We start from the raw sequence: 72089 nt of genomic DNA, 5'->3' as shown, positions 1-72089 counted from the left end.
ATTGAGGCGGAGAACCAATGGAGGAGGAGTTTTAGGGTTCTGGAGGAGGAGAAAGTTACTGCTCCATTTCCAATGCTGATCAAGGTCGAGAAGAAGGAACAGAAGGTAGTTCTTGAATTGATGGACGCTATCCGGCAAGTGAAGGTCGGTGTAGAAGATTGTGATTTTAACTTTTCATGACAAATTTCTCTACTGCAGGCGTTTTGGAGAACTGAAAAGATTGTAGAATAATTGTCTACATGATCTCGGAGTTGTAAAATGAATGTGTTTTTTTAGAATTTTACTTATGAAATAGTTATTGACAATCTCATTGTTTAATCTTTATTTTTTGTTCTTAAAATTCAAGTTCAGGCTAATGCCAAGGGGAATTTTGATGAGACTGTTGAAGCACATGCAAGATTGGGGGTTGATGCCAGGAAAATGGTAATGCATCTATTATTTTTGTACTCTGTGGATTCATCTCTCTCACTCAGTAGGAATTGATCTTGAATGATTCTGTTACTAGCCTAGTAACTACAGAATTTTGAATTTTAGGGGAGAAAGGAAACCTGGGAATTTCCTTGCTCCACTGGTTGATTGGGTACCTGTTAATGGTTCAGTTTAAGCTGGCTTTGCAGCTGCACTGTGTGCACAATAGAGTTCTCAAAGTAGCTTATCAGAGAGCATATATACGAATGATTTGTCTGATTCACTATTTAAGTTTGTTAAAAGTTTAAATGATCTGTTGTTTATTCTGTCACCTATTTTATATAACTTCTGAAAGTTATCCACATCCTTGATTTTTAATGAACATGAGATAAAAATTATTCCTTCATTTCTCCTCTGTGCATAAGGATATGTCTTTACTTCTTTGGTATTCTACGTAGTTCTTACAATGTTGTTTGCACTCATGGCTTTCATTTTCTGACATGCAGCAAGTTTTGGGTAACATGACTCTGCCCCATTCAATTGGGAAGGTAAGCATATGAATTCTGTTTGAATGAGCATGCCACATTGGAACACAATATAGTTAATTTGTTGAAAAAATATATATTACCTTTCAGACTGTCAGAGTGGCTTTCTTTGCTGAAGGGGCTGATGCTGAGGAAGCAAGGGCTGCTGGAGCTGATATTGTTGGTGGCGTTGAACTTATAGAGGAAATTGCCAGTAAGAGTTGACGTTATTGGTTTTCCTTTTTATTATTAGGGAAAATTTGATTTTCATTATTGTACTTGTACCTGACTCAATGAGTCATCTTTTCCTTAAAATTTCAATTTCATCAAATTAAATTAAACCTTAATGTTGAATAAGAGGTGAAATTAGTCCCTTTTAAGGCCTCTCTATATTCTCTCGGATTGTTGTGAAAAAACAACAGCTAAATAAGTTTTGTGGAACACACACCCACACCCAAGTACCGATTCTTCTTCTTGGATAGTCCTTCATATAATATAATGTAGTTCAAATAGGCCCAACGAACATGGTCAAAAGCTTTGCAAAATCAAGTTGGTCCTGTTAGTTAGATGAACTTGAATTTGAAACTAATCATTGGTTTGAACTTCATTTCTTTAACTATATGTATGCAGCCAGTCGGAAATTCAATGTTGATAAGTGTTTCTCAACCCCTGAAATGATGAGGCGCATTGGCAAGGTTTATGGAATTTAACTTTTTGTGCATTGTACTGTTGTTCTATGTTGATGGTTGGTTATTCAAGAAGAATATTTTTATAAAACATTAACTCAAAGTTCGATGCTATTGCTGTTTAGATTTCCAAGATTTTGAGACAGCGAGGATTGCTACCAGATCCTAAAGTGAGCGCATTATCCTCTGTTTCTATGGTATTTATTTGCTTATAGATTGCAATCAAACAGATGTGCTGATATATTGTATAGCTAGGTACTGTGACCGGTGATATCAAAGGGGCCTTGAAGAAAGCAAGAGAAGGACACATGCACTTTAAAATGGATTCCACATCTATTGTGCATGTGGGGCTTGGGAAGGTAAAATCACTTTAGTTTAAAGCATATAGCTTTGTTTTATAAGGAATGCACATATTGAAGCTGAATTTAAGTTTCCAGGATTGTACCCATCTAAATAGCGTAAACTGTTTCTTGCAGGTGAGTCATTCGGAAGAGTCCTTGCGAGAAAATATTGGTGCATTTGTGAATGCTCTTTTGCTTGCAAAGCCTGCTGGCTTGAAAAAAGGCAAGTTGTGTTGCTTAGTTTTTTTGCTAATCTGTAGTTGATGAATATCAATACAAGTTCATTCATCATTGAACTTAAAGTTTTATTACTTTTACGAAAAATGTTCCCATCAACTGAATGACTATTCTGCCAGTCGTCGTTGCATTTTCTTTGGTTTCCCTGACTGAAATTATCTGTTATTAATTGCAGCCTCAAAATATGCTGGATATGTAAATTCCTTCCACATATGTAGCACGGTAATTCTTATAACTTTTGTTCTGATCATCGTAATATCTGAATCTCATATTAGCATAGCTATAAATCATTGAGCTCACTTAAAATGATTGTCAAAATCTATCGGGGTGTTTGGGCCAAGGGGTTGGGAGTTGGGGAGTGTGGACTTGGGTCCCAGTTCACAACTCCAATTTTATGCCTTATTAACTCTTTATACTATGGGTTGATGAGTTCACGACTCCACTTCTTGTCCCAAACACTTCCCAGGGATCAGCTGGGATTATGCAATAGTATCATATATTAGTTTATAATTCCAAACTTGATGAACAGGGATCATAGAGGTCTTTTGGGCTACAAAAATTGTGATTTGATCACAGGCTTTCTTTCATTGCAACGTTAAGATTTTATTTTGATGTTTAGAAAGTCTAATACTTATTGCTACTCGCTGGCATCTTCACTTTGTCAAATTCCTACAAATGCTAAAAATAAATGTGGCTGCGCTATTTGGATGAACCAGTCAATCAGATGTATGAAAATTTCTCATCAGAATATATGAATGTCTTTGCATGAAACGTAGAAGTCCAACGGCTCCAAAAAAATCTCATAATACTATTTTACTATAAGGGGGTACTGAATAATTCATCTGTAGCATACATATTTAAAATAGTTAAGGGAATATCGGATGTTTTGACCAATGATAAATCTTATAAATATGTCTGAAAGATTGAGGAAAGGACATGAGCCAGTTGAATACTTGGGAAAGTTATGTTGTAATTCTGATATCTCTTACATTTCAATACATTTGGAGCTCTATCGGTAGGCTCTTTTGATGTCATGCAGACGGCAAATATTTCATTCTTAGTCTGCAAATCATTTGTTTAGAGTACATGTTCATAAATGGAAGTGATGGTTGCGGACTTTTGTGATACACATATCTTCTATATGGGATCTTACATCCTCTTTGTTGCCAATATTGAATGTCTACTAAATGGTGAAGTAATTAATTATTCTTGTAATGTGCAGATGGGTCCCGGATTCCCAATTACGATACAATCGTTGTCCAAAGTTGCAGATCAATACAACAGAAAGTACTTAAGTGGCGTGATCCGATGAAATCTCTAATATAGGTCTTTTCGTAGCCATTTTTTCATCTTTGATCTCCCTTTCCCCCAATTATAATTTTATTGATACAAAGCATGAAGTAGTCTAGATTTGATTAGATTTTTTTCAACCATTTATGAAGGACGTTCCATCTTTTTGTGTCCTGAGGTAGAAATTGTTAGCTTTTACTGAGTAGCAGCAGAATCATTTTGATTTTGGCTTTGCTCTGTTTGTTGTATTTACTTGATCTTCTGGACTCTTGCAGTTTGTTTATCATTGAACTAGCTTGTGGTTTATGTGGTCTTCAGTACTCCTTGTGACTTTTAAGACTCATTACCTGCTTGTTCTGGAAAATAAAAGGCAAGTTTCCTGACAAATATAAAGTGGGGATTTGAGGGAGAATGGATCTCTTCATTTTTCTTTTTCATGTTAAATGAATCTGTCATTAGTTCTCTTCTGATCCTAGAAATTGAGGTACTACTTATATTGAGTTTGCATTTGTTTTACTTTTATCATCGGACGTTAGGATACTGGAGTTTTGAATATTTATAAAAAAGATTAAACTATCATTTTGGTCTCACTACTTTGAAGTTGATTTAATTTAGTGTTTTATTTTTTTTCATATGCATTATATACATTTATCTTTGAAAGTGTTGGGATATTATATATTTTTGAAAGGTCTCGTGTATTCTAAAAGTCTTAAACCTTGTTTACTTCAAGGTAAGAGCCGCGGTAATCAAGGTAATGAGAATGAAGATTTTCATTCTCATTGGTGACATTTAGTAGAGTGTATGAATGAAATTAATTGGTGTGATTCACCCCAATTTCGGAATTCTTATCCTAAACGGAAGGAGTATTATCATTCCTCTCCTAAACTCTCATCATTCTCCTTCTCATTCCTTTCGATTCTTTTGAAGATTTTCAATCCATTTTTTTATTTTTTATTTTTTATTTTTTTTTACAATGACTGAGGATTGAACCTTATAACTTCTAGGAAGAAGATTATGCCAATTCCTTTGGTACCCCTACCATTTCATTCAATACTTTACGAATTTTTTTGGACACCAACTACAAGTTGGTCGAGTAGATTATCATAGTCTACTTCATGTTGGAAGCACCAAATATAGTAGTAGTGTATACAATTATTTAAACTTACAACGAAGTGTAGTAAGTATTATTTCAAAATCCTATTTGCTATAGTATTTACCATTTATCACTCATTCTTTATTTTTTTTTCTTAGCTATTGTGAAAGTATTTCTTACTCAAACAAAAATAGTTTACATTCTAAATGCAATCTATTAATAATTCAAATTTAAATAGTTTGTATTTCAAATATTAACTATTATATATTGACTATCATAACTCACCAACTATAATAAAATATCAACTACAATAACCAATTTACTGCTTCAAACATCTATATTCTTACCATTTCCCTTTATAAATGCAACCAAAAGCTTTTTAAAGTTATTTTATAATATTTTTTTGAATAAATATTCCGTATTAATTTTGTAATTTAGTATTATATTGTATTGAATGTTTGTTTTAGAAGTGCATGATTTCTTCTATTTTAGAAAAAGAGTGTTACCTCCATAAATTTTAACAGTGCCATGAGAAACAATTTCAACATAATTTTTCATATTGATCTTTTCTTTAGAATAAATACTAACATGTCAAGGGGAGAATTTCAACTTGAAGCGGGTGTTTGGCACGTTGGGTTGGAATGTTTATGTTTGGATGTTGAATTGAGTTGAGTTAGTCTCTATTTGGTATATAGAGTTGAATTGAGTTTGGGTAATTGGTGCACTTGAATGAAGTTGACTGTTTCCAAATTTAAAAAAAATTTTAACACAACAAATACTTTTTTTTTCCCTCTTTTTAAAACATAACAAATTTCTACAAAGTATTCATTGTAACGACTGTCTTTTAGAATGGAAATTGGACCACTACATATATGCATAAATCTCAAAATGGCATTTTTTCAAAATTTGACCAAATTTCAAAGAATAAAATATATATTTTTTTTATCATAAAACTATAAATAAAATAAAATAAAATAAAATCTTTGTTTGAGGTTCTCCTTACTTTAATTTAAAATAAATTAAATAAAAACAAAAAGAAAAAAAACGAATGAAATATTCCAAGAATCTAAAGGTTTAATTACAAAGTCAAAACTTGCAAACATAAGAAAGACATATGTAGAAGTGTTATTAAGTCCCAAGGCTTGGTCATGGATTCTTCTTGTCTTTCGTCGTTCTATCATTTCCTTTGCCTAAAAAAAAATATAGATAACAGAGTGAGTATAAAAATACCTAGTAAGTGATCCACTACTGGGTCTACCAGTTGTAAAAGTTAGTATTCTTATCAAGACAAAGGTGTGCGTCCTGACATAGGCATAAGCATAGGTAGAAGGGGCGAACCCGAAGATGCGTTTTCGTAGGAAGTGACTTCGATGAGACACAATAACATAATTGTAGGTGGCGATCCCATAAGGACGTCGAAACATATTTAGGGGATGATCACAGTCCGATAGGGGTGCTAACGGTCACCATCAGTCCAACATGTATCATACATCGACCAAGATCATAACAAGTCATAACATATTATAATAAACATAGTAACGTATATTATGAGTTTTAAGAACAGTCTCAACAATTCATCCATCAATCAAACATAACATAACCTTCACATAATACCATATTTCCGGTAACATAATCACAGGTTTTCAGAACACCCTCAATAGTCCAACCGTAGCAAGTTATAGCTATTCAACCCATCAAAATAGAAACATGCTTTCAACGCAAACACAATCTTAACACCAATTTGGATTCGAGGGTGAATCGATAGTAAATCAATTACTTCAATTAAACCCAAATAAAATAGGCAATTCAATCCTACTATTGGTCTGTCTAGAATCTTGGATTAAGTCCCTGCCAAAGACCACGTTAAGGTTTTATTTCATCATTTAGGACCCTTAACCTGAAGGAACCATTGAAGGCACTTAAGCGGAAATGGGATCAGAACCCAAAATCCCAAATTTATAGAATGTTTAAATTTATAGAAAACAAACACAAATTATGCATCTAATCATAAAAATACAGCATGCTTGCACTAAATTACAGAAAAGTAAAATGGGTTTTAGAAATCCTTACCTTTGAAGATCGATTCTTCAAAAAAGAAACCCTCGAACCAAAAGGAAACCACCACGAGAAATCCACTGTATTCTCTGGATGAGAATCTAGAAGGTGTGGACTCTGGTTATTTTGGAAGTGAAGGAAAAGGAGAGAGCAGGAGAAGAAATTTTTTTTTACATAATGTTTTTGTGTGTGTATTTGCTGTGAAAATCAAAGGGAGAAGACGAAGATGATCAAATCTATTCCACCCCCTGTTCTCACTAACGTAGTAGAGAGATTATATCAAATATAACATATAACCTATAGTTTTCATAATGTATCAAATACAATATAACCTGTAATTTCAATTCTCTCTCACCCATGGCTTTTAATATAAATCACATTTATATTAATTTTAATTACATGAATCCAATTTACATAATTAATATTTGAATCATATTCAAATATTTATTTCCTTTCAAATAAACTTTATATTATAATGCATCAAATACAGTATAGTAATTATATCATATATAATTATATTAAATTAATTATATCACATATAATTAATTTCATCAATTAATTTGAACAATTCAAATTAATCCAAAAATCAATTCTAATTAATTCCCATTGAGCTACAGAGGGGACATCATGGACCTATAGCTTGAAGCTCCAACGATACTTAAATAATTGATTAAACTTTTTAATTAAATTATTCATCATCCGTTAACGGTTGGGCACCCCACTAAAGACCGAAAACTATACTCTAAAAATTTCGTACTGTAGATATATTTCTGTGTCCATTGGATGTAACCAATCAATATTGTATGATGACCCTTCACATATTGTTTGTAAGTATAACTTGGCCAAAATTACCGTTTTCCCCTATAGTTACATCTAACTCCTTAAGTACCACTGATCCCTTTAATGAACAATAAATCATAGTCCAACTATGACTAAACCTCTCTTGGGCTAGGAGATGGTGTAGCGCCACATTGTTCAAGCCCTGGAATTAGTCCTTAAGAAGCAATTTATCTACTTACCCCGACGTTTGGAAAGGAATGAATTTCTTCTTGTGTAATTGTGTTCCCAACTCCCCAATCAGACGAATCCCTAAAATAATAGGCTTGTTAAGTCAACGATCTGACCATTCTCATTTATACAAATCAAAGGACTACTTTCGTAAGTAGGAGTTGATAACTCACTCAGGATTTAGGTCATGTTATCTATGGTCATCCTGGTGAAATGTAAGTCTCTATTATGAATGACGTTGTATAATAAGACTAAAAATTTCGTGGTCCGATCTTCTACAAACTCCTTTGTATAGAATTCTTCCGCTCACATGTCTCTACATGAATGATTAGGATCAGATCATTTGTAACACTTTACAACAGTTGTAACATCTACAAAGCAGGTCGTACTCGTAGTGTCACCAGGATAAGATATCCAACCTTATCCATCTACTACAGACCATTTAGGTTATTATTTAAACATGATCCACCCGTATGTCTCTACATACATATTTAAGCCATAAGATAATCTTGGATGTTAGTTTATTGATTTGTGGGTTTAATATAACTAAATATCAAACAAAACATTACATATTTTATTAGATAAATAAGACACTACAAGATTTAGGGCACCAACTCTAACAATCGCCCACTTGACCTAAAGCTAGTAGGCTGTACAATATAAAAGTCAAACTAATATATATAAAGTACAAACAATAAACTAGGGTATAACATGCCCAATACAAATCTCCCACTTGTCCTAATCAAAACGTTGCCTGTCCCATAGATCCATTCTTTGCAGGTGACCCTCAAATACTTTAGCCGTGAAGGCCTTTGCAAACGGATCATCAACGTTGTGCTTCGAAGCTATCCGCGTGACGTTCACGTCTCCTCGATGCACAATCTCTCGAATGAGATGATACTTCCGCTCTATATGTTTCCTACGCTTGTGACTCTTAGGCTCATTGGAATTAGCCACAACACGATTATTATCACAATAAAGTGTGATGGGCTTTGACATTTTTAGAATCACTTCTAGATCAGTCAGGAATTTCTTAAGCCATACAACTTCTTTTGCAGCTTCACAAACCGCTACGTACTCTGCCTCCATGGTGGAGTCAGTAATGCACCCCTGCTTGATGCTCCTCCAGACTATTGCGCCTTTGTTAAGAGTGAACACTGATCCTGATGTGGATTTCCTAGAATCCTTATCAGTCTGAAAATCAGAGTTTGTGTATCCTGTAAGGATCAGATCCCTAGAATCATACACAAGCATGTAGTCCCTCATTCTCCGTAGATACTTGAGGATATTCCTAACGATTGTCTAGTGATCATATCCTGGATTAGACTAATATCTACTCATTATCCCCACCCGCATAGTAGATTTCAGGTCTAGTACATAACATCGCATACATTAGGCTGCCAACAGCTGATGCATAGGGGATCTGTCTCATTTCCTCAACCTCTTGAGGTGTCTTAGGACACTATTCCATAGACAATATAATTTCATGCCTGAAAGGTAATAAACCTCTCTTGAAATTTTGCATCAAATACTTGATAAGCATTTTGTCAATGTACGATGCTTGAAACATAACTAGCATTTTGTTCTTTCGATCTCTAAAGATCTGAATTTCCAGAACAAACTGAGCCTCTCCCAAATCTTTCATTTGGAATTGGGTCGCTAGCCAGTTCTTATCTTCAGTCAGTAGACTTACATCATTCTCAATGAGTAGGATATCGTCTACATACAATACTAGAAAAGCTACTGAACTGTTAATGATTTTCTTGTAAACATAAGGCTCATCAACATTCTGATCAAAGCCATAAGATTTGATCGCAGTATCAAATCTTATATTCCAAGATTAAGAAGCTTGCTTCAATCCATAAATGGATCAATTAAACCTGCAAACCTTTTGCTCTTGACCTTGGGTTATGAATCCCTCAGGTTGCTGCTTATAAATGGTCTCCTTAAGATTATCATTTAGAAAGACAGTCTTGACGTCCATTTTTCAGAACTCATGGTCATAATATAAGGCAATGGACAGGAGAATTCAAATAGACTTTAACATAGCAACGGGTGAGAAAGTTTCTTCATAGTCGATTCCCTCAACTTGGGTGTAATCCTTTGTCACTAGTCTAGCCTTGAAGGTTTGCACCTTCTCATCAGCATCCCGTTTTCTCTTGTAGATCTATTTGCAACCTATAGGTTTTACCCTACCAGGTTGATCTACAAGATCCCAAATTGAATTAAAGTACATAGACTCCATTTCGAGATCCATAACTTTAATCCACTCATCTTTGTCAATATCCTCCATTGCCTTCTTGTAAGATAATGGATCCTCAACGTTCTATAAGCTACCAAAGCCAGAATTTCTGTTAAACCCATATAATGAACAGGCGGGGTCGAAACCCTCCTACTACGTTGAGGCTTCCTCAACACTATTTGACCTACTAAAGATGATCCAACTTCAATAACTTTTGTTGAGGTATTGAGTTCTTCAACAACTCTTGTTGAAATTTCAGTAGTTTCTTTGGAAATTTCATTCAACACTATTTTACTGCGGGGCCTATTCTCCCTTATGTGATCTTTTTCTATAGAAGTAGCGTTTGTCGACACAAACACTTTATTTTCCTTGGGGTTGAAGAAGTATCCACCTCTCGTTCCTTTGGGGTAACCTACAAATATGTACAATTTTGAACGAGATTCCAGTTTCTTATAATTTGCCTCAAGCACATATATTGAGCAACCCCAAATTCTGAAATGACGTAAACTAGCTTTACGGCTATTCGGTAACTCCAAAGGTGTTCTCGTAACACTTTTGGATGGAACACAAATCAAAATATACGTTGCAGTATGTATTGCAAAACCCCAAAACGAATCAGGTAAGGAAGCGTACTCATCATAGACCGAACCACGTCTAACAGGGTTCGACTTCTTCTTTCTGATATACCATTTTGTCAAGGTGTACCAGGTGCTGAGAGTTAGGATACTATTCTATGCTCTATCAAATAGTTTTGGAATGTAAGATCCAAAAACTCTCCACCTCGATCAGATCGAAATGTCTTAATTGTTCTATTCAATGGATTTTCAACTTTAGCCTTAAACTCTCTGATCTTTTCAAAGGATTCAGACTTATGTTGCATTAAATAAACATATTCATACCTTGAATAATCATTAGTAAAGGTGATGAAATATTCGAACCCTCATCTTGTTTTTACATTCATCGGACCACAAAGGTCTGAATGTCTTAGCTCTAAGAATTCTTTGGCCCTGTGACCTTTTTCAGTAAAAGATCTTAAAGTCATTTTGCCTTCAAGGTATGACTCACACGTAGGTAAATAATTTTCTTCTAACTCGTTTAGAAGTCCATCCTTTTACCAATTTCTCAATCTTATTGAGATTGATGTGTCTTAATCTCAGGTGCCAAAATTGGGCATTTTCTTTAGGAGAAATTCTAATTCTTTTATTTTGAGTTATCGCAGTTTTAAACATTTCAGTGTTAAGGAGGGCTTTAGTTGCTAACGGTCTTAGCACATAAAGATTGTTTTCCAACTTAGCATAACAAATATTAATACCATTATTTGAAATAAATACTTTATTTACAGAGAATCAAATACTGTAATATTGTTCTAACAGAAGTTAAGTTCCTTTCAAACCAGGAACAACATATACATTTTCAAGTAAAATATATTTATTTTGTAAAGTCAATTGGAGACCTCCCACTGCCACAACTAAGACGACGTGCTCAGTTCCAACTTGCATCGTCATCTCCCCACCTTCCAGTTACCACTAGGAACTAATTCCCTGAAATGAAGAACAAACATGATTAGTGGCGTCCGAATCAATTATCCAGGCTGAATCATCATTCTCCACTAAACAGGTTTCCAAAACAAGCAAATCATATTTACCTTGCTTGACCTTCTTATTTTCTGTCAAGTATTTGAGACATTTTATCTTCCAATGTCCCTCTTAGTTGTCGTGGAAACAGATTCCCTTTGCAACCTTGGCCTTCTTGCCTTCTGGACAGTAGCTGGTAGGTTAGCTTTCCCTTTTCCACATTTCTTCTTTTTCCACTTTTTGGTGCCGAAAGAAGAAGACACAAACTTCGTCCCAGAAGTCGAATCTCTGAAGAACTTCTTAGAGGATGAAGCAATATTTGCCTCACCCTTTCGTTCCTTGGTTTTCATCAAGGATTGAAAGGTCTATAGCTCATTGAGCAAGGTGGTCAGATTGTAGTCAATCCTTTTCATAACAGCATCGTTACGGAACTGTAGGAAACTTTTAAGTAAAGTTTCCAAGATGAAGCTAACCTGACTGACTTCATCGATGACAGACCCATTTATCTCCACCGTGTTGAAATGAATCATCAGGTTAGAAACATGTTCACCAATAGATGCCCTTTCTTGCATACGGGCATCGAAGATGTATTTGAGAGTGTTGTGCCTGAACTATGCGGACGGTTGTCCGAACATTCCCCTCAGGGACTCCATGATCTCACAGGCCCTAAGCATGAGCTCATGCTTCTTGGCCAAGATTTTGGAAAAGCTTGCCAAGATGTATGCTTGGGCCTTTGATACGCACTCAAAAAGTGCGTTCTTTGGGCTTAGAATTTAGTTGGTTTTATGCTTAATATGATATATTTGATGCTTTTTATGTTTAATTTTAGGAAATCAAGAAATTGGATCGGAAAAAACAATTTTTGAGGATTTAATGGCCAAAATACCCCAAGAAGGTAGAAACTTTGACCTAGGGCAATGATCATCAGGAAAAATAGAGAAAATGGGCAAAATCGTAAAGACTAGAGGTAGAGCAACGCTGCAACCCGAGAGCATGTGAAAACAGGATTGTTCATGCACAAAAATTGGATCCCAAAAGGAATTGAAGGAACCATTGAAGGCACTTGAGCAAAAACGGGATCGAAACCAAAAATCCCAAATTTACAAAATGTTTAAATTTAAAGAAAACAAACACAAATTATGCATATAATCATAAAAATACAACATGCTTGAACTAAATTACAGAAAAGTAAAATGAGTTTCAGAAATCCTTACCTTTGAAGACCGATTCTTCAAGAAAGAAACCCTCGAACCAAAAGGACACCTCCACGAGAAATCCACTGTATCCTCTGGATGAGAATCTAGGAGGTGTGGACTTTGGATACTTTGGAAGTGAGAGAAAAAGAGAGAGGAGGATAAGAAAAAGTTTTATAGAACACTTATGTGTGTGTATTTTCTGTGAAAATCAAGGGAAGAAGATGAAGATGATCAAATCTGTTCCACCACCTGTTCCCACTAATGTAGTGAAAAAAGGGAGGGAGTTACAACTTCCTCCTCAAATGATTTTTCAAAATAAAAATAAATAAATTTAATTTATTTTAACAAATCAATCAATTAATATATATATTTATAAAATAACTACCTTATCATATAATAATATATTAAACTATATGTTATATCAAATATAACATATAACCTATAGTGTCTATATTGTATCAAATACAATATAACCTATAGTTTCAATTCTCTTTTACATATGACTTTTAATATGAATCACATTTATATTAATTTTAATTACATGAATCCAATTCACATAATTAATATTTGAATCATATTCAAATATTTATTTCCTCTCAAATAAACTTTATATTATAATGCATCAGATATATTATAGTAACTATATCATATATAATTAGATTGAATTAATTATATCATACAATTAATTCCCTCAAATAATTTGAACAATTCAAATTAATCCAAAAATTGATTCTCATTAATTCCCGTGGAGTTACAGAGGAGACCTCATGGACCTGTAGTTTGAAGTTCCAACGATATGTGAATAATTAATTAAACTCTTTAATTAAATTATTCACCATCCGTTAGCTGTCGGACACTCCAGTAAGGACCGATAGCTGCACTTTTCGTACTATAGATATATTTCTGTGTCCATTGAATATAACCAATCAACAGTAGGATGACATTTCATAAATTGCTCGTAAGTACAGCTAAGCCAAAATTATCGTTTTGCCCCTATAGTTACATCTAACTTTTTAGGTACCATTGATCCCTCTAATGAACAATAAATCATAGTTCAACTATGACCAAACCCCTATTGGGCCAGAAGAGGGTGTGACACCACATTGTTCAAGTCCCGGAGTCAGCCCTCAAGGGAGCAGTTTATCTACTTACCTCGATGTTGGAAAATGAATGAATTCTTTATTGTGTAGCCGTGTTCCCAGCTCCTCAATAAGATGAATCCCTAAAATGGTAGGCTTGTTGAATTGGCGGTCTGGCCACTCTCATCCATACAAATCAAAGGACCACCTTCATAGACAAGAGTTCACAACTCACTCAGGATTCAGATCATGTTACCTATGGTCATCCTGGTGAAATGTAAGTCACTATTATGAACGAGGTTATATAATAAGACTAAACATTTTGTGGTCCGGTCTTATACAAACTCCTTTGTATAGAATACCCCTGCTCACACATGTCTCTACATGAATGATCAGGACCAGGTCATTTGTAGCACTTTACAATAGTTGTAACATCTACAATGTGGGTCCGTGCTCGTAGTGTCACCAGGATAAGGCATCCAACCTTATCCATCTACTACAGACCATTTAGGTTATCACTTAAATATAATCCTTGTATTGTTGAGTTGGCGGTCTGGCCACTCTCATCCATACAAATCAAAGGACCACCTTCATAGACAAGAGTTCACAACTCACTCAGGATTCAGATCATGTTACCTATGGTCATCCTGGTGAAATGTAAGTCACTATTATGAACGAGGTTATATAATAAGACTAAACATTTTGTGGTCCGGTCTTATACAAACTCCTTTGTATAGAATACCCCTGCTCACACATGTCTCTACATGAATGATCAGGACCAGGTCATTTGTAGCACTTTACAATAGTTGTAACATCTACAAAGTGGGTCCGTGCTCGTAGTGTCACCAGGATAAGACATCCAACCTTATCCATCTACTATAGACCATTTAGGTTATCACTTAAATATAATCCTCGTATGTCTTTACATACATGTTTAAGCTACAAAATAACCTTGAATGTTAGTTTATAGGTTTGTGGGTTTAATGCAACTAAATGTCAGATAAAACATCACATATTTTATTACATAAACAAGATGTTTGTACAATACAGTTACAAACTATAGGACCCTACGAGATTTAGGACACCAACCCCAACATGTCCATGCTGTCAATTCACTATAAAATGTTCCTAGGAATATATCCAATCAAAACTTAAAAAAACAACTCAAGGGATGTTAAAGCATTAGAACTTACCCAAATTTCCAAATTCAACCCTTAATAATGCCAAACAACTTGGTAAAAGATTCCAAAATTCCTCCGGAGCTTAAGTCTAACACCAAAGGCCCATGAACAATAGTAAATCAAACCATAAGTTAGTGGGTTTTCAAGTCTAACTAAATCCCATACAATACGAGCAATAACTAATCCCAAAATATGCAGAAATAGTCCAAAAATTGAACTCACTATGGTTGGTCAACAACTTGACTTCCTTCAAAACTCCAACCTAAAACTGAAATTCGATGGGCAACAACTAATTAGTGCCAAAATACTATGGGTATCAAAGATCCTCAAAGAAAACCCCTAAATCTTGCCCAAAATAAATCAACTCTTACCCCAATTCATAAATCCAACAATGAACGACCACCATCGACGACTGGTGAGCCTGACGTGGCTACAGACGGTGGCTTCGACGAACGACTATGATGGTTGAGCAGAGCTGTGAACAATGAGACGTGCAGATAACAAGATTTAAGACGCGAATTTCAACGGTGAGAGGAGTAATGTGAACAAACACATGAGAGAGAAATGCCAAAGTTGAAAAGACGTGAGAGGGAATAAATGAGGGAAGTTGAGAAATCATGAGATTTTGGGATGAGAAAACGATGGATTATTAAACTCACCGTTTTTTATTACCAATAGACCAAATGTTGGGTGAGTTTTTCTTGTCCATTCAACCCAACTCAACTTAGGGGGCGTGGGTGTTTGGGGATCCAACTTGGAGGGGGTTGTGTGGGTTATAACAACTCACTCAATGTTTGGGGCGTGTGTTAAAATAATAGACTAAGTGTTATTTTAACCTTCTATTTTGCTATAGTAAAATTAGTTATAATTCATAGTTATAATTCAGTGGTTAAAATAAACAACTCTCCCTCCATCCAATGTTTCTAATGACTCCACCCACCAACAACCACCTCCAATGATCAATTTCAACACTCACCACTGACGACTAACTCCAACAACCACCTCCGATGACCAATTTCGCCGATCACTTCCGACGTTTAATTTTGGAGATGACCACTTCTGATGACTACCTTTGACGACCAACTTCAATGATTACCTCCGACAACCACTTATGTGACTAATTTCAGTGGCTAACTCTGATGATCACTTTGGTGGCCAACTCTAGTGAAGCCCACCTTCAACTTGATCTAATTTCAATGAACACCATCTCCAGTAACTAGTTTCGACGGTCAACTCGAATGATCACTTCTGGTAACCATCTATGCGATTAATTCTAGAAACTATCTCAAGGATATATGTCTCAACTAGCTGAATTATAATACTCACCATGCGCTATCTCAAAGAAATTAAAGCGTCAAGCTTCTACTGCAATAGTTATTCACATTTATGGCATAAGTTCAAAAGTTGATTCAATGACAATCTAATAACATAAAATCTGAAGAGATTGAACGATGTGAAATTCTTTCTCACCCAAAGTGTGAGACGTTTTCAACAGACAAATGAAAAGAGAGATTAGTACATTTGGGTTCACAAGAATGATCCCAAAATTTTTGTACCACACCTATTTATATTCTACCTTACCCCAACCTTTTTCTCAATTAGGGTTCTCTCCATTTTCTCAATTTGATTATGAACCATTTTATTATTTTTATTTTTCATAAGTGTTAATATTATATGCAGTGTGTATGATTTTCTTTTGCTTTTGATGTGTCAATGAAAACAAAAAAGTGAAGAACAAATTCAATTTCAATTCTAACTTTAATTTATTGGTAACCTAACTAAGATTGAAAAGAATATTATTTACAATTTGATTAGAATGGCAAATTTTGTACCACCTAGTCATATTCCACCTAGTTTATACTTTTTTTTTTTTTTTTTTATATGGTTATTCCATTATCATCTGCGTAAGTGTTTAGTCCTTTTTCTTTCTTTTTGACGTTATACTAAAGTAAAGATATATAATGAAGAATAAAAAACTTGTAATCAATCTTATTCCAACTATTTAGTGACAATGACATATGTCCGAAAAAAATAATTCATTAGAAATCATTTTAATTTTGGAATCACTACAATTGAATTTTAAAATTCAATCACTTTGAACCATCATAGTTGGTTTAGTGATAGTGGGAACATAAAAAGAAAAAAAATGTCAAAGGACTAAAGAGTTATGAGTTCAATTCATGGTGGCCACCTACTTAAGATTTAATATCTTATGAATTTTCTTGATACCCAAATGTTGTAGCACCAGACAGATTATTCCGTGAGATTGTCAAGATACACGTAAACAGATACTCATGGGATATAATAAAAATTAATCATTTTAAGGATTTGAAGCTCTAATTATCTATAACATTTATGCTTTTGTGTTGGACACACTCATATTGCTTTAAAAAAGCACATATACTTGAAGCAAAAAGTGAACCGATTTAGCCACACAAAATGTTTATATATGCCTACCAACACAAAATCATAATCAGTCTTAATGAATATAACTTTTAACTTTTATTATTTTTTTAATATTCAACCTTTTTTTTTAAGTATAAAATATAATATTATTATGAATATTATAATAATAAATAGATGCATATTGCTTAGTGTCTCAAAGTAATGTGTCATACTTCATATTGTCTATGTGTCTTGTAATTATTCATGTTTGGTGTCCATATAAGTCCACATCCCACTCGCCACTTTATCTATAAATAGTGACATTTGGTGGATCTTAAAATTACACATACATTGGTGAGAATTCGACTTCAAAATTCCATTAATTTACATATTATCCAATTTTATAATTTTAGTTGTTTTATTTTATATATTTAATATTATTATATTCGTGTTCCTATTGTGCTCCTCAATTTCACAATACGTTATCAGCATAGACTCCGTTTTTTCCCGCTAAAGGTAGGTCCTAAAGGTATGTCGGTTTTCACTCTTCGTTATAATTAATAAATTTAATTTTATTTTGCATATTCAATATCTATTAAATTTCTAATATAAGTACAATATTTTATGATAGTGCTACCATGACAAATCTCACAAAATAGAATTTTCCGCCCTTGATACTAATGAAAATAATTATTTGTTATGAGTACTTGATGCTAAAATTCATCTGTATGCTATGAACTTGGGAGAAACAATTAAAGAAGGAAATACATCATCCAGTCAGGACAAGCAAAAGCTATGATTTTCCTTCGTCATCATATCTACGAGAGATTGAAAATGAAGTATCTTATAATAAAATATCCCTGTATCTTGTGAAAAATTTGAAAGAGAGGTATGATCATAAAAAAACAGTTATTTTTCCTGAAGCTCGTTATGAGTGGATGTACTTGAAGCTACAAGATTTCAAATAAGTAAGTGATTACAACTCTGCATTACTTAAAATCAGTTTAAAATTGTTGTTATGTGGAGAAAAATTATTGATGCTGATATGTTAGAGAAGATATTTTCTATATTTCATGTCTCGAAAATATGCTTGCAGCAGTAATATTGAGAGAGAGGTTTTAAACAGTATTATGAATTAATTTCATATCTTCTCGTGGCCGAACAAAATAACGAGTTATTGATGAAAAATCATAAATTTCGACCAACCAGAACGACACCATTCCCTAAAGTGAATGCTGTAAATTTTAATAATAATCGTGGTCGAGGTCGTGACTGTGGCAGGGGAAGAAATAATTATATTTTCCAGGTAGTCGTTTTAATCATGCAAATTTCAAAAGAACCACACAAAATGATTATCACAAAGGAAAAACTCCACATGATAAGAGTTCAAAAAGTGTTGGAAATAAATGCTTTTGATGCAAAATGACTGGACATTGGTCACGTACCTGCCGTACGTCAAAACACTTAGTTGACCTCTATCAAGCCTCCCTGAAGGAAAAAGAAAAAAATGTGGAAGCAAATTTTGCATACCAGAATAATGATATATTTTACCAATCCCATATGACAAATTTGGATGTGGCGGATTTCTTTGAATCTCCTGAAGAGAAGATTGGCATAGTTGATGGAATATCAAGTGTTTCTTTTGATTTTGAGAATATATAAACTTAATGTTATTGTTTTCTTTTACCTATATTTATGTTTTTTTTATAGTAATTTTTGTATATTTTAAGTGTTGTTTTTCTTATTGTAATTGTTTTCTTTTAATGAAGAAACATGAATCATTCTCATATGTTGGGCGATTAAAAAATGAGCAAAGAAAATCTATGTCTGGTAGACAGTGCAACTACATAGATAATACTTACAAATAAAAAATATTTTTCCAAATTGACAATGCTGAAAGCAAAAGTAAATACAATATCAGGTTCTGCAAACTTGATCGAAGGTTTTGGAAAAGCAAATATCTATGAAGTATAGACACAGATACGACTACACGATACAGATACGATCGGATACGGATACTCATCAATTTTTAAAAAATTAAGATACGGATACGCCTAAGGATGCGTCATTTTTTTAATATATATATTTCTAAAAAACGAGGATACTGATACATTGAAGATACATTTTCTTTTTCTTTAAAAAATCTAGGATATAGATAAACTTAGCATACAAGTTAATACCAATAGCACAAAATATAATACAAACATTGAAATACAATATAAAAAAAGCAACATCTAAGATATTGAAGTACAATAGTTAATAAAATGCAATAGAAAAGTGACTCATATTGCAAAGAAGAAGAAGAAGATTTGAGGGAGAAGTATGAAGATAAACAAAGAATTTCTTCATTGAATTGTTGAAGATATCCTAATGGTTTATATTTTGGTGGATTTTGTGGGGACTCAAATGTGAAAATGGAGATTAGATGATTCTAGTCTAGGGTTTGGTCTGTTATTTTTTTTTCTTTTAGTTTTGGACTTGACTAGTGAGTATTTTAAATAGGTTGCCTAGTTTTAGATTGGGAAAGATTAGATGAGTTGCTTGTCTTTTTTCTTTAAAAAAAAGTACGCATAGAAATAGATATGTCAAATCGCGTGTCAGATATGTACTTGGGAAGTATCTAAAAGTATCGGTATCCGATACGTGTCTGATATGGATTCTTTGTCTCATATGAAGTATCTGTGCTTTATAGACAAATATTATTTTGCCTAGAGGAACAAAATTTACAATTGACAATGCATTGTTCTTTAGTCAATTAAAGAGAAATCTTCTAAGTTTTAAAGATATACGTTGCAATGGTTATCATATAGAGATTGATAGTAAGAATAATGTGGAATATCTATATATCATATCCACTGTCTCAAATGAAAAATGTATATTGGAAGAGTTGTCTGCTTTATCTTCTGGATTATATTATACTCATATACGAGTAATTGAAACATATGTAACAATGAACCTGAAGTTCATGAATCCAGACATATTTACAATTTGACATGATCAATTGGGTCAACCAGGATCTATAATGATGAGGAGAATTATTGAGAATTCAAATGGACATCCATTGCAGATCTAGAAGATTCTTCAATCTAATGAATTATCATGTGATGCTTGCTCCCAAGGAAAATTGATAATTAGACCATCACCAGCTAAAGTGGGGATTGAATCGTGATAACTGGTAGAAATGTCGGTTATTATAAGCCTTTTATTTAGAATTATGAGAGCTAACAAGTAGAAAATGCGATGATAATACTTGGCATTTACGAAAAATTGAGTTTTGCGTCGATTAACATCTAAATCCTCACTGACCCCAATATTATGCGTTATTCCATGCCAAAGTGTCTATTTTTGTAGCTATCGCAGGAATCAAATACATGCGTTGGAAATAAGCAATCACAGACAAACGCATGTGCTGAAGCCAGGCGATCGCAAAGAAAAACGCATGCGCTGAAAGTTGGATCGCATGCGTCCATCGCATGAAAGTTGCGGTGATCAAGCGAACACGGTGATCATTTGGGAATTGCGGCCACAGAGTGACAACCATAATAGAAGGACGATCATAAGATGTATAGGACGTTGATGCTTCAGCTGAATCAAGCTCGGACGTATATCTTGGGAGTATCAATGAGATAAGACGATGTGACTTTGCCCATACCGCTACAAAAGCATCAGTGAGCCATAATGTAATCATGATAACTGTCAGCATTTAAACTCTATAAATAGCCTTTGGACCTTCATTTCAAGACATCCGAACTTCTGCTTTAAGGCAGAGGTTTGCGATCACAAATGAGAGCTTGAGCAAGATTTTCAGTGAGAATTCTTCACCTCCACAAACCAGACCGAGTGACGGTCGGAGCTTTCGCCGGAGATAGAGCTTGAGAGAGACATCTCCACCATTCATCTATGGCACCATCGGTAGTCTTGACGTAGAGTCCTTCATTTCTCTTCTAACCTCTGTATTGTATTACATTTTAGCTTAAGATATTAAGACATTTTGAAATCAATGCATCTCTTGATTCCTTCAATGCCATCTTCTTCATCATCTTTATCTTTATCATCATTTACCTTCATCGTTTATTTATCAAAGGCGATTGCATACTTAATCGTGTAGCCTAGAGATAGGACGCATGTACCAACCCACCGAGAGGTGTGCATTGTGCGAGTATAATGAGTTAATCCTCTTTGCTTGGTGAAAGGCTATAGCAATGTTTGTCTATGGGTTGTTGCATTGCTTGTCTATAAGTTAAATAGCCGCGTCTAATTGCTTGAGAAGGTAAGAGATGGAACGCATTAAAGCAAAGTATGCATTGTTCTTAGAGATAGGCACAATCTTATGCTTGACACAACCATGCACTATAGAGATATAATCATGCGGCTGACCACCGAGAGGTGTGCGATGTGTTAGTGCAATGAGCTGGGATTACTCAGACAATTTAAGAAAATAAACATCACATGCGTTAATGGTTGTTGTGTATCTATCTATTCTTATCGCAAGTCTTCTATTGCTCAATCTATTTAGAAAGGAGTAGGAGTAGTGTGTAAATCTATTAAACCTCTTTTTTTATTTTTCTTTTCATCGCCTCAAACGCATTGCTTCACAAGTATTATTGAGTGACAAGTCCCTGTGTTCGACCTCGGATTACCCGAGAAACTTGCGTTCGCGTTATACTTGGTGTGAGCGTAAGAAAACTTGTGATAGGAACGTGTAGTCATTGCATACCAGATTAATGTCTTATCATTCCGACGCATGACCTCAGATGCATGGGCGTAAATGCATAACTTAGGCCATATCTAACGCATGATTGCGTGCACAACCCCATCCGTCAATAATAAAATTTTTCCTGCCAACAAATCGCCTATATTTTTAGAACAAATTTATGGTGATATATGTTGACCTATTAACCCTGGACTATTTAGATATTTTATGATGTTAATAGATGCATCGAGTAGATGGTCACACATGTGCTTATTATCAAGTCGAAATCTTGCATTTGCAAGATTACTTGCTCAAATAATTAAGTTAAGAGCACAATTCCTGATTATACAATTAAGACCATTCGTCTTGATAATGCTGATGAATTTACATCCCAAGCTTTGGATAATTATTGTATGTGAATTGGGATAGGTGCTGAACATCTTGTAGCTCATGTTCATACACAAAATGGTTTAGCAAAATCATTTATAAAACGTTTACAATTAATTGTAAGATAATTACTTATGAGAGCTAAGCTTCCTTCACCTGTATGGGGACATGTTATTTTGCATGCAACGTCACTTGTATACATTAGATCAGTAGCTAGTCATAAGTACTCGTCATTAAAATTAGTTTATGGTCATGAACCAAACATTTTCCATCTAAGAATTTTTAGGTGTGCAGTATATGTTCCAATTGCTCCACCACAACACACAAAGATGGATCCTCAAAGGAGGTTAGGAATATATGTTGGATATGATTCCTCATGAATTATTAAATATCTTAAACCCCTAACGGGTGATGTATCTACTGCACAATTTGTTGATTGTCATTTTAATGAGACAAATTTTCTAATATTAGGGAGAGGAATTAAGAAATTGAAAAAAGAAATTACATGGAATGCATCGTTATTGTCTCATTTAGATCCCCGTACAGATCAATGTGAACTTGAAATTCAAAAAATAATTCATTTGCAAAATATAGCAAATCAATCACCAGATGCATTTATAGATGCAAAGAAAGTAACTAGGTCACATATACCAGCTGCAAATGTTCCATAAAAAATTGAGATCTCAACACAACAAGTTGTCACTAATGAGTCTAGAACACGCCAGAAGCGTGGTAGACCAGTGGGCTCCAAAGATAAAAATCCTTGAAAACAAAAAATAATTAATAGTTTGGTTGAGGATATAAATACCCACGAAGAAATTCTCGGCATGATTAGTAAGGAAGGTGAAATACCTAAAGATTATAATGAGATTTCAATAAACTATGTCATGTCAAGAAAAAGATGGAATCGTACTAATGTAATTATTGACAACATTTTTGCGTATAATATTACTCTTGATATTATATCTGAAAATGAGGATCCTGAACCAAAATCTGTTGAAGATGTCGACATAGAAAAGATTGGCTTCAGTGGAAAGAAGCAATCGAGACAGAATTAAACTCACTTTCAAAAGGTCAAGTTTTTGGACCAGTAGTCCAAACACCAGAAGGTGTTAAACGTGTGGGATACAAATAGGTATTTATGAGAAAAATAAATGAAAATAGTGAGGTCACAAGATATAAAGCAAGACTAGTTGCACAAGGTTTTTCATAAATACCTGGTATTGATTATGAGGAGACATATTCTCTAGTGGTGGATGTAATTACACTGAGATATTTAATTGACTTGACTGTGTATCAAAGTCTGGATATGCATATTATGGATGTAGTCACAACATATTTATATGGATATCTTGATAATGATATTTATATGAGAATCCCAGAATGATTTAAGGTATCTGAAATATATACATCAAATTCCTGGGAATTGTATTCAATAAAATTACAGAGATTACTATATGAATTGAAACAATTAGAACGGATGCAGTACAATCGCCTGAGTGGATATTTGTTGAAAGAATGATATCAAAATAATCCAATATGTCCGTGTGTTTTTATAAAGAAATCAAAATAAGAATTTGCTATTATAACTGTATATGTTGATGACTTGAATATAATTGGAACTCTTGAAGAGCTTTCAAAGGCAATAAAATATCTTAAGAAAAAATTTGAGATGAAAGATCTCGAAAAAACAAAATTTTGCCTTGGTTAGAAAATTGAGCATTTAGCAGATGGAAAATTTTTGAAAAGATTTTATATGGACAAAGCATATCTATTAAATATTCCAATGGAAGTCCATTCATTGGATATAAAGAAAGATATATTTCGACCCCAAGAAGATAATGAAGAACTTCTTGGTCCTGAAGTACCATATCTTAGTGCAATTAGTGCACTTATGTATCTTGTTAATAATACAAGACCAGATATACATTTTCAGTAAATTTATTAGTTAGATATAGTTCTTCTCCTACAAGAAGACACTAGAACGGAATTAAGCATATACTCCGTTATCTCCGAGGAATAATCGATATGGGTTTGTTTTATTCAAATAAATCAAATTTTTGATCTAGTTGGTTATGCAGATTCTGGATATTTATCTGATCCAAACAAAGCTAAATCTTAAACAGGTTATCTATTCACATGTGGAGGAACTGCTAATCATGGCAATCGGTGAAACAGACTATAATGACCACTTCCTCAAATCATGCTGAAATTCTTGCAATTCACGAGGCTAGTCGAGAATGTATATGACTAAGGTCAATGACTCAGTACATTCGTGAAACACATGGCTTGTCTTCTAATAAAAATCTTCCAACAATATTGTACGAAGACAACATAACTTCCATAGCCAAAATCAGAGGATATATTAAAGGAGATAGAATAAAATATATTTCACCGAAACTTTTCTACACTCATAATCTTGAAGAAAATTGCGACATCATTGTTAACAAATTTGTTTAAAAGATAACCTGACAGACTTATTTACAAAGGCATTACCAACTGTAACTTTTGAAAAATTGGTGTACAACATTGGAATACGGCGATTCAGAGATCTTAAGTAATGTTTTCGTGAGGAAGAGTAAATATATTGTATTCTTTTAGGAGTATGTATTATATGAAATATGTACTTTTTTTTCCTTCACTAGGGTATTTTTTTCCATTGGGTTTTTCCTAGTAAGGCTTTAAAGAGGCATATTTTTCATATATATATAGGCATCTAAGGGAGAGTATTATGAATATTATAATAATAAATAGATGTCCATTACTTAGTGTGCCAAAGCCATGTGTCACCCTTCATGATGTCCATGTGTCTTGTAATTATTCATGCTTGGTGTCCATGTAAGTTCATATCCTACTTGTCACTTTGCCTATAAATAATGATATTTGGTAGATCTTAAAATTACACATACATTTGTGAGAATTCTACTTCAAAATTCCACTAATTTACATATTATCCAATTTTATAAGTTTAGTTATTTTATTTTATATTATATTTTATATATTTAATATTATTATATAAATATATTATTATGTTATATTTTTTCTATATCCATGTTCCCGATGTGCTCTTCAATTTTACAACAAATACTTTTTTTTTTTTCTCATAGTGATTAAAGCATGAAAAGCAAAAGAATAGACAGAAATCAGAAAGAATGGACCAAAACCAACCCAATTAAGCTTTAGTTTAGAACAATAGTATGAAACAAATATGGAACAAATATAAATAATTTATATGTCAAATTCAGAGATTCTCTCTGCATCTGATAATTTGTTAATTATTTATCTTATAATTTTAAATAAATAGTGGATTAAAATACTAATTAGCTAAAGACGTTCAGGCATACTTCCCCTAATTAAATCATATATCTACCAATCATGTCTTGGAGACAATATTTTAAGGCTTAATTACAATTATTGCTTACAATAATGGTGGATTGGTCTTTCAATTTTTATAAGAAATTTGAAAGGCAGCCTCATGTGCAACTGAGATGTGTTACAAACCCATATGCTTTAATTTAACTTATTGTTTAGTAAAAGATTAAATATTACATTGAGCTAAAATCATGAGTCAATGCAAAATCCTAATTAGTAACACCACTTAAATTGAATAATTATAGTCATATGGAAATACATGACAAACTATGAAATAATTATGAGTATTTTCTTTTACTTGAAACTATTTTTTAAACATACTTAGAAAATCTCATTTCAAACAGATCTTGTCATTAGACTTTAAAATTGAAGTTTATGAAATAGAGGTTTCGTCTAGATCTTTTGGTACTTCCCTATAATTAACTCTCATAGAGTCACCATTCCCGACCTAAACGATGCGATGTTCTTCACCCTCGACGGTCTTCGGCTAACGAACTTTGGTAGCAGCCCTAGTTGGAAGATGCTTGCTTAGTAGCCTTCATTTACTCCCATTGACAAGGAGAGGATGATTAGATGGAGGGGAAGGAGATGGAGAAAGAGAGGAAGACATCTTATTTGTTATACTTAATTTCAAAGGCACATGTATTGATTTCCCATTGACATATTATTTGTTAAGGAACAAATGTAATGATTTTCTAAAACAAATTAAAAGCCACATGCCTTGGATATATAACAAATGTTTGTTGGGATTTGATGATGTTACATTTGAAAACAAATTAAAAATAGATAGATGGCACATGCCTAAGTTTTTGTTTTTGTTTTTGTTTTTTTTAATTGTGTTCGTTTTCTCACCATTTCTTTCTTATATGCTTTCATTTAGTTCTCAAAACTTTGCGCCAATTTATAAATTATAAAACAAGAACCAAATTAGGGGTGAGGAAATTAAACCTCTAATTTTGAGATTGATTGTACAAACACTATGCCAACTGAGCTATACTCTTCCAATCAATTTTTCTCTACTTGAACTATTAAAATCTCCATTTTAATATTCCATTTTTTTTTCTTTTTTGAAATAACTATTTTCGTTATGTTTTTTTTATTGTTTAATTTTGTTGTAAAATTGTTTGACAAATGAATGACGTGGCCTTAAATATGTGTATCAACATGCTAATGTAGACATGTAATATAATCAAATAGGCTGGCTGAAATGAGTTTAGGTTAATGTGACATTGAAAGTACAACATATTGAGTAAATCTTGTATAATTTATAAACATATTATTTATTAGTAAAATAAAGAGTTATTTTATTATAACTTAGACTTGAGTAATTCAATCCAATAAACTAAGATTCGAGATTATTTTATGTAATTTGAACAGCATGTGGTTGAAGTTTGACCATTTTCAAGTAATAAGGTCTATAGTACATGAAAGGTTGACTACCTTATCCTGATAACAGTATAAATACAACTCACTTTGTAAGTGTTACAAATGTTATAAGTGTTACAAATGATTTGATTCAAGTCGTTCATGTATGGAGGGGGTATCCTATACAAAGAATTTGTATAAGACCATACCCCGAAATAGTAAATCTTTCGTTGTAACACTGTTGACTGAAGAGATTAACATTTCATAGGATGACCATATACAACTTGATCTCAATCCCGAGTGAGTTATGAGCTCCTTCCTGTGAGGACGTCCTTTGATTTGTATGGGCGAGAGTGGCCCATGTTGCTAACTCAATAAACCTACCATTTTGGGGACATGATCGAGTGGAGAGCTAAGAACATAACTTCACAAGATAGAATGCACTCCTTCCTGACTTTAGGGTAAAGTAGATGGGTTGTTTCTTTAAGTGCAAAATTCGAGTCTTGAATAATGAGGTCTCTCCCTCTCATTGGCCCAAGAGGGATTTTATTTATAGTTGGACTATTCATTAGATTATCAGTGGGACTTAAGGAACAAGAAATAATTACAGGGGTAAAATGGTAATTTGACCCAATTGTAATTACGAACAACTCGTGAAGGATCGACTTATTTGTAATGGTTATATCCATAGACAAAAATATATCTACAGTGTGAAGAGAGCAACTATGGGTCTTTAGTGGAGTGATCCATAGTTAATGAATGTTGATTAATTTAATTAAAGAGTTTAATTAATTAATCTAGAATCATTGAAGCTTCTAACCTGTAGGTCCATTAGGTCCCTTGCTAGTTCACTAACGGGTAAATACAAGGACTAATAGTTTTAGAAGAATTTGAATTGTTTAAATTTAATAAGGGAACGTGCATTATTTGTATGAGATATGATTAATATAATGTATCTAGATACATTATAATATAAAGTTAATTTTGAATGAGATTCAAAATTAATCTTTACAAAATGTGAGAACTAATATTTGAATGAGATTCAAATAATGAAATATGAATTGCATTCATACTAAAACTATATGTTAAAATTTAATGTGAATTAGATTCATAAAAATTATAGGTTATAAAATTCACATAGCTTTATAAAGTGATTGTTCTCTGTTTCTTCCCTTCCCTTCCAAAAGGAAAAAGGTTCTCACAAACCTCATTCTTGTCTCAAAAGCATAGTGGGAAAGCCCTATTGATGGTGTCGTGTTCGGATTGGGAGAGAACATGATTTCAAACTTTGGAGAAGATTGAAGAAAGGTCTTCACTGATAATTGTTCTTTTCTCTTTACTGATCTTGAAGTATGTTTAATCTATGTTTTTTGTTTCTATTTTTCTGTGTTGTAATCATTAAATTAAATTAAAGTGTTCACACGCCTCCGCACGAGATTCAATCGTCTCTTCACAACGAACTAATAGTTATAATAATTAAGGACCATTAATAGTTATATTTTTTTTTTTTTTTTCCAAATCTAAAGATTAAAATAAACCTTTGGAAATGGTAAGAATCAAAGTAAAATGTAGCTGAAAGATTAGTTTTTTAACCAACAAGTATCATTACATAAATGATAAAAGTTACGAAAAACTTTTCCAACCAAAAGATCATACAATCACCAATAATAATGGTCATTCATCCAAAGGATTTTGTTTGAAACCACAACATTTCCATCATATCATTATGTTGATTCAAGAGAATCAGATCATAAAAACTAATATATGTAAGTGATCTTAGAAGATCCATTTTATTTGGATCCAAATAATGCAAAAGTGGCATTCGAGAGAGAGAGCAGCGAATATTATAACAAAATTATTTGAAGTCCATCGATGTGCATCTCAATTCTCATCCAAGCGTTTCAATCTCAAACTGTCACGTGACAATTTTTTTTAAAATATTTTTTATATTATAAAGATTAAAATTTGATGAAAGAGGGTCCAACATTATTTACAACCACTGACTTATGTTCTTTTTCTCTTGGGATTCCCTTAAGTCAGCCAAATTTCTTCTATAAATAAGCAAGCATTCAACATAGTTCACTCTCCAACTACAAAAAGACAAACCCCAAAAACCAATAACAGAACAAACTCAACTTTTTCTTTTTTATTTTTTATTTTTTAAAAAAAGCTTCTCCTCTCTTTTTCTCTCTTTTAAAACATTTGTTCTATGGACACAGAGGAGACTCCATCGACACCGGTAACGCCGGGGACGCCCGGGGCTCCGCTGTTTGGACGAGTGAAGGAAAATCGGCATGGAAGTGAGAATGGTAAAAGATCTCTTCTCAAAAGCTGCATCTCTTTCAATGTTGATGATAATTGGGGCACTGAAGAAGGAGGCTTATCTAAACTAGTCTCTTCTTGTTCATTGCCATACCCTCCTGTCTCACTTGCAAGGAAGGTAACCCTATATATATATATAAGCCTTTTAGTTTCTAAAGTTTTAAACTTTACACTAATCCACATCTCATCAAAAAGTACATAGGTGCAATTGTTTAACAACAGTTTATCACGTTACACACTCTCATTTTAAAAAAATATATATTGATTTTTTTTGCTATGCAATTGAAGTAGATGAGTGAAACTCAAGATATGCACTCCAAGTATTACTCTATTTTCAATAGCATTTTATCTTCTAACGCCTCTAACTTTACATTATGGTCGGAACAATATAGAGAAGGAAGAAGAGAGTAATTCTCACTCCGTCATGAGTCCATAATATTAAAGTTTCATCGATATGACGATATTTTTAACAATAATTCTATGTTTCCATGGGTTCAATATGACATAATGGGTGAATCAATATTTCCATCATATCATAGAAAAATCTACAAAACATAAAAAATAACCAATAAAATGTCACTAATGTAAGTATAATATAAATGATAAATATTTTAACTTGTTTAAAAATTATAAAATTTTTATTTATTAATTTAAAATTTTTATTTTATTTTTTATTTTTTTGCTTTTATAAATTTTCCAGAAATATCTGTTGAAATTGACAATTCATCGATATTTTCAACCAAATTTCCAAAAAATTAAGATTTCGATACTTTCGTGAACATCTTTTAATTTAAAAGAGAATACATTAAAAAGAAAATGATATCCTTTAATTGATTTTGTCTTGCTAAATTTTTAGAATCAATAGATTATATATATAAAAGTTGCCTCCATCCTGTGGATAGGTGGGAGCGGAGTTCATAGGCACTTTGATCCTCATCTTTGCCGGAACCGCCACGGCCATTGTGAACCAAAAGACGGAAGGAACCGAAATGCTGATCGGCCTGGCAGCCTCCACCGGCCTTGCGGTGATGATCGTGATCTTGTCCACGGGTCACATCTCCGGAGCCCACTTGAATCCGGCCATCACCATTGCTTTTGCTGCATTGAAGCAGTTTCCATGGAAATATGTATGTAGTTGGCATGATCTGTGTACCTTCACCCGTCGGTTCAAGTTTTTTAGTCAAATTCTGAATGAAAATCAATCTCTTGATGATATGTATTTAATAATTTGCAGGTGCCAGTGTATATTGGAGCTCAAATGGTGGCTTCTTTATGTTCTTCTTTTGCATTGAAATGGATGTTTGATCCCATAATGGGAGGAGGAGCCACTGTTCCTTCATGTGGATATGCCCAAGCTTTTGCTCTTGAGTTTATCATTAGCTTCAACCTCATGTTCGTCCTCACCGCCGTCGCTACTGACACTCGAGCTGTGAGTTCTTCTTTTTTCTTCGTCTTAACGGAAAAAGGAAAAGAAAAAAAAAAAAAAACCGATAAGATACAGATTGTATTACATTTTTAGCATTATAATATTGTGAATCTGAATCACACCAAATAAAATTTTTTAATTAGGTTTTAAGGTATTATTTTAAGAAAAATACTTTAAATTGTCGGATCATAATTTGTCACATACAAACCTTTTCTTACCATTTTTTTTAAAGTTTTTAATTGCAATAATCTTAATTTTTTAAAAAAATATTAAAACATAGAACAAATTCCTCCCTACTATCATTAAAAAATTGCTCATTGCTTTTAATAGTGACATGTCCGAAAAGGTCCCACGTTAAAATGTTATTAAAGTTACCCATTACAAGTGTGGTTAAATAAATTATCTTTGGGGCAAATATGATATTTCGTAATTTTTAGGTTGTATCCATTAAAATCTTAAATTAATAATTGTATTAATTTAAATTTTGTACTTTTGTAAGTGTATTAATCTGCACTCTTCCTAAATTTTGTTGGGATAATATGGTGTGAAACTTATGACTTGAGTAACTCTATATTTTTATAAATCAATCAATTTATACTTTTGAAAATCATCCAAATCAACTATGCATTAAATTTCAAACATGTGTAGACTTATTGTTGGATTTATAAAATGGACGATTCTTAAAAGAAATTGTGACTATGAGCCTAATGTATGGCTAGGGGTTGTTCATGCAATTATAAATGTCACATCGGGTTTTCCTAAATTGAATCTAATGAGAGTGTAAATTGATACATTTACAAAAATTCAAAGTTTAAATTAATACAATTAGTAGTTCCAAATTTAAATTAATACAAACTTTAAAGTTTAATGGTATAAATTGATATTTTTTGTGGTTAAAAATTTCAAATGATAACTAAATGTTTGTGTGTGTATATATATATATAATTATAGAATTACAATGGTGGAAAAGTGAAATATTGAAAGAGAAGAAGATTAGCCCCAGTAAATTAATATGACATTTCTTTTTAAAGGTCGAATTCGATCTCTATCGATTTAATAAATGAAGATTTTCAAAAATAGAAAAATAAGAAAAACTATTTATATGAAATAATAAAATTTAAATCTTTTTTATAGAGGTCAATAGAAGCTGATAGAAGTCTATCAGTCTCCATCAATATTTCTTTTTACTATTTTTGTAAATAGTTTAATATTTTTTTATATATAGAAATTACTCTGAAATAAAAAGAATAAAAAAATTAAATAAAATTGAAGGGGGATGACTTGGAATTAAAAATGCAGGTGGGAGAGTTGGCGGGAATCGCGGTGGGAGCAACAGTTATGCTCAATGTACTCATTGCTGGGTATGTCCAAAACTTTCCCAATAAATTAAATCTAGGAAACGATACTTTTTTTAGCCCCGAATTTTTTAGGATAAGTGCATTTGATCCCTGAAGTTTTAAAATAGTTATTTTAGTTCCTAAGCTTTTAATAATAGGTTTAAAAGATCTTCTTCATTAACCGAACGGTTTAAATTAACCGATTTGTCCGAGTATATTATTTAAATACTAATGTGGCTTGCTGACTAAATTGATGATTTGGATTTAAGTTCGTCTACAACTTTATAAAATGAACTAAACTTCACGTCATTTCTGTCTTTAGTCTCGTGAAACTTGTCTTGTGAAGTAACTCAAACTTCATGAGACAAATTTAAATCAAAGTCTTCAACTTAGTCAGCAAACCACATCAACATTTAAATAATCTATTTGGACAGATCTGTTAATTTAAATAGTTCTGTTAACGAAGAGGGTCTTTTAAACATATTATTGAAAACTTAAGCATTAAAATGACTAATTTGAAACTTCAGGAACCAAATGCATTTATTCCAAAAAACTTAGGAACTAAAAAAAAAATTTCCCCTTAAATCTTTACAATTATTTTTAATTCTCCTCCTTATAATTTTTATTATTTTTAAGATTATATATATATATATATATATATATATGTATATGAACTTCAGTATGTAATAATTAGTTTTAAAGTTTTCACTTTGAAGTTGAATGATTTCTTTTGTCTTTTATTAAGAAACTTCGAAACTTAATTATTACATACTGAAGTTTATGAATCAAAATTGCAATTAATTAAAAAAAATAAAGAAATTAAATTATTACAAATTGAAATTTATGCTAAATTATTATAAAGTAAAGCTTCAATTTTAAATTATTTGATTGTTGTCAAATTAAAAATTTCATCGATGTATTTCAAATAGTGTATCTTTGGATTATACTTTTTTTTTTTTTTTTCAATTAATATAAGTTAGAAAAACCACTAATCCTATGATTACCTTAAACCCGAATTTTCTACTTATCAAGATAAATATTCACTCATTCTTATTTCACATACCAATAATCAATCCTTATGTCTATTTTAATCTACCCATCCTAATTGCTTAGACCTGATTCATCGATGATTCATATTTTATGTCATTCATTTGCACAAAATCGAATCTAATTTATCTACTTGATCCTACCAAGAGATTAAATCCTAAGTAAATAGTTGTGACTTTAAATGCAGTCCTTCATCCCTTTATTTACATTGGTTCTTACTGATCAATTTACGGTATAATTCAAAGCTTGAGAACGTAACTAGTTCTTTTTAAAACTTTTCGAATAAAAATAGCCACTTTACTTAAAGTACAAAGACATAGTATGTAATTTAATACCTAATTAAAAAGTAAAATAATGATATGAGATTGAAATTAATTTATGGATAAAAATCACTTTTGGTCTATGAATTTTTATAGTAGCAATTTATTTTATGAACTTTAAATTTGTAGCGATTTAGTTTCCATGCTCTCAATTTTGCAACAATTTAATCTCTAAACTTTAATATGTAACAATTTAATCTTGTGCTTTAAAATCTAATCCTTATCATGAAAATTACTGTTAAGATTAAGTGGAATTTCGTACTTAAGTTAATCAAATAAAAACTAATTAAAGATCTAATATGTTCATAAACTACAAAGTTGTTACAAATTTGGAAGCATAGAGACTAATCGTTATAAATTGAATTAGAGACCAAAAGTGATTTTCACCGTATAAAATAAATTTGAAAGCACATTCACTTCATATATGATACAACTCAAACTGGTAATGACTTATCCAACTCAAAATAATAGATTGCTCATAAAAATGTAGATATTCCTGGATAATGCAGTTAGAACCTGAGTTAAACGGATGTCAATTAAGTGGCTACTGTTTTAAAAAGGAAATAGTTGGTAATTTAGAGCTAATTTAGAGCATCTTATGAACAACCCCAACTTCACTAATCAACAAACAAACTAAAAGCTTTTCATTTTAATTATGCAACAGACAAGCAACTGGAGCTTCAATGAATCCAGTAAGAACACTGGGGCCAGCCATTGCTGCAAACAACTTTAAAGCCGTATGGATTTACCTCACAGCTCCCATATTAGGGGCATTGTGTGGAGCTGGAATCTACACTGCAGTTAAGTTGCCCGACAAAGATGGCGATTCACGCTTGCCTTCTACTGCAGGAAGCTTCCGAAGATGACAACAGATTGATCTCCCGAGCTACCTAAAAAATCCGGAAAACATGTTGATCATCAAATCGTTGAGACAACTTCGAAATCAGGAAAGATTGATAAGATAGAAAAAACGAGACCAAATGTATGTTCAGTAGTAAATACACAACACAATGTCTATGGACAGGCTGCAAATATTGATCTTGTGTATGATAGTTAAGTTAACCAAAGGATTTCCAGATTTTAACCAAAGGAAAAGAAACTCCCAGTAATGGTCATGTAATCTGGAAATGAAACCATGGCAGTCATTTGTAAACTAAACTCACTTGGGGTAATACCTGGAAAGCTATGACCTATTTCATAACCATTTGATTTCTTTGGCTTCTGATTATTAAAAATTAAGCTTTATAACACTACTTCTGTTTATGAGTTTTTTGTTTTGTTATCTACTTTGTATGATGTTTTCAAAACCGAAGCCAAATTTTGGGAACTATAAACATTACATTTTTAAAATTTGTTTTTAGAATTTGGAATTTAGCTATGAATATATATCTTTTTTTTAATAGAAACAATTGCTTTCACTGAGAAAAGAGGACCAACAAGGTATGATGTTGCCTATGGATAATTATAAAAAGTATTCGAAATCAAAACCTAGAGAAACATGAAACCTCACTAGGAATCAAACATCACTAGGGTCCCTCCCCGCTCCTCTGAAAATCCTATTATTTCTTTCCCCTCAAAGCTCCAATAATAAAGCACACACTCAAGCTAACCACAAGAGCCACAAGAAGTGGCCCTTCTCCCTAAAAGGCGGATGGGAGACTATGAATATGAATGTTCCTTAAGAAAGATAAAAACCGATGTAAAAGAAATTGTTTGAAATTGTGAAAAAACAAGCACAATTTTCAAAAATTAAACACTTAAAACAAAGAGGTTATCGAGCAAAGAACGAGGCATATATAGAGAGTAGAGTGTTTTCTCCATATACAGTGAGCTCTCAGGGACTAAACTGATACTACAACATCCAATTGTCAAAAAACTAGTAGGATTTTAGTAAAGAGGCTGGATATCATTATTACTCAAAATGGGAAGGAAAAATGGGCTAAACCTTGAAGATCCTTTGATGCTATGTTGCAACCACCTACCAAAATCAAATTAACATATCGCAAACTAAGCAATTAAACCAACACGAAATGTAATGCAACAAGAAGCAATCTACTCCTTTCTTAATTTACACTCTTTACCTACAAATATTCATCATACAGTAACTGAAATCTAACATCTCTTCAACAATTCCGTTGAAAAGAAGCAAGCCAAAGCCATCCAATGATGCCAGATAATCTCAGGAAATGCAGAATCCATAACCCAATTATAAAACATTCTCATCAGAATTAAAGAAAATGAAACCACGTTAAATTCACCTCCAACGAACCCCTCTGTTCGTCAAAATCGCTTCGATGATCAAGACCTCAATCGAAGTACATCCTTCACTCACTTTCTTTCATCAGTAGTCGAAAAGCAAAACCTATCAGACCATTAAAATGTCCCGATCAGGGCTAGCTTCTTTGTCGCCGCTGCTGCGGATCGAGAATCTGAGGGTGTGAAGAAGGAAAGAAGCGATCAAGACGCCGATCAGATCGGCAATAGCGTCCCTGGTGGAGGCTCCGGCGGACTTGAAGAAGCCAAGTTCGTCGGCGACCTCTTTGGCGGCTCCGGCGAAAAGAGAAACGACGGATCCGATCAGAATGGAGTGGCGACGAATGAATGGATAGCGCGTGTGAAGGGCCAGTGAAGCGAAGAGGATTGTGAGAGTGAAACAGAGAAGAAAATGGTAGAGCTTGTCGGGGGCTAACCATGGATCATCGTCGTCCTCCATTTGCGCTCTGATTTTTTGGTCCAACGCTCTGTGTTTTGTTTGACAGTTTGCGACTTTACAGAGAAAATTGCCAAGTCTCAACATAAAAAATGTCATAGTTCTAAAAACATCGGTAATGACCGTCGTGGACATGTGAAGTTACAGATTTGTCCTTCTTTCCTTGAGTGTTTTCTTTCTTCTTTTTTTTTTCCCTTCTTCCTCTTTTTCTTTAAGGAACAATCAAACAAGATCCAACAAACAATCAAACAAGATCCGACGAACAACCAACTTGTGCATGTTGGTCCTTAATTCAGTGCCCAAATGTCGAAGAGCAAGACCAACAGAGAACGAGAGTTCGAGACAACTAGAAGAGAGAAATCTGTGAGAAGATGAGAGAACAATAGAATATCCATTTCACATGCATGTGAAGGTTTAGTTTTGTTTTGGTAACTTCACTCGAATTTAACATCATCAAATAGTAAAAAACCTTGTTTTCAAAAAGTGGGACAAATCTCGTTTTTTCCCTCAATTTGGGTCATCCGTACAAAAAGCCTAACTTGACAACACCCATTTTCCAAAACATATAATTCAAATGTTTTAACATTTCCACATATCATTTTTGTATTTTCATGGACATGACATTTAAACCTTTTTTAATATTGTGATTGAATTGAACTACCATTGGTGCAACTATATAAAAGTGAAAATATGAATATCTGTTGAAAATAGAGCTTTTAACCTAGGGTCATTTATGTAATTTTGTAAGACCCCTAGGGTTTCCTATTGTCTATTTATACAGTGTGTCCCTGTGTATTCAGTGTATCAGTTTTAAAACGAATAAGAAAAGTAAATATCGTGGTTTTTCTCCCTGTACTAGGGTTTCCACGTAATCTTGTTGTTCGTCACTTCCTTATTCTTTATTTTTAACATGGTATCAAAGCACGGTGACGAAACCCTAGCCGTTATGGAAGAGAATCAACCTCAATCCTCTTCTGCATATGGGTCTTCGAGTTTTGACATGAAAACGACAATCTGAGCAGCTGTAAAAGAATGTTTTCGGGATGCCCTACTGGAATTAATTTCTACTGTCCAGTTGCAATCCTCGAAAAATCGCTATCAGCTGATCGGATCTTTCCATGCAGAAACGAGTCGAACTCGAGAATCGTAGGTGTATCCGGTCACGATCGGAGCTGGAGCTGGCCGCGAAGAACAGACGACTCACGATTGGAGCCATCACGGTCATGGCAGAGTTGGTAGCCTTGAACGTGAAGAGCAGGTTAGCCGCAAAGATCTGATGACCTTCGATCGAAGCTATCAGGGCAGAATCGATAGCATCAGAGGCGAGGAGCAGAGGTATCGATCTGATTTGATTAGGGTTGGTACCGGTCTGGGTTGAACCAGGGCAGACCAGCGATGGACAGAACCAGACCCGATTTTTTTATTTTAGCTCCGACCTGAGATTTCGACCCGATAGTTCTTCAGCCCACTTTTTTGCGCCAGCCGATCCTATTTCAGCCAATCCAGCCCGACCCGGTGATCCAGTTTCCTTCACAGCCCGACCCGATGGTTCTTCCACATCCAACAACCGAGGTCTTGAGTAGCCCGAGCGACCAGCACCTATTTCAACCACTTGTAGTTCAACTCGTTACCCAGACGATGTGAGATAATGGTTGGCTTACCTACAATAGTAGATTTCTGATTTGGATACGATGTTCAATGCAAATCCTCAACCGATTTATTCAGAAAATCCGGTAAACTCATTACCTATTGTGCCTAATGTTTCCTACTTATCTGGTTCGATAGGTAATTCTGCAGGATTTATCGTCGGGAAAAAATTAAATGGCCGGAACTATTTCTCTTGGTCTCAATCAATCCGGATGGCCTTGGAAGGGCGTTACAAGTTCGGATATTTGACAAGGGAAATTCCAAAGTCGGCCCCAGGTGATCCACAAAAATGAATTTGGAAAGGAGAAGATTCGTTGTTACGATCTGTTTCGGTGAATAGTATGGAACCCCAGATAGGAAGACCGCTATTATATGCTACAACAGCCAAGGATATTTGGGAGGCGGCGCAAGATCTATATTCTAAAAGACAGAATGCCTCTTGGCTATATACACTCCATAAACAGGTCCATGAATCCAAACAAGGGTCCATGGATGTTACTTCTTGTTTTAACAAACTGTTAATGCTGTGGCAGAAGATGGACTTGTGTAGAGAGATTGTTTGGAATTTTCCACAGGATGGGGCCCAATATTAGAAGATTGAGGAAGCAGATCATGTTTATGTGTTTTTTGCTAGATTAAATCCAAAGTTTGATGGTGTTCATAGTCGGATATTGGGCCAGTGCCCGATTCCTTCACTTCGAGAAGTCTGTTATGAAATATGGCTGGAAGAGGATCGGTTGTGTGCCATGAATAATACCATTTCTACTACTGATGCAGCCTCCTTCGTCGCCAAGCCGTCCGATACTGATGGTGATAAAAAACCTCTTCTTGTTTGTGAACATTGTAAGAAGCTTTGGCATACGAAGGACCAATGTTGGAAATTACACGGGAAGCCCCCAAATAGCAGGCGACGACAATCTCATGATAAATCTAATACTAGTCATGCCCTGGTAAGTGATTCAGTAGATGAACAAACTCAGAAGTAATCTTCTAATGACGGTAAACATAGCTCGAGTACAGTTAGGGTGAGTGCAATTGCACAGCCAGGTAATTTTCCTTCTTTTGGCCTAATTAGTATAAATGGTAAGAAACCATGGATTGTGGATACATGGGCTACTGATCACCTTACGAGTTCCTCAGAGTTATTTATGTAATATAATCCAAGTGCTGGTAATGAACGTATTCAAATTGCAGACGGGTCCTTTGCCCCTGTTGCAGGAAAGGGCAATATCTCTCCGTTTAATGGTTTAATCCTACGTGATAACTTACATGTGCCTAAAATATCGTATAATTTGTTATCTGTCAGTAAAATAACAAGAGATTTGAAGTGTAAGGCGATTTTCTCACCAGATTCAGTTTTATTTTAGGATCTGAAATCGGGGATGACGATTGGCACTGCCCGGCACGATAAGAGACTATACTTCCTTTCTGACGAAGCTTCCTCTAGGAATGATCACCAATCTGGGTTTATGTCTTTAAATTTCTTTGTTTCTGAACATGATGTTATGTTATGGCATTTTCGCTTAGGACATCCGAATTTTCAATATATGAAGTATTTATTTCCTCATTTATTTCGTAATGCTAGTACTTTTTCTTTTAATTGTGATGTATTTATTCGTGCCAAGCAACATCGTGTTTCTTTCCATTCTCAGCCTTACAAATCCTCGAGTCCTTTTTCTCTTGTTCATAGTGATGTATGAGGTCCTTCACCGGTTACTACTTCCACGGGAAAACGGTGGTTTGTCACATTTATAGATGATCACACCTGTCTCACCTGGGTTTTCCTTCTTACTGATAAATCTGAAGTTTCATCTGTTTTCCAATAGTTTTACACAACTGTCGAAACTCAATTTAAAACAAAGATTGGGATTTTAAGAAGTGATAATGGGCGAGAATTCTTTAATGCCTCATTCGGAGAGTTTCTTGATTCTAAAGGTATTGTTCACCAGAGCTCGTGTGCTTACACTCCGCAACAAAATGGAGTAGCTGAGCGTAAAAATCGGCATCTGGTTGAAGTAGCCCGGTCTCTTATATTATGTGCCACCCTTCCGTCGTACCTCTGGGGAGATGCAGTTCTCACTGCTGCTCACCTCATTAATCGGATGCCCTCTCGCATTCTTAAGCTTCATACTCCTTTAGAATTGTTTAAAGAGTCCTTTCCTACTACCCGATTGATTTTTGATGTTTCTCTTCGGGTTTTTGGTTGTGTTGCTTTTGTTCACTCCCATGGTCCAAACCGCACGAAATTTACTCATCGTGCTTAGAAGTGTGTCTTTGTTGGATATCCACTCCATCAATGTGGATATAAGTGCTATCACCCGTCATCTCGAAAATACTATGTCTCCATGGATGTCACCTTTCTCGAGAATCAGTCGTTTTTCCCTATTAGTCATGTTCAGGGGAAGGACATAAATGAAGAGACTAACTGGTCATCTTATGCTATTCCTTTAGAGTCAACGTCCATTCAAACCTTGTCTAACCCTAGTCCTGAGCATGATAGTCCGGTCCTTTCTACCAATCAAGTTCCTTGGAAAACGTACTACAGGAAGAATCTCAAGAAGGAAGCAGTGTCGCTTGTTGAACCAGAAATACCGGCTCCAATGCAGGAGTCAGACCCGCCATCAGGTCCAGGTATGTATATTCCTAATGATGTTGATATATGTATGGAGACTGATGAAGGTAGGCACAACAAGGGGGAAGGGAGCAGTAATACTAAAAGAGTGATAGAAAGGGAAACTGCAGAAGATGAAATGATTGAAGCTGCAGAGGATGAAATGGTCCGTGCTAATGATGATGTGGAAGATACTACTGAAGTTTCTGATACACAAATAGTAAATCATGGTGAGGAGCCTGAAGAGGTGAAAGAACGTGATGCATCGCTTGATCTTCCTATAGCCCCGAGGAAAGGTACCCGTTCATGTACTAAATACCCTATACATAGTTACATGACGTATAGTAATCTGACATTCAAGTTCAAGGCTTTTACTACTAGCTTGGACACTGAGGTGGTTCCAGATAACATAAGTGTTGCAATGAAAAAACCAGAATGGCAATCTGCTGTTATGGAAGAAATAAGAGCTCTGGAAAAGAATAAAACTTGGGAACTAGTGACTTTGCCTGAAGGGCACAAAACAGTTGGATGTAAATGGGTGTTTACTATAAAGTACAAGTCAGATGGGACGATTGACCGGTACAAGGCTAGACTCGTTGCAAGAGGCTTTACCCAAACATATGGAGTAGATTATTCTGAGACTTTTTCACCTGTGGCTAAAATTAACACGATCTGAGTGCTTTTGTCAGTTGCTGTGAATAAAGATTAGCCCCTACACCAACTTGATGTTAAAAATGCGTTTTTGAATGGAAAACTTGAGGAGGAAGTCTATATGAGTCTCTCTCCCGGTTCGAGAGTCAATTAAAAAATAAAAGTGTGTAGATTGAGAAAGTCACTATACGAATTGAAACAGTCTCCAAGGGCCTGGTTTGACAGGTTCACGACGTTTGTGAAAGCACAAGGGTATGTTCAAGGGCATTCCGATCACATTCTTTTTATAAAAAGATCAACATCAGGGAAGATAGCCATTCTTATTGTCTATGTTGATGACATTGTTTTATCTGGGGATGATGATGTAGAGGTCACGAGACTAAAAACAGAGATGGCCAGAGAGTTTGAAATTAAAGACCTCGAGAAGCTAAGATACTTTCTGGAAATGGAAGTGACTCACTCAAAAGAGGGTATATCAATTTCTCAACGAAAATATACTCTGGACTTGCTAAAAGAAACAAGTATGATTGGGTGTAAACCTGTTGACACGCCAGTAGAATACAATGCGAAACTCGGTGATAAAATGATAGAATTCCTGTTAATAAAGAAAGGTATCAGCGGTTAGTTGGGAAGTTGATATATTTGTCTCACACAAGACCAGATATTTCGTATGCAGTAAGTGTTGTGAGTCAATACAGGCAAGCTCCTTGTGAGATTCATATGATAGCAGTTGAACATATTCTTCGGTATCTGAAAGGAACTCCTGGTAAAGGCCTAATGTTCAGGAAAACCGATAAACGATCTGTTGAAGCTTACACTGATTCTGACTGGGCAGGGTCTGTTGTTGATAGAAAATCTATGTCTGGGTATTGTATGTTTGTCTAGGAAAATCTAATCACCTGGAGAAGTAAAAAACAAGGAGTTGTTGCTAGAAGTAGTGCTGAGGCTGAGTATCGGGCCATGAGTCTAGGGATTTGTGAAGAAATCTGGTTGAAGAAAGTATTATCTCCAACAAGATAATGAGCTTCCAATGAAATTGTTTTGTGATAATAAAGCTGCCATCAGTATTGCAAACAACCCAGTTCAACATGACAGAACTAAACACGTGGAGATAGACATACACTACATTAAGGAGAGGTTGGACAGAGGAAACAGATGCATCCCTTATATTCCTTCAAACCAACAAGTTGTTGATGTACTTACAAAAGGGTTATTAAGACAAAATTTTAATTATTGTGTAAGCAAGTTGGGGCTTGTCGATATCTATACTCCAGCTTGAGGGGGAGTATTGAAAATAAGGCTTTTAACCTAGGGGCATTTATGTAATTGTGTAAGACCCCTAGGGTTTCCTACTGTCTATTTATACAGTGTGTCCCTGTGTATCAGTTTTAAAACAAATAAGAAAAGTATTTATATCGTGATTTTTCTCCCTGTACTAGAGTTTCCACGTAATCTTGTTGTTCTTTTCTTCCCTATTCTTTATTTTTAACAATATCTATCATTTTTGTTATGTCCCTAAGTTTTGAATCTAATTTCTATTTGGTTTAATCTTCAAAATGTTTCGCATTTAGTCTTTAAATTTTGAACTTGACTTAAATTTAGTCCATAGATTTCAAATTGTTACAATTCAACTTTTTATATTTGTGTTTTTGTTTAATTTGGTCACTAAATTTCAAAATCTATACTTTTAATCTCGATTTTTACTAAATACTAACTTTAAAATAGTAAAAATTAGTGAAAATAAAAGTGAAATTAAATTTAAAAATTGAATTCATGATTATCTTAAATAATTAATAGACATTAACGTTAAAAAGTGAAAATGAACACATAGTAAAAACTTGAAGGTTAAAAGTAAAAATATTAAAACCTAGAAACTAAATTGAAACGAAGCTTAAATTTTAAAAGTGAAATTATAATAATTTAAAATCTAAAAACTAAATTAAAATTAAATTCAGAACTTAAAGCCTAAATACATACTATTTAGAAATTTAGAGACAAAAAAATTAGACCAAAAATTAAGAGCCAGAAGAGATATTTTTCTCCCTAAAAACTCTCAACATTTTTATCACAAAAATCTTTGAGAACCAACAAGGACAAAGAACGAATTTTTAAAAATAATAAAAAAATAAAATCTTTTTTTTTGTTCTTTTTAGTTCAACATGTCAGCTTAGAATTTGTTTTTTCCTAAAAGAAATTTAAATTTTTAAATCTAAAAAAATGAACTAAAATATTTGTAAAAATAAAAAAAAATTATTGATAAACTATTATCATCTATCACTAATAGATACTTATGGTAGTCTATCACTAATAGATTGATATTTTGTTATATTTTAAAAATATTTTCAACAATTTGACATTTAGAACAATTTTCCATTACTTAAAGGTATATGCAAGTTGATAATCTAAAAAAAAAAAAAAGATTATTTTTGTCTAATTAATTGAGCTAGGCTATTATTATCATAATAATTAAGCTACACTCAAACCAAGTTATTTTTTTGATTTAAATATAATATGGACGAGATTTATTATATGTAACTCATGATTAGTCGTACAAAGTTCAATAATATAAAAAAAAACTTCAAAATTTAAGGTACAAATCTTCAACTGAATTTTCTATAATTTCCTTTAGCCGAAGAAATATAAATGGAAGATCAAACCTTCACTTAAAAGTAACAAGTATTTTCTCCCCAAAAATAAACTTTGGCTTGTATGGATTCGATTCTAAATGCTTAAAAAAAGTTTCTAAGCGAAGAAAAAAGAAAGTATTTTCAAAAACTTAAAAAGTCGACCCAAACACATGCACACAATTAAATATTTCTGCACTATATCATCAATCAAATAATTATTCCAGAATCAATATACAAATATACTCGAATCCTATCACCATCACCATACTTGCGAACAAAATTTAAATATACAAAAATACATTGTCAAGTCAATGAGGTGTTTCACATTTTCACATGCTGGATGAGGGATGCAACCTTGGCCTCACAAAGCACCAGAAAATAATCACGAAAGAAAAACAATACGCATGTACAGATGTGCTAACGACTGAAAAGTCTGTGGTTCGAATCCTCCACCCATATTATACTCAATACAAAAAAAAAATCCCAGATTTATCTCTGTTGTTGGTGATATCACTAAATATAACAAAAATACGACAGTAGTAATAGGAACAACTTCATTTCCCAGGCACGTCGATAGATTATTTATATTGTACCCTCACACCCCCACAACCCGACAATTGATTAAAGTTCAGTGACATTACGAAAAATATTTAATGAATTACTGGGAAAAATTGTTACAAGTAGAGTCAATAGAAAAGATGAGCTGGACCCTGTAGAGGAGTATGAAAACAACAAGCATGTAACAAATTCAACACAGTTGCCAAGAACATAATCACAACTCACTTGGTCAACCAGTAGATGAAGATCAGAAATGTGCATATGGACGCAACAAGAGAAAGTATGATTGTATCCATTGACTTTTTCCTCTTTATTGCTCCAAGAATATGATTTACCTGAACCATCATTGAAACTAACTCAATGAAATACATAACAAGGATCTATGCATATGTATGCTGATGAAGATTTTAATATAGATTCAGTGAAAATAAGTATCTTTAGTTTGTCACTATTTGAAAGTTGGTTTGGATTGACTTTAAAAAAAAATGTTTCAAGCACTTAGAAAGTCAGTCTAAACATGCCCTTATTTTATCTGCAATGGACGTTCTTCCCACCAAATGTGCATTATTCTCTATAAAATAATTGGGTTGAAAACTATTATGTTGCCTATAGAAAAATAGAAAACAGAGTAACAATAATTACTTACCGATGGGAGGCGACTGCTAACATTACTAAGCTTTGAGTTGATGCCACCAAAGGTCGATCGCTGGAAGACAAGTGCACCTAAGGTTGCTTGAGCTTGTGAAATCACATTATCCATCTGTAACACCAAAAGTTCAGAAAAAAAGTTAAAAACCAGATGCTGGATTCCAATATGTAAGTAACTAATACGGAAAACATGAAAAAAAATGACAGGTTACAAAACGTGATAAATTACACATAACTTTCTCATTCCTACAGTAACTAATACGGTAACAATGTTAATAAACAAAAAATGAAACTCTGTCAAAGGTATCCACAAACCAAACCTTCAAGTAGAATATACTGGAATTGAAGTTCATACAAATAATTATGATAGGAAAAGATACCTGTCCTGTGCTACGGCTAACCGATGCATGCTCCCTTAGAAGAGTTTGTTCTGCAGTTCCCAAACCATCTTCCAATTCAAGTCTTGAACGATCAAACTCCCTGAAGTCATCTAAAAGTGAAGCATGTTCTTGCTTGGCTCGGAGGCTGGAGCGAAGACGATAAAACTCCTGCACTAAATCAACAAAACTTGGTCTTACAGTCCATGTGTGACATAATCACAACAGACTTCTGGCAAAACAATGAAGACTAAAAACATCAAGAGAAAGAAAGAAGAAACTTGCAGAAGCTGGACTAGCTTCTTAGCTTGGTACTTGCTACAGAATAATTATACACCAGGTGTCACAAAGAAGTCTAAAGAGTTCCAACGGTTACCCTCATAATCATCACTCCTCACATTAAAAAATATCGGTAATCAAAGGGGAGAGAGATAATCAATAAGGGAAAATAAGAGTTTGTGTGTGTCGTATCTAAATTCAATTTCTTGTTCTCAAATTTTATTGAATTCATTGGAAATAGTATTTGGATCCTGTCACCCTGTGACCTAGAAAGTGAATTTTTAAAACATGCATGATACATCTGTTTTTAGTGTTTTTAAATTCTAAATTTGCTACCAATCACATATTCAATAACGGTGAAGCCTGAATGCATGGGATCCAACTCCACTGTCCATTAGATCCCTTGTGTTGTAAATTCCTGTTTTTGAATCGCCTAAGTTTTGTTCCAATACCACCATTACAAAAATGCCAACCAACCAAATCCATGGGTTCACTGTTGTGTAATTGTGCACAAGGAAATTCTTACAAACTAACAACTTATCTAAAAGAAAGACTAGGGTGGAGACTCGCCCCAAAAGAAAAAAAATAGTAATAATAAAAAATAATAAACTATTAGCATTTCTTCCCTTCCAATGTGAAAAGATCAACATAGCTACTACCCAAAAATTTTAAAGACAGTACCTGCGTAAGATCTTGAAGAATTTCTTGATGTCTAGTCAATGTATGGGAAACCATTTCAGAACCACCTGATGAAACCCAAGCTTGCATCTGTGAATTCACTTGTTGTAACTGCTTTAACAGACGTTCTATCCCAGATTCAACATCACTATCAGCTGTATCAACATTCGTAGAACCCTTTGTTGAAACCAGTTTTCGGAAAGAATTCATTTGCTCATCCAACTGAGCTTCAAGTTTCCTCGCCTGTAGTAACATAAGAAATATTATCATTACAAAAGGAAAAAAATAACAATAGCAGAAATGAGGAAATATTCAATGAAAAAGCATACATTCTCAAACATGCAAAAGAACCGAGATAGAATTGTCAAGGCAGAACAATATAGTCCAACTTCATTACAAAATCCTCAAGCATCAAGAAATTTTCTTCATTATAAATTAATCAATTTTATAATCTTATTACAAACAATCCCAATTTAAAAAAATAAAAAGGGCAGAGGAAGATTATGGGATAGACCCGGACTCTCAATTCTTTAGAAACGCTTATCCATGTGTATAAAATTTTTGCATATCATTTCCAGAAAAACAGAAAGCACAAAGAAGCATAAAAGAATTATACCGAGAATTATAATCCTGAGATTAACGACTTGGGACCAAATTGACATCTCATATTCCAAAATCCCAATCCTCCGCATTCAAAACTAAAAAGCTATAGATCATGAGCTAAAAGTCAAATCAAATCATCGATCTTTCATAATTCTTCGAATCACACACAACGAAAACGGCTGATATTCACCGTTTTTCAAACGACAAGATTCAAGGTTACCGACAATCAGAAATAACGCCAAGAACACAACCGAATAGAGAAAAGGCCAATAGAATCGAAGAACCAAAAAGAAACAAGAAGTAAAAGGTGAAATCAAACCTGTTTGCGAAGGGCATCCCACGAGCTAGGAATCTCCATGGATGTGGACATCAATTATTGATGACAGTGGCCAAAATTTGCGAATCGAATCCCTCTCTTGTCGAATCTCTCCAATTCCTCCTCCTCCTCTTCTTAATGAATTGGTGAAATTTTCCGCTTTAGAGGATGAAGAAATGGGTTCGTTCAGAGACGAGACAGATCGTCTGCAAAATCAACCGGTAAGAGTTCTTGACGAAGCAAAAATAAATGCAATTTTGCGTAAGCTTTAATCCAGAAAAAAAAAATAAAGAAAAGAAAAGAAAAAAAAATTGAGATCCTCTACACCGTTCTCATTTTAAAACCTCTTGTATTAATTGGCTTTCCGGTGAGTCCCCAGTGATTAATGTAAGCGGCTGAAAATTTTCGTTTTGACTTTCGTTTTAAATAATCGCTTGAAGTTCTCCATGAAACGTCGTCGTCGAAGGCGGTTGATGGTTTGTCGTCACCTGTGTGGGTTTTCTACCTGGGCTGGGCTAACTTTTCTTTTTGGGCTTTGTTTAGGCCCAATAAACAAAATTGGGCTAACAAGATGAACAACGAATTTTAACTTTTAATTTGGAAAAATAACAAACCAACTTTTCTTTTGTAAAAATGGTAAAATGAATTAAAATAATAATAAATTTGAAATTTTAAAAATCCAAAATACCCCAAACATGCAAATGAGATGTTACAAACCTTCATTAAGAAATTTTATTAATTATACTTTAATTAAAATCGACCAAAATTAACAATCTACCTTTTGAATGGGTTGAGACATGTGAAACCCCAGACTCATAGTCTCCAAAAGTAAAAACTATTTTTGCACCAGTCACTTCTAACCTTGAACGGCGTGAGCAGCAGTGTCGGGTGACAACAATCACGATCGACAACGATGTCATTCTAAAGACAATCGTTGGATGTTAACGAAAGGGGACAAGCTTGTAGAGGCTGGTTACAACGAACGACATCAATTGATAAAATATAGGAGGGAGAGGGAGAAAGATGGCATGTAGTAGCTAACGGTAGCTGGTTGTAGGTTAGAGTTTATGGGTCTCACAGGAGGAAGGAAAATATGGAGTTTACATTCAAGATAGTTCTCACAAATGAGAAGATAGGGAGAGGGGAGCATGCAATACTTTTAGACTAAAAATAGCTTTCCCCCCCTTTTTTCAACTCACATAAACACATACATAGACATAAGTTCTTAACCTAAATTTGACTCTGACTTCTCAACCTTTCTGAATTCAAATCTTTAATTGAATTTCTCAAACCAAATAAAATAAAATAAAATTACAAAGTCAAGATTTTAGAAAGTAATATAATATGAGATTTAAAAACTCAAATCAACATTTGAAGATGGAACATTTCTTTAAATACAAATTTGAAGAATTTTCAAATTAATAACTAAATACTAAACTTCAGGTTTAAAATAAAATTATAATAAATATATTGATCAAGCAAAATTTAAAAATAAGAAGAATAGGTGAGAAACACAATAAATATATCATTCTTCTTGTTTAAAACGAAATTTTATTGAAAATAATGATAAAAAAAATTTATAAATTGTTTACAAAAAAAATTATAATAAAGATATTGATAAAAATAATCTTACAATCATATGATTTAATTAGGATTAATAGAAAAGAAATTTATGAAAATTAATATAACATGAGATTTTAAAATTCATATAAAAATTTGAAGATAGAAATTTTTTTAGATATGAATTTGGAGGATTTTCAAACTAAAACCCGAAATTCATGCCAAAATATCTATATGCAAAGAGGAAATCCATCCACATTGAATATTTGAAACCAAACTAAAATAACCAGAATTGTGTATTTGATGAATTTATTACAGTATAATTAGCGAAATTGATGGATTAATTACAATGTAATTAAAGAAGTTGTTAAGGGAATTTTTAATAGTAAGCAAGTATATAGCTTTCTTTTAACGCATCCTTGCCGCTAAAAATAGATCCTTCCTTTATGGTAAAATTTTGCTGCACGAGAATCCAAATCTAGTAAGTTAACGATATCAGGCATGTTATTGGAGGTTTTGGACGAGGAACCCAATATGTAGTGTAATTGAAGGATTTGATTGACAGGATCGAATATTGTCGACTATAAAATAAATATTATTATAAGAGGATTCTAACAACCGTAATACATCTTGATCCTCCACGATTCTAATAATGTTAGGATTGCTACAACCTCACAATATATTGTTAACCAAGAAATAATATATTCAGAAGTTGGAAAAACCTTAGATTGGATCAAACCGACAAAAGGTTAAAAGGTGTGTTTGAAGCAACATAGATTTCAATATTGAAAAGTCATGAAAAACATGTTCGAACAATTAATTACAGTTTAATTAATAAAGATACTGGATTAATTACAGTGTAATTAAGAAGGATGAAGAGACATTTTAGGATTTTTGAAAATTGGACTCACGTGTCATTCATGTATTTTGCTATAAATTTAAAAAAATCCATGTTTTACTAATTTTTCAAATGATAGTGTAATTAGTATTGATTGATTATTCCAACAAAATTTGGGACATGCATAACGTAAGGATGTACATACTAGGATTGCAATAAAGAACCAAAAAATCAAAAAACCAAAATGAACTAAACTGATTATTAGTTTGATTTAGTTTTTTAGTATAAAATTGGACATCTTAATTTGTATTTAGAGAAAACTAAAAAGTATTGGTTTTGATCAATTTTTTTATTGCAAAAACCAATCAAAACTAAACTTAGAGTAAAAACTCTAACATTAGCTACCTTTTAGTATTTCAATTATTATGGTGATATATTTTCTGTTTAGAAAAAAGACCAATTATTATGGAGCATATGTGAATGTTTGTTATTAGAAAAGTGCCAAAAAAAAACAAAAGTGTTAAATTTTAATTTATAAAACAAGAAATAGACCCAATTTTAATTTGAAAATAACAAAAATGATCAATTCAAAATAAATGTGAGAATAAAAATAGAAATTTGGAAGAAAAAAGCAACAAAATCTTAACATTAATTTGATAATAAACATAACCGAAATAAAAATCAATTCATTGGTTTTGTTATTTATTGGACATTGGTCTGCATCATTCTTTATAAAACTGATTGGTTTAATTTGGTTCTTGGTTGGCCTCAAAATCGACAAAAATCGAACCAACTTTCACCCCTAGTATATACCTTCAAAATACGCTTTGAGTATGGGACATTGTAGGGATATACATAGGTTGATTGGTGTCGGTTTTTAGAGGAAACCGACACCAAAAAGCAACTAGTTGGTTTGAAGGTTTCTGGAACCGAATTGCAGGAACTCTGCTTTGAAAACTGGCCGACAACCGGTCGGGTCAGTCGGCTTGGTCAGGTTTTTTTTCCTCCCTCCTCCTCTCCTCCTTTTTTTTCCCTCCTCCTCTCCTCCTATCCAAATTATAATGACTTCGTTTTGTTCAAATTTATTGAAAATTGACAAGCATACTTGGTGTTGGTCATTGACTTATACAAATACATATTAAGTCATGTTCTCAATTTCTTCTTCTCATACATATTGCATAAGTTAAAGTCTGAAAGACATAACATCTAGCTACCAAACAAGATAAGAAATACATATTACATACTACATATTACATATTACATGACATAAGTCCAAAATAACATAAGAAATACACACCATGACACCACATAACATAAGTCCAAATGAAAAAAAGAAATACATAACAAGTCCAAATTAAAAAGAAAAAATACATAGCAAATCCAAATTAAAATTCAATCTAAGAAGTCAAAGTCGAAAAGCCTTCAAGGTCTTCAATATCTTTTTCCTTATCTATGATAATTCTGAATCCTACAAAATTAGCCAATGTACAAAAATAATAATAATAAGTCAATATCATTTATGATTTCTCAATTCTTATCTTAATAATTGTCAAAAAGAAAAAGTAAAACCAATGCAATACCTTCTTCAACCGTTGAGTCTTCCTCGAATTATTTGTAAAGATCAATATCTATCGATTTAGAACTGAGCCAATTTTGAGTACATATAAAAGCCTTGACCGTTTTAGGAGCCAATGAAGAACGTGATGAGTCAATTATACGTCCTCAAGTACTAAAAACGGACTCAGATGCTACCGTCGATATTGAGATTGTTAATATATATTTACTTAGTACACTAAGAATCTCAAACTGATGACTATTATGCTTCCACCAATTAAGTATGTTAAAGGCTGGATCATTCTTAACAAGAGCTTCAAGCAAATACACATCAAGTTCATTCTCCTTATCAAAATGGGTTGTGTCAACACTTGAGAATCTTGAAGGAAATCCATACTTTTCCTTTACACCCATTGTTTGAACCGAAACCCCATCCCTAGCCATATTAGCAAATGCACTATCATTCCCATCCCCACAAAAAGAAGATGAACTGTATGCATTAAAGAGACTTCTCAAAACATCCTCCACTTTATTTGTCATATTTTTAGCTTCAGTTGGCTCTAACAACTTGTTGAAACAATATGATAAAAACCTTAACTTATATCGTGGATCTAACACAACAACAACATACGGTAGCAAATTAGTCTTCTCAATATTTTTCCAATATTTATCAAACTTAGCCTCCATGCTCTTAACCCCATCTCTAGCTAATGTCAAGGCACACTAAACTCTTACAAACAATCTTTTCAATTTTAATACACTTCTTAAATTTCATAGCTCGTACAAGAGAAGACCTCACAAATCTAATGGCATTGCGAATTCTACTAATGCACTCATAATACTCCTTAAATGCATCACACAATAAAATTCAGTATATGGACACAACATCTAATATGCAAACATTCACCTTTCAATAACAACCCACTACTAAATCTCTTAACAAGATAAGCCACAGCTGTATCATTTGAGCTTGCATTGTCAATAGTCAGAGTCATAACTTATCAATACCCCAACTCTTTAAATTCTTTTCAATAGTCCTACTTATGGTTTCACCTCTATGATTTTCAATGGTAGTAAAATTAAGAATCCTCTTATGTACCACTCAGAATCAATGAAATTGGCAGTTAACACCATATAATTCATATTTTCAGAAGTCCAACAGTTAGTAGTGTGAGAAACCTTATATTTTTGTGTCTTAAACATGTCCTTCAACCGTTTTTTCTCACTAACATAAATCTTAAGCATATCCCTAGCCATGGTTGTTCGTGATGGAATAAGAAACTTAGGCTCATACAAAGCAATCAATTTGTTTATGAATCTTCGAAAACCAATGCCCTCCACAAACCTAAAAGATAATTCATCTAAAGTCACTATCTTAGCAAGGGCTCTCCGACAATTTTCCAAAGTAAAGGACTCATAAACAAGTTTTGAATCAGACTCACCAATAGCTTCTTTGGGTTTGAATACTAATTGTGCTTGTCTTAGTTCTCTCTTTCTCTGATATGGATATTTCTTATAACTTGATAAATGGTTTTTCAAGGTTCCATTACCATTTCGTTTAGAATGACAAGCATACTTTATCCCACAATATTTACATTTAGCGTAAGGGTCATCAGGATCACAATCATTAATTTTCTCAAAATGGTCCCAGACAATAGAGGTTTTAGTATTCTTACGCTTCTTTATTCAACTACTTGTTGTTGCTTTGATTGTGACTGGAACCTTTATTAGATCTTGATCCTGAACTATTGCTGAATTTTCTGGTGTATCCATATCTAGCCTATAAAACAAACATTTTCAAATTTTATTAGAAAAATACCACATTAAAATTGCAACATTATTTAAAACTAAAAAAGTAAGCTCCAAAATAGAGACTAGAGTGAATGAAATGAAATGTACTCTTCAGAAGAATCCAACTTAAAGTTGCAAACGAACAATGTTGGTGGTCACGAAACACCGAAAGCACACTATTAAAAATAGGTCCGTCGGACACTCGAACTAGATCTGGAAGCACGAACGTCGGTTGCAAACGAACTAGATCTAGAAGCTTAAAGTTGCAAACGAACTGGATCTGGAAGCTTAAAGTTGAAAATGAGCAGTGATCTAAATCTGGAAGCACGAAGTTTAAGCTTAAAATGCCATGAACTTCGGACTGAAACTGGAAGTTTAAGCTTAAAGTGAATGTGAAACACAACGCTAGAACTGGAAGACGAACGCTGAAACTAGATCTCGAAGCACGAACGCTAGACCAAGCACGAATGGAGAAAGTACGAATGTCGGATATGGAAGCACGAATGGCAGAAGCAGTCGCACAAACTTCAAGCGTGGTGGACTGGTCGTGAAACACTGAAATTTTGACTGATCGCCCTTAAAACGGTCAACTTTGGCCGGTCGGATCGATTTTTGGTGACTTTGTGTACACCTCTAGGACATTGGATGATTGTTGAAGAATCAGTGGTTGTTAAAGGACCCAAGTGATGAAGAAATCAAATGCAACAGAGTTAAGGATGAACAAATTAAGATAGGACTATGTATATACCTTGCAAGCATGGTCGAAACAGTGACAAAATAAACAAATACAAAGATTAACATGAATCAATAAAATTTACATATTCTATTGTATAAATTGTTGAAGGAGATGAAGATAGAGCTCAAGATTGAGTCATAAGGTTTCGTGGGAAGATTTTGAACTTGAGCTAGTTTTATGGGAAGATAGAAGTGAAAGACTGTGAAGTCCAAAGCGAGATCGGTCCCAATTTTAGTTTTTCAGTAAAATACAAAAATTATAAATTATTCATTCTAAAAGAAATTTAATTTTACAACATACTTTTCAAAAAAAAAAAAAATACAGTGAAAAGAATAATAGGGTTTTGAAAATCAAACCTCTTGAAGACAAGATTCTTCATGAATTCCTCCTGAAATGGCACAAACTCTTCAAATTACTTAGACCTCGAGTCCCAAAAACAATAATTCCTAAAAGTCAAACGAATGTACACAACCACAAGAATTACCAAGATGAATGATTTAGCAGTGAGAACCCACAAGAGTGTGTGGGACTTTGTGTTAATTTTTAGGAAGAAGGATAGGATATTATTTTTTAGATGAGATTTTACCTGAGCAAATTGTTTTTTTTTTTTTTAAAAAAAAAAACTCTCTGTTCTGCATGCAAGACTAAGAAGAAGACCATTCTTTTTTTTCAACCCCCCACAATCCACGACGAAAAAGAGAGATTTTAGGGGAGGGAGTTACATAACTCCCTCTCACTTTTATTTTAAAATAAAATATATAATTATATATTATATATCAATATATATAAATATAAAACTAATTATACATATATTAACAATTATATATATATATATATATATATATATATATATATATATATATATAACTTTATGTTACATCAAACATGATATAAGGTTATTAATCTCTAAAAAATCTATAGTGATTATATAAATCTAATTATATTAAATTTTAACCTATAGTTTTTATATGAATCCTTTCAAAATAAACTATATATTATAATGTAACAAATGCATTATATTAATTAATTTAAATTAATTATATCATATATATTTAAATCCCTTAATTAATTTGAACAATTCAAATTAACTCAAAATTAATTTGATTCTCAATTATTCTAGTTGAGTTACCAAGGGGACCTTATGGAGCTATAGATTGAAGCTCAAATGGTAATTGAATAATTAATTAAATTACTCAACTTCCATTAACTATCGGTCATTCCATTAAAGACCAACGACTGCATTTTTCGCACTATAGATATTTCTGTGTCCATTGGATTTAACCAATCAATTATGCGATGACTTTTCACAAATTACTCATAAGTACAACTAGGTCAAAATTAACGTTTTGCCCCTTGTAGTTATATCTAATTCCTGAAGTATCACTGATCCCTCTAATGAACAATAAGCCATAGTCCAAATATGATTAAACCCCTCTTAGGCCAAGAGAGGGTGTGATGCCACATCGTTCAAGTCCCAGAATAAGTCCTTAAGAGAGCAATTTATCTACTTACCCTGACAGTAAGGAAGAAGTGAATTTCTTCTTGTGTAATTGTGTTCCCATCTCCCCAATCAAATGAATCTCCAAAATGGTAGGTACATTGAGTTGGCAGACTGACCACTCTAACCCATGCAAATCAAAGAACCTCCTTCATAGGAAAGAGTTCACAACTCACTTAGGATTCAGATCATGTCACCTATGGTTGTCTTGGTAAAATGTAAGTTTCTATTATTAACGATGTTATATAATGAGACTATTCATTTCGTAGTCTAGTCTTATACAAACCTTTTTCGTATTGAATACCCTTGCTCACATGTTTCTACATGAATGATTAGGATCAAATCATTTGTAGAACTTTATAACAATTGTAACATCTACAAAGTGGGTTGTATTTGTAGTGTCACTATGATAAGTTACCCAACCTTATTCATCTACGATAGACCATTTAGGTTATCACTTAAACATGATCCGCCTGTATAACTCCACATACATGTTTAAGCTATAGAAGATAACCTTGGATGTTTGTTTATTGGTTTCGTGGGTTGATGTTACTAAGTGTTAAATAAAAGGCCTCAAATTTTATAAATAAGCTGTTTGTACAATATAATTACAAACTACAGGATCCAGAGATTTAGAGCATCAACCCCAACAATCTTTTACTTGTCCTAAAGTTAGTGGAATGTACATCATAAAAGTCATACTAATACCAAAGTACACAAAACAAGAAACTAGGGCATAAAACACTCCTGCTACAAAATCTCCCACTTGCCCTAGATTAGATGCGACACGTCTCGTAGACATATACTTCGCAGGTGACCTTTAAACACCTTAGCCGTGAAGGCCTTCGCAAATAGATCAACAACGTTGTGTGTCGAAGTTATCTGTGTAACAATCACGTCCCCTTTATGCCCAATCCCTTGAATGAGATGATACTTCCACTCTATGTGCTTCCCGCTTTTGTTACTCCTAGCCTCTCGAGAATTAGCCACAACACCACTATTATCACAATAAATGGTGATGGGCTTTGAAATGTTTGGAATCACTTCCAGATCAGTCAGGAATTTCTTGACTACAACCCCTCCTTTAAAAGTGAACACTAATCCTAAAGTCGATTCCCTAGAATCCCTATCAGTCTAGAAGTCAGAGTCCGTGTATCCTATAAGGATCAAATATTTAGAACCATACACGAGCATATAGTCCCTCATTCTTCGAAAATACTTGAGGATGTTCTTAACGGCAGTCTAATGATCAAATCCTGGATTAGACTGATATCTACTGACTATTCCTACTGCATAGCAGATGTCAGGTTGAGTACATAACATCACATACATCAGACTACCAACAACTGATGTATAGGGGATTCGTCTCATTTCCTCAACCTTTTGAGGTGTCTTAGGTCATTGTTCCTTAAACGATATAACTCCATGCCTAAAAGGTAGAAAACCTCTCTTGGAGTTCTGCATCGAATACTTGACAAGCATTTTGTCAATGTACGATGCTTGAGATAGAGCGAGCATTTTGGAGCGAGCATTTTGTTCTTTCAATCTCAGTTCTGAATTCCCATAAAAAACTGAGCCTCTCCCAATTCTTTCATTTGGAATTGGGTCGCTAGCCAGTTCTTAACTTTAGTCAGTAGACCTACATCATTCCCAATGAGCAAGATATCGTCTACATATAACACAAAGAAAGCTACTGAACTGTTGATGAATCTCTTGTAAACACAAGGTTCATCAATATTCTAATCAAAGCTATAAGATTTGATCGCAGAATCAAATCTTATATTCTGAGATCAAGAAGCTTTAGTTCATAAATGGACTGATTAAGCTTGCAAACCTTTTGTTCTTGACCTTGGGTTATGAACACCTCAGGCTGTTGAACATATATGGCATCATCAAGATTGTCATTCAGAAATGTAGTCTTAACGTCCATTTTCAAATCTCATAGTCATAATATGAGGTGACGAACAAGATTATCCGGATAGACTTCTACATTGAAATAAGTGAAAAAGTCTCCTCACTCCCTCAACTTGAGTATAACCCTTTGCCACAAGTCTAGCCTTGTAGATTTGTACCTTCCAATCAGCCCCCTGTTTTCTCTAATAGATCCACCTTTGACCTATAAGTTTTATCCCATCAGGTTGATCTACAAGATCCCAAACCGAATTGAAGTACATAAACTCCATTTTGAGATCCATGGCTTTGATCCATTCATCTTTGTCAACATCTTCCATTTGCCTTATTGTAAAACAATTGATCCTTAACATCACCGTCAGCTACGAAAACTAGGGTTTCTGTTAAACCTATATAACGAATAGACGGGTTGCAACCCTCCCACTAAAGGAACTCTTATACAAGAGTACCTATGAACAGAAGCTGATCTTTCCAATTTCATTGTGACAGAATTTCCACACATACATTTAACATACAAATATGCATTGAAAACATTAATTACTGGCATGCTATAAAAGATAAAATACAAGAGATTGAGAGACTTACCAGTTGAATACTTTCTTCAGAAATCTTGGTCTCACCGTGAATGAACTCCTCTCGCTCTTTCTTGTCCAGCAAACAATCGCCCAACAGCACCACAGTCGTCTACACGAACAGCAACGCACGAACAACAACGAACGGGGACAACACCATCACTCAGAGCCCTCAGTATTCTCGGAGTGAGAATCTAAAGGTTGAGCTTTGATGGAATTGGTAGAGGGGAGGAGGAAAAGCTATCGTGTACTACGAACAAGAAAGTGGGAGAAAAGGAAGATTATTGTATAGTTGGGTGCTTAATCGTTTAGGGCGGGGTACACGATCATGTAGTAATTACTAAGCGATCGTCTATTAAAAGGTAAGCGATCGTTTAGATACGCACAAGTGCTAAACGATTGTCTAGAAAAGGTAAGCGATCGTTTAGGAATCGCGGGTGTGCGATCATTTAGTTAGGCAGGCGCTATCATATAGGCTCTCAACATTAAGCGATACAAGGCTTTCACATTGTGAGCGATTTAGCGTGTCTTTCGTATATATTTCAAAATGAAAAAAAAATCATTTTATTCTTCAGTTACTAGAACTGAATTCAACTTTCTTTCACACGAATTCGGAGAAAACTTCGACCAATTATCTCATAACTACCTAATTAATAAAATAATGAATATAATCATATTATATTATTAATCTATATTTTGATATCATATATCAACTGTAATGTTTTCTCCTCTACTTGATATAAATCATATTTATATCCAATTTCCTCCAAAATAATGTATCTCATACATTTAGTGAATCATATCATATATAATTAACCAGTTCAATTATATCATATATAATCGAACTCTCTCTTCTCAATTTGAACATTTCAAACTGACCCAAAAACTTATTGTCAACTTTTATCCAAGCTACCAAGGGGACCTTATGAACCTATGGCTCGAAACTCTTACGGTACGTGAATAGCTGACTAAACTCTTTAGCCATGAGATCCACCATCCGTTAACTACCAGGTATTCCACTAAAGACTGACAGTTGAACTCTTCTTACCACAGATATATTTCTGTGTCCATCGGATATAACCAATCATGAGTACGATAAATTTTCACAGATGCTCGTAAGTACAGCTGGGCCAATTTATCGTTTTGCCCCTATAGTTACATATCACTCCTTAGGTACCACTGATCCCTCTAATGAACAATACAACATAGTCCAACTATGTGTGAACATCTCTCGAACCATGAGAAGGTGTGTGGCACCACATCGTTCAAGCCCTGAAATTAGCCCTTAAGGGAGCTATCTATCTACTTACCCTTACTTCGAGGAAGTAGTGAATTCCATCTTGTGTAGCTGAGGTCCCAGCTCCCAAATCAGATGAATCCCCAAAGTGGTAGGTTTGAGTCGACAGCCTGGCCACTCGCACCCATGAAAATCAAAGGACCGCCCTCAATGGCAAGAGTTCCTAACTCACTCAGGATTGAGGTCATGTCACCTATGCTCATCCTAGTGAAGTGAAGTCTCTATCATGAATGGTGTTATATAACGAGACGACACTTCATGATTGGGTCTTATACAAACTCTTTGTATAGGATGCCCCCACTCGCATGTCCCCTACACGAATGATCAGGATCAGACCATCTGTGGCAAGTCACAACACTTGTAATTATTCCACAAAGCGAGCCGCATCCGTAACGTTACCAGGATAAAGTTTCCCTCCTATATCCATATATTACAGACCATTTTGTTTATCCCTTAAAACATGATCTAGTTGTATGTCACCACATACATGCTTAAGTTACATAAAGACAACTAGGGATTTTAGTTTATTGGTTTGTGGTAAAGAAAATAAAACATTCAGATGAGAAAAATCAAGAAGTGAAGTATCATATATTATACATCACAAGCGTTCGTAGAAACTTTTTACAAACTACAAGACATGAGACATTAGAGCATCAACCCCAAGACAAGGTTCATCAACGTCTGCAAGCCACTACATACTCTGCCTCCATAGTGGAGTCAGCGATGCACCCTTGCTTAGTGCTTTGCCATACTACAGCTCCTCCGTTAAGAGTAAAGACTGACCCTGAAGTGGATTTGCGAGAGTCCCTATCAGTCTGAAAGTCAGAATCCGTGTATCCAATAAGAATCAAATCCCTAGATCCATACTCGAGCATGTAGTCCCTTGTTCTTCAAAGATACTTGAGGATGTTCTTCACTGCGGTCCAGTGACCTTGGCCTGGGTTAGACTGATACCTACGACTATACCCACAGTGTAGTAGAAGTCTAGTTTAGTACAGAGCATTACATACATCAAATTGCCAACGACAAATGCATATGGGACCCATCTTATTTCCTCAACCTCTTGAGGCGTCTTAGGACACATGTCCTTAGACAAAGTGACTCCATGCCTGAATGGTAGTAGGCCCCTCTTGGAGTTCGATATCGAGTTCTTGAGCAACATCTTGTCAATGTACGATATCTAAGATAGTGCTAGGACTTTGTTCTTACGCTCCCGAAATATTTGTATACCCAGAACAAACTGAGCCTCTCCCAAATCTTTCATTTGGAATTGGGTCGCTAGTCAGTTCTTAACTGAAGTCAATAGGCCTATATCATTTTCAATGAGTAGTATATAGTCTACATACAACAGTAAGAAAACTATTGAAGCGTTGACAATCTTCTTGTAGACACAATGTTCATTAACGTTCTGGTCAAAGCCATACGACTTGATCGTAGTATCAAACTGTATGTTCAAAGATCTAGACGCCTGTTTCAGCACATAAATGGACCGATTCTGTTTGCAAACTCTTTGCTCTTGACCTTGGGCGATGAATTCCTCGGGCTTCACCATGTAAATGGTCTCCTCAAGATTGCCATTCAAAAAGGCCATCTTGATGTCCATTTGCCAGATCTCATAATTATAATAAGCTACAATGGACAGGAGGATGCGTATCGACTTTATCATGGTAACAGCGAGAAAGTCTCTTCATAGTCGACTTCCTCTACCTGGGTATAACCCTTTGTCATAAGTCGAGCCTTGAAGGTTTGCACCTTCCTATTAGCACCCCGTTTGGGCTTGTAGATCCATCTACAACATATAGGTCTTACCCCATCAGGCTGATCTACAAGATCCCATATTGAGTTGAAGTACATCGACTTCATCTCGAGATCCATGACTTTGACCCATTCATCCCGATCAACATCCTCCATTGCCTTCTAATAAGACAAAGGATCCTTAACGTCGCCATCTACTACCATAGCTAGAATTTTCATGAAACCTAGATAGCGAATAGGGGGGTTCGCAACCTTCCCACTACATCGAGGTTCCCTAAACTCTTGAGGTGGAGCCGACCTATGAGATGAATTGTCATCAACAATCTTGCTGATGAAAAAGTCCTTCAACAACTCTTGTTGAAGTTTTAGTGGTTTCATTGGAAAGCTCATGTAACACACTTTACTATGTGAACTGTGCTCCCTAATATGATATTCCTCCAGGAAAGTAGCGTTCATGAAAAAAAAAAAAACACTCTATTTTCTGACGGATCATAAAAATAACCTCCTCGTGTACCCTTAGGGTAGCCTACAAAGAAGCATAACCTCGACCGTGGTTCCAACTTTTTGGGATTCGTCTTAAGCACATGTGCAGGGCAACCCTAAATGCGGAAGTGAAGTAAACTAGCTTTACGTCCGTTCCACACCTCCAGAGGTGTTCTCACAACACTCTTAGAAGGAACACAGTTGAGTATGTATATTGTAGTCTCCACTGCAAAACTCCAAAACGAGTTCGGTAAGGTAGTGTAACTCATCATCGAACGAACCATGTCTAACAAGGTTCTATTTCTCCTCTCTGCTACACCATTCTGCTGAGGTGTACTCGACACTGAGAGTTGAGAAATGATTCCATGTTTTATCAAATAGTCCTGGAATTTCGAGTCCAAAAACTCTCCACCTCGATCCGATTGAAGTGTTTTAATCCGTCTATCCAATGTGTTTACAACTTCAGCCTTGAACTCTTTGAAATTTTCAAAGGATTCAAACTTCCGTTGCATCAGATAAATATACCCATACCTAGAGTAATCATCAGTAAAACTGATAAAATACTCATAGCCACCTCGAGCTTGCACATTCATAGGACCACAGAAGTTAGAATGTACTAACTCAAGAGGCTCTTTGACTCGATAACCTTTTCTAGTAAAAGGTCTTTTAATCATCTTACCCTCAAGGGAAGATTCACACATTGATAAAGAATTTTCTTCTAACTCACTTAGAAGTCGATTCTTCATCAATCTCTCAATCCTATTAAGATTGATGTGCCCTAATCAAAGATGCCAAAGATGAAAATTTTCTTTTGGAGAAATTCGTTGATGTTTAAATTGAGTTACAACAGATTTAAACAACTCTGTGTTATGGAGGGAACTTACGGCTAACGATTTTAGCACATATAAGTTGTTTTCTAGATAAGCTATACAAATTTCAACACCATCTTTATGAATAAACACTTTATCCACTTTAAAAGAAAGTGTATATTTACATTGTAACAGACACTTTACAGAAATAAGGTTCCTCTTAAGTTTAGGAACAACATATACATCATTTAAAACAAAAACCTATTACGTAAATATAATTGGATGCCTCCCACTGCCATAGCTGAGACGACGTGCCCAGTGCCTACTCGCATCATCATCTCACTAGCCTCCAGTTGTCGCCAGGATCTAATCCCCTAAAAAGAAGAACAAGTGTGATTAGTGGCGCCCGAATCAATGATCCACGCAAAATCATCATTCTCCACTAAACATGTTTCTCGTATAATTAAATCATATAATCACATTGCTAACAAAGTGCAGAAAGCTTTCTGGCAAAGAATGCAAGATTATGCTAACCTGACTGCCTTCATTGATAGTAGACCCATTCAACTCTGCCACATTGAAGTGGGCCATCATGTTAAGCATATGTTCAAGAACAGAGGTGCCTTCCTCCATTTTAAAGTTGAATATGTATTTAAAAGCCTCATGCTTGAGCTGTTCAGTCGGTTGTCCAAACATCCCCTACAGGGACTCCATGATCTCACATGTAGACCATGGGCTCATGCAACACGTCATTAAAACTTGCCAAGATATAGACTCGAGCCTTCTTATTTTCCCGTGTCTATTGCTCGTATGGCTTCCGAACATTTCGAGCGGCATTGGGAGCTGGAATAGGAGAACAGACCTCCATAAGGGCAAACATGAGATCCTTGATGATTAGTATCGTCGTGATATTATGTTTCCATGTCGAAAAGTTGTCGCCAGTAAGTTTCTCGGTGCTAAGCAAAGCTAAAGTGGTTGTAGCCATTTTAAAAACTTGTTGCTGAAAAACGAACAAACTTTTATAAGATTTTGCTAAACCACATTTTAACTAATTAATTTTAGCAAAACAGTTTCAAGTACCCTAAGTGTTTAAGACTTTTATTTTGTAATGATGCTCTAGCGAGGCAGGACAAACGTCACTGGTGAGGTGATCAGATGCCCTTTCACTGGGATGAGACATTCTCAACCATTAGGTAGAACCAACTCTTGGAACTGAACCTAACAACTACCATTTATTTGGTCAAGAACTGTTAACCCTTAACAATTCTGTGTAAGTGTGACCCCTCGCTTTCGGCGCAAGAGTCCCCCCTAATGAGCCCACCGTAGGGAAGAAGTAGATTAGGACAAGAGACTAAGCAACCTTATCCTCTTTAAGAAGATCAAATAAAGAAACGCGCAAAAATGCCATCCTATAGGGGGACACTCCCAGGGTGCCTTAAGGCGATGCACAGAAACTTTATTTAATCCAATGAGGGAGACCGTGGGATATGCTGTCATACTTCCTGCTCCCACTTACAATGAACATTCTCTCCATCCACCTTGATATTGACCTACCCAAACACCATCCTTTAGGGGGACACTCCCAAGGTGCCACGATGCCGAGGGTAGATCTCACGGTGTGGACTATAAAGGAGAAATGTGAAAGGTTTAAATGAAGCATCATATGCCCCAAGTACCCCCCATTGAATGTTCTACCTAGGGGTTCATTAACCTAGACAATCCGGCTAATGATTTTAGTCTAAGTCATCTTTTTAAGTCCGCTCATAAACAACTTTTGTATATGAAATAAACAAGTTCAAGTAGTCACATTTAAACACTTTAATGGACTATCCTTAACTTGCATGCATGCATTAAATCTATCTAATTCATCTTTCTAGGTAGGTTCCCAGGTAGGGGTGTTACGTTTTCGTCAACTTAAATACCTAGCCTAGACAGAACCCGCCTTAGACAAAAGGTCCTTTATAGATAGATTTGCTACACTTTAACCTTTTATTAGTCAATTTAATCCTATTAAACTGATTAAAAGATTAAAGCCTAAAGATTGCTAATCATATTAGAACCGTGATCTTAGGTCTATGTCATCCAAGTTTTAAACATTTGAAACATTGGGTTTTATGTCCTAAAAATTGCAGTTTGTAAAATGATAAACATTTTCTATTATCAATATACTTGTTATTGATCTTATAAATTGTATGAAAGTCTAAATCCAATAAACTAAGACCCATGACTATTGTATGAGTACTTGAACTTTATATGGAGACATAAGAGTGGATCGGGTTCGAGTAAATAGTCAAAATGATCTATGGTACATGAATGAGATTGGGTACCTTATTCTGATAACACCATTGGATGCAGCCTACTCTGTAGTTATTACAAAGAGTTGTAAAGTGCTACATACAATGTGATCCTAATTCATACATGTTATGACATGAGAAGTGGGGGCGTCCTTTGCAATGAGTTTGCATAAGATCCGGACTAAGAAATAAATCACTTTTACTTTAGAACGTTGTTTATTGTTTAAGACTGACTATTTCACTTGGATGACTTAGGTAATTCAATCTTAATCCTGAGCTAACTATGAACTTCTGTTTATTCGGGATTGCCCTTAGAATTGCATAGTTTAGGGTTGGCTCAACAGCGCCGGTTCAATAAGACTCCCATTTCAGGGGTAAGACCGGATAGATAGTTGGGGACATAGGGTACAAGACGGAGTTCACACCTACCCGATTTAGGGATAGGAGAAAGGTTGTCCTCTCAAGTACTGAATCCACGTCTTGAATAAGGGGCCCTACCCTCTCACTAGGCTGAGAGAGTTTTGTTTGGTGATTGGATCACAAACCAGTTGTTCATTAGAGGATTAGTAGGGACTTAAGGAATAAGACGTAATCTCGAGGGTAAAACAGATCTTTGACCTAGCCGTTATTACGAACAACCTGTGAAGGGTCGACTTGCTAATTATGGTTAAATCATATGGACATAGTATATCTACAGTGAGGGGAGTGCAACTACGGGCTTTAGTGGAATGACCCATTAGTTAACAAATGGAGATTAATCTGGTCTAATGAGTTTAGCCAATTAATCTCGAATCGTTGGAGCCCATGATCTGTAGGTCCGCGAGGTCTCCCTACTAGCTCGTAACGGACTAGCTCTAGAATAGCATAATATGTTAATTTGAAACGTTCAAATTAGAATTAAGGAAATTAGTAATTATATGAGATACAATTATGTTTAATTTTAGAATTATAGGAGAATTTATATATTTAAATATGATTTAAATATATAAAGATGGATATGTGTTAAAATTAATTTAATATTTGATATTAAATTAATTAAGTTTTATTTATTAATTAATTAATTTATGAAATTAATTAATTTTTTCATTTTTTAAAATCAAAATAGATTTATTAAATCAAATTTTGATTTTTAGATAAAATTGAAAAAGAAAACAAAAACACATTTAAATGGAAAAATGGATTTTTCCATTATCCATCACTTTACTAGCTCACTCATGAAGCAACTATTTGGCCTTGTCTTCTACAAGCATGAGCTTCAACTCATGCAGCTCTTCTCTTTGCATGTTGATCTGCAATATAATAAAGAGATTGGAGTGAAAATCGGGCATGCAATCTACAGAATTTTGAGAGAAAATTCGATTTGAAGAAGGGTTCTTCAATAAATGTTGCTGCAGTGAGCTATTCTCCTTCATCCCTTGATTCAAGCTTGTTTTGAGTCCCACAACTCAATCTAGAGTACCAAGAGAATAGTGGGGAAGATCTTGAGGTGGTCTACAACAAGATATGAAAAAGATTGTAGTTGGAGATGGAGCTTTGAAGAAGCTCTTCAAGAGGTATGTCTTGAAACCCATTTTTCTGCAGAAGCATGCTTTATATTATGCCAAAATTAGTGAATATGAATGCTTAGATGATCCTTATGCTTCCGCTGCAATTGATACAATCCTACATGAAAACCATGAATTAAACCTAAGTGAGCATGCATGTCTTTCTTATTGCTTTTAGTTCTAATTTCTCTTTAACCTTTAAAAAGAAACAACTAAAACACATTGCACATAAAAAGGTATTTATAACGCTTATAAAGTAACCTATGTGTCATGCATCATGCAATGTCCGGTCATCAGTATACATAACTTTTATATACATGTATTAATCAAGCAAACATGCTTTCCATACACTCTTATACTATAACAATTATAATATAAAGATGATGCATGTCAATGCTTTTTATGCATGCATAAATATAACTCTTGTATTATAAGATGTATGAGCATGCTCTTACGTAATTTAAATCATGCTTCTCTAAATTATGACATTTATAATAAAGAGATGATGCATGACCAATGCATAACCTAAGGTGGGATTTTATATATGTGCATACCATATGACATATCATAAACATACATCTCATGTATAAACCAAAGATTAATGGACTGGGATGAACCTTCAAAAAACCGAAATGAAAAATTCTATCTATTACATTTTTCCATCAAGAAAACCGATTCACAGCCAAACCGGGTCTTCAATCGCCAGGTGAAGCTCCATCGTTTAGTAAATGCCTCAAGGTAAATGATTGCTTAGCGCACACTAGACGATAGCGCAAAAAGCTAAAGGATCGCTAGACGACAACGAGACCGCGAAGCCTGATCGTTTAGTCGATCCCTTAACACACGAATTGGTAAACGATTTACCGTGTGTTTACTCCGCGATCGTATAGTCAGTAACTAAGCGATGAGGCTTGTCGAGCTATACGATCGTCTAGTGCGCGTGCACGTTAAACGATACTCGAGCATTCGATACTTAGTGATTGCCTACCCCATCGTCTACACGACCTGACCAACTTTTGATCGTCTTCTTCCTCGAAGAACAGAAACCCTTGTTCCGAACTTCTTCACAAGTGACTTAAAATTCAAACTAACTTTGAATTACAGACTCGATAGCAATTAATTATACCCAAAAAAGTAGGGGCCTTTATAATTAACTTAAAATGTAAAAGAATTAATCAAACTGAGGCTTTATCCCAGAAAACTCCATTAATCCACACATCCACAAACGAATTAACACTCAAAACAGAGAGTAGATATGTTGCACCCATCGAGAATGTATATGCAATTCTTTGCATCAATGAAATTGGAATATCAGAAACCTTGCTCTAATACGAATTGAAGGAACTCTTACACAAGAACACCTATGAGTGGAAGCGGATCTTTCCAATTTCATTGTGATAGAATTTTCACACATGCATTCTAACATATAGATATGCATTGAAAACACTAATTACTGGCATGCTTTTAAAAATAAATTACAAGAGATCGAGAACTTACCAGTTGAAGACTTTCTTCACAAATCTTGGTCTCACCGTGAATGAACTCCTCACGCCCTTTCTCGTCCAGCAGGCAATTGCCTAGCACCACCATGGTCGTCTACATGATCAGCAACGCACGAACACTAAGTAACGAGGATGATACCACCACTCGAAGCCCTCAGTATTCTTAGAGTGAGAATCCAAAGGGTGGACTTTTATGGAATTGGTAGAGGGGAGGAGGAAAAGCAATTGTGTACTACGAACAAGCAAGTGGGAGAAAGAGGGGACTATTGTATAGTCGGGTGCTTGATTGTTTAGATCGGGGTACATGATCGTCCAATAATTGCTAAGCGATCGTCTATCAAAAGGCAAGCGATTGTTTAGTTACACTCGACCCGCTAAGCGATCGTCTAGCAAAGGTAAGTGATCGTTTAGATAATCGTGGGCGATCGTTTAGGAAGCACGGGTGTGCGATCGTTTAGTTAGGTGGGCACTATTGTATAGGCTCTCAACACTAAGCGATACAAGGCTTTCACACCGTGAGCGATTTAGCGTGTCTTTGATGCGTTATTTTATTAAGTTGGAAAATGGATGATATGCATTGGTGGAATTACGTTGTGCACTCAAGTTTCCCCAGCGGAATTCAAGTGTAAATTCTTCTGAGTTTCCTGGTAAGTCTAGGGTCGATCAAAGGGACTTGTGAAAATAGTTTGCGTTGATAATTTTCTTATGAAAACTGTGTGGTAACCGATAAAATAAATAAGGTGGTTGGTTTGTTGGTTGCGTTGATTAAAAATAAATGAAATAAATGAGGCGGATTTGAGAAACGAAAGTTGCGTTGATAGATGCAATGAGTATGCGATGAACGGGTTGAGAAGATATTTAGCTAGTGTTACTTGGGAATGCGTCAGACTATGTGATCATGTTACTACCGTGCACAACAAGTCATTTTCCAATGTAAATGCGATGCTCCTCAATCTAGGACGCAAGTGTTGCATGCAAAATGTCCATAGAGCTTATTCCTAAGTCTCTACTCTTGGCCTATGCGTTGATGCAAAATGCATGAAACAAGGTGACCGCATATAATCATATCTTATTGCTAAGATGCATGCGATGCGTTGATAATAAATAGTGCTCATCCTAAGCGCCTATCTCTCGTTTATGCGTTCTAATATGGCTTTCCCAAACCTAGATTCTGACCGGACCTTCCCAAGTCTAGATCTTGTCCTTAGACTATCGTCCCGAGTATCTCTAATAGACGAATGAAGCATACATAAATAAGATAACCACAAAGAATGAAGATTCCCTCGTTGTGCTAGCTAAATGCTTCTCAGCCCATTCAACTAATTTATGTACTCATGCATGAATCACAGAGAGTGAACAGATATAGAGAAAGAAATTCCATTATTATAAATAAGCTAAGTACAAAATGCTAATGGAAGTTAAGGTAGAGAGCCTGGTAGCAATTCCTTATTGACCGAGGCTTTTTACACTGGGATCTCTATTCTGAACTAGAAATATTCCCGCTTTTGCAGGAGTCGGCCCTTTCTCTGTCTTGGAGCTTCCGGTGCTTTCCCAAGCTCGCCAAAACGATCTACCTGCACACCTTCTTCCCCGCTCCTGCCTTAAAAATGGAAGAAAACTATGGACAGAGGCGCGAACTTGTAAAATAATGAAATTAATCGATTACTTAACCCCCCCCTCTAAAGAATGCACTTGGTATTTATAGGAAATCAAAAGTGAAAGGCGGCCTCTCTCTCCTGGCTGCACAGATGGGACAGCTTTAATTCTTGACTGATGTGCCGGATAATTGTCACCGATAAAGCTGGATGTACTTTGTGACCGTTATCGGCTGTCAACTTAATTTGGATCCGACTACCGTAAGCTTTCTGTCCCATCGATCTTAATTGTCCTTTCGTTCGGATGCGCCCACCTTGTTGCAGTGATTCTTCTTGGGTGAATGTTTGCGAACACGATCAATGCAAAGTCTTGCGGTGAAGTTGCACTCAACCAATGTATTCCTATGATTGCATTCTTTGCGTTGCGTTAATGCATTATTCTACAAAAAAAATATAAAGATCAATTGCTCTAATGCGTTAAATGCATGCGACCACAATATTATAGAATTTATGCTTAATGGACGCAATTTAACATATTTCAGCAACGCATCCAACATTGTTTAAGGATTTAGCACTATGATAACGTGCATTTTTGCCCGTTATCACACCCCCAAATTTAAATAATGCTTGTTCTCAAGCATAAACTAAGGATTCCTTTAGCAAGTTAGCCGTAGAGTTCTTTCCCTAGATTTCTCAAGGATACTTCGTTCAAATCCTATATGCCAAAATTTCCTTAAGTCTTATTCAAATCTCTTCCTAAAATACTTTTAAGACTTAGGGATTACAAGCTTATGTTTCAAAAGGACTTTACTGAATTTCGGAACATCGCATGATTTATTTCAGAAAGAAAATTTTCCACCGGGGTATCAAATGATTTATCCTTGCACAAAACTTTTCTTCATTACTATTTTTTTTCTGACTTTGCGCCAGTCCGAGTGCCTTGCCTTCGTTTTGGCTTGCCCCCATGGGTGTCATACAGACATTCAACTACGAGCAATGCACTCTTTCTCAGACTAAACTCATACCAACTTAGCAGTGGAGTTGCGGTCATTTATTTATGCATTGATCCTGGCGACTTACTTTCGTTTTGGCTTGCCCCCACGTGTGTCATGCGGACATCCAACTACGAGTAAGTACCTTCACAACTTAACTCGTATCAACATGGGTTTCCCATTGCGTTGACAATGGAGTTGTTATTCAATTTTTTTTAATAGCAAGGTTGAAAATAAATACCATAAATACCTCACCTCCAAATTTAAAATACGACAATGTCCTCCTTGCCAAAAGAAATTAAAATAAGTCATACGATGGTCATAGAATGCGTTGTAAAGAAAGTTTGAAAGAAAGCTAGCAAAATCATAACTTCTACAAATATTTCATGAGGTGACTATCTTAAGATTTAAGTTGACTATAGTATAGGTGAAAGAGATAGAAGCATAGTTTTCATCATTGAAATCATAATTGGAGAAGAAACAATATGCGGTAGACTACTAAATTTATCTACTCGGAAAATGATTGCGGTAATCAGGGAGGATGCGGTCATAAAACTCTGAAAATTAAAATGCAATGATAGTGCAAAATTTGAAATAAAGATAAGAAAGAGTACACCCTCAAATTTTGCGTTGTCGCCCGCTTTGAGTATTGATGCATCCATCCCTGTGGCGATCTTTGCTTCCGTGGATTGCGGTGATGGAATCAGAATATTTGCTTTTTCTTATAATCTCTCCGCAATCCTGTGCCTTAATCCTTGTAAACAGATAAAGAGAGGGTTAAATGATTTCAAAACAAAACAACAAGGTTTTTTATTTTTTATTTTTTATTTTTAGAGAAAGAATAAGTAAAATACAGATAGTAGTCACGTGACGAAGATTTAAATGTTCAAGAGTTGAGTACGGGATAGTCTGGGTTTTTCAACTTTGCGGAGGCTGTTTCTGACTGAAAATCTCCTCCGCAATATGCTTTGATCCGTTCTCCATTAACTTTAAATGTTCGACTGCCATCCTCAGTGATTAATTCCACCGCACCATGTGGAAATACCTCTTTGATGATGAAGGGACCGGACAACCGTGATTTTAATTTTCCTGGGAAGAGCTGCAATCTTGAGTTGAAGAGTAAGACCTTCTACCCGATTTGAAGGTTTCTAGCGCATATGTGTTTATCATGCCAACGATTGGTGCGCTCTTTATAAATCTTCGCATTCTGATATGCGTTGATCCTCCATTCATCTAGCTCGACCAACTGTAGTTTACGCGCTTCTCTTGCTTTCTGTAGATCGAAATTCAGTTTCTTGACCGCCCATAATGCTTTATATTCCAGCTCCAATGACAAGTGACACGCTTTGCCGAATACCAACGCATAAGGGGACATACCTATAGGTGTTTTAAATGCGGTCCGGTATGCCCATACCGCTTCATCAAGCTTCATTGCCCAATCCTTTCGTGAAGGTTTGACTACCTTCTCAAGTATCAATTTAATTTCCCGATTGGACACTTTAGCTTGGCCATTTGTTTGCGGATGGTATGCGGTGGCCACTTTGTGGAGGATATTGTACTTGCGCAGCAGCTTCTTTATATTGTGGTTGACAAAGTGTGATCCTTCATCACTTATGATGGCACGGGGAGTGCTAAAACACGTGAAAATATTTTTCTTCAGGAATTGGGAGACTACTGCCGCATCAATTGTGGCCCATGCAATTGCCTCTACCCACTTGGAAACATAGTCAACAGATAATAAAATATAGTGCTTATCGTTTGAAGGAGGGAATGGTCCCATGAAATCAATCCCCCATACGTCGAATAGTTCCAGCTCCAAGATAGTATTCATCGGCATTGCGTACTTCCATAAAATGTTGCCAGTGCGCTGACACCGATCACATTTCATTCTGTAGTCAGCAGCATCCTTAAATAACGAAGGCTAAAAGAATCCACTTTGTAAAACTATGGCTGCAGTACATTGACCTTCAAAGTGCCTTCCATAAGGTGAATCGTGGCACTGTGACAATATGTGTTGTTGAGCAGCATCTGGTACGCATAATCGAATGATTTGGTCTGCACCTCTTTTATATAGATTCGGTTCAT

The 72089-nt window shown here is 34.6% G+C and overlaps 4 protein-coding genes across 5 annotated transcripts in view; 2 read left to right on the top strand and 2 right to left on the bottom strand.

Annotated features, from left to right (window-relative positions):
* The window catches only part of LOC120070192 (uncharacterized), a 4641-nt gene extending 565 nt beyond the window's left edge, over window positions 1-4076 (top strand). Inside the window, exons 1-11 of one of the 2 annotated variants that reach the window (XM_039022050.2) lie at window positions 1-144; window positions 352-423; window positions 915-956; window positions 1044-1146; window positions 1563-1627; window positions 1744-1788; window positions 1870-1977; window positions 2095-2182; window positions 2372-2418; window positions 3419-3522; window positions 3762-4076. The exon at window positions 1-144 is cut by the window's left edge and continues 565 nt beyond it. In XM_039022050.2, coding sequence (XP_038877978.2) covers window positions 1-144; window positions 352-423; window positions 915-956; window positions 1044-1146; window positions 1563-1627; window positions 1744-1788; window positions 1870-1977; window positions 2095-2182; window positions 2372-2418; window positions 3419-3508 — 804 coding nt within the window. In that variant the 3' untranslated portion in view covers window positions 3509-3522; window positions 3762-4076. Of the gene's footprint in view, window positions 145-351; window positions 424-914; window positions 957-1043; window positions 1147-1562; window positions 1628-1743; window positions 1789-1869; window positions 1978-2094; window positions 2183-2371; window positions 2419-3418 lie in introns of both variants that reach the window. The other variant, XM_039022049.2, reaches the window with a different exon arrangement.
* A 25134-nt stretch (window positions 4077-29210) lies between these two features.
* Window positions 29211-34772, top strand: NIP6;1 (NOD26-like intrinsic protein 6;1). The gene is made up of 5 exons (XM_039020269.2): window positions 29211-29556; window positions 30341-30565; window positions 30673-30867; window positions 32164-32225; window positions 34233-34772. The coding sequence occupies exons 1-5, from the start codon at window positions 29326-29328 to the stop codon at window positions 34432-34434; spliced, it is 915 nt and encodes a 304-aa protein (XP_038876197.1). The 5' UTR covers window positions 29211-29325; the 3' UTR covers window positions 34435-34772.
* On the bottom strand, window positions 34015-36742 carry LOC120080188 (uncharacterized). Its single transcript, XM_039034762.2, has 2 exons — window positions 35827-36742; window positions 34015-34458 (listed from the first exon to the last, which is right to left on the bottom strand). The coding sequence occupies exon 1, from the start codon at window positions 36411-36413 to the stop codon at window positions 35934-35936; it is 480 nt and encodes a 159-aa protein (XP_038890690.2). The 5' UTR covers window positions 36414-36742; the 3' UTR covers window positions 34015-34458; window positions 35827-35933.
* A 7709-nt stretch (window positions 36743-44451) lies between these two features.
* Window positions 44452-47692, bottom strand: GOS11 (golgi snare 11). Its single transcript, XM_039030543.2, has 5 exons — window positions 47277-47692; window positions 46358-46597; window positions 45401-45568; window positions 45019-45132; window positions 44452-44707 (listed from the first exon to the last, which is right to left on the bottom strand). Exons 1-5 carry the CDS (start codon window positions 47325-47327, stop codon window positions 44594-44596), a joined length of 687 nt encoding a protein of 228 aa, XP_038886471.1. The 5' UTR covers window positions 47328-47692; the 3' UTR covers window positions 44452-44593.
* Window positions 47693-72089: the final 24397 nt, after the last annotated feature.

This window comes from Benincasa hispida, chromosome 1 (genome assembly GCF_027475165.1).
Source record: "Benincasa hispida cultivar pf3 chromosome 1, pf3_genome.v1.1, whole genome shotgun sequence".
In the NCBI taxonomy this organism is placed as follows: domain Eukaryota; kingdom Viridiplantae; phylum Streptophyta; class Magnoliopsida; order Cucurbitales; family Cucurbitaceae; genus Benincasa; species Benincasa hispida.
Note: the sequence above shows the minus strand (reverse complement) of the source record. Positions and strands in the feature narration are given on the sequence as shown.

What these genes read in the sequence shown, in the direction of transcription:
- LOC120080188 (XM_039034762.2), bottom strand. Translation starts at nt 36,413, where the DNA reads ATGTCCACGACGGTCATTACCGATGTTTTTAGAACTATGACATTTTTT.
- GOS11 (XM_039030543.2), bottom strand. Translation starts at nt 47,327, where the DNA reads ATGTCCACATCCATGGAGATTCCTAGCTCGTGGGATGCCCTTCGCAAA. An exon ending in GGGATGCCCTTCGCAAACAG is followed by an intron (nt 46,598 to 47,276) that starts GTTTGATTTCAC and finishes ATGTTACTACAG; the next exon opens with GCGAGGAAACTTGAAGCTCA. An exon ending in TTAGCCGTAGCACAGGACAG is followed by an intron (nt 45,133 to 45,400) that starts GTATCTTTTCCT and finishes TTGGTGTTACAG; the next exon opens with ATGGATAATGTGATTTCACA.